The 72,089-nt window shown below is 38.2% G+C and overlaps 2 protein-coding genes and 1 long non-coding RNA gene across 4 annotated transcripts; 2 read left to right on the top strand and 1 right to left on the bottom strand.

The window, feature by feature from the left end:
* The first annotated feature begins 28,162 nt into the window (after window positions 1-28,162).
* Window positions 28,163-61,518, top strand: LOC137091065 (GTPase IMAP family member 9-like). The gene is made up of 5 exons (XM_067455189.1): window positions 28,163-28,245; window positions 28,603-28,644; window positions 28,728-28,769; window positions 52,123-52,821; window positions 61,268-61,518. The coding sequence occupies exons 1-5, from the start codon at window positions 28,242-28,244 to the stop codon at window positions 61,516-61,518; spliced, it is 1,038 nt and encodes a 345-aa protein (XP_067311290.1). The 5' UTR covers window positions 28,163-28,241.
* LOC137091187 (uncharacterized) lies at window positions 33,104-46,692 on the bottom strand. Of its 2 annotated transcripts, none has more exons than XR_010908039.1 (5): window positions 46,087-46,692; window positions 45,503-45,563; window positions 45,257-45,405; window positions 38,198-38,432; window positions 33,104-33,367 (listed from the first exon to the last, which is right to left on the bottom strand). It is a non-coding gene; the product is annotated as an uncharacterized lncRNA (long non-coding RNA). The 2 variants fall into 2 exon arrangements; XR_010908040.1 differs by having other exon boundaries at window positions 38,198-38,389.
* A 67-nt stretch (window positions 61,519-61,585) lies between the features above and the next one.
* Window positions 61,586-65,239, top strand: LOC137090966 (golgin subfamily A member 6-like protein 26). The gene is made up of 2 exons (XM_067454996.1): window positions 61,586-61,934; window positions 62,718-65,239. Exons 1-2 carry the CDS (start codon window positions 61,586-61,588, stop codon window positions 64,664-64,666), a joined length of 2,298 nt encoding a protein of 765 aa, XP_067311097.1. The 3' UTR covers window positions 64,667-65,239.
* The last annotated feature ends 6,850 nt before the right edge of the window (window positions 65,240-72,089 follow it).

Here is a 72,089-nt window from a genome sequence, read left to right as displayed (position 1 = left end):
TGACTTTTTGTGATAATTGAAAAATTTCACTTTTATGTAATAGTATACACTGTTGTATTTAGATGTTTTTGTCCATTTTTGACTTTTTGTGATAATTCAATAATTTCACATTTATGTAATAGTATACACTGTCGTATTTAGATGTTTTGGTCCATTTTTAACTTTTTGTGATAATTTAATAATTTCACTTTTATGTAATAGTATTCACTGTTGTATTTAGATGTTTTTGTCCTTTTTGACTTTTTGTGATAATTGAAAAATTTCACTTTTATGTAATAGTATTCACTGTTGTATTTAGATGTTTTTGTCCTTTTTGACTTTTTGTGATAATTGAATAATTTAACTTTTATGTAATAGTATACACTGTTGTATTTAGATGTTTTTGTCCATTTTTGACTTTTTGTGATAATTCAATAATTTCACATTTATGTAATAGTATACACTGTCGTATTTAGATGTTTTGGTCCATTTTTAACTTTTTGTGATAATTTAATAATTTCACTTTTATGTAATAGTATACACTGTTGTATTTTAGATGTTTTTGTCCATTTGGACTTTTTGTGATAATTGAATAATTTCAATTTTATGTAATAGTATACACTGTCGTATTTAGATTTTTTTTGTCCATTTCGACTTCATTTGATATTTGAATAAATTAAAATGTATGTAATAGTATTCACTGTTGTATTTAGATTTTTTTTGCCCATTTTGACTTTTTGATAATTGAATAATTTCACTTTTATGTAATAGTATACACTGTCGTATTTAGATGTTTTTGTCCATTTTGACTTTTTGTGATAATGAATAAATTCACTTTAATGTAATAGTCGTATTTTGAATTATTTGTCCATTTTCAATTTTTGTGATAATTGAAAAATTTCAGTTTTATGTAATAGTATTCACCGTCGTATTTTAGATGTTTTTGTCCATTTTGACTTTTTGTGATAATTGAATAATTTCACTTTTATGTAATAGTATTCACTGTCGTATTTTAGATGTTTTTGTCCATTTTTGACTTTTTGTGATAAATGAATAATTTCACTTTTATGTAATAGTATACACTGTCGTATTTAGATTTTTTTTTGCCCATTTTGACTTTTTGATAATTGAATAATTTTTCATTTATGTAATAGTATACACTGTTGTATTTAGATTTTTTTTGCCCATTTTGACTTTTTGTGATAATTGAATAATTTTGCATTTATGTAATAGTATTCACTGTCGTATTAAGATGTTTTTGTCCTTTTTGACTTTTTGTGATAATTGAATAATTTCACTTTTATGTAATATTATTCACTGTCATATTTTGATGTTTTTGTCCATTTTTGACTTTTTGTGATAATTCAATAATTTCACTTTTATGTAATAGTATTCACTGTTGTATTTTAGATGTTTTCGTCCATTTTGACTTTTTGTGATAATAGAATAATTTCACTTTTATGTAATGGTATACACTGTTGTATTTAGATTTTTTTTGCCCATTTTGACTTTTTGATAATTGAATAATTTTGCTTTTATCTCATAGTATTCACTGTCGTATTTAGAAGTTTTCTCTCCATTTTGACTTTTTGTGATGACTAATAATTTCACTTTTATGTAATAGTATTCACTGTCGTATTTAAATGTTTTTGTCCATTTTTGACTTTTTGTGATAATTGAATAATTTCACTTTTATGTAATATTATTCACTGTCGTATTTAGATGTTTTTGTCCATTTTTGACTTTTCGTGATAATTCAATAATTTCCCTTTATGTAATATTATTCACTGTCGTATTTAGATGTTTTTGTCCATTTTTGACTTTTTGTGTTAATTGAATAATTTAACTTTTATGTAAATTTAACTTTTATGTAATAGTATTCACTGTTGTATTTTCATTGTTTTTGTCCATTTTGACTTTTTGTGATAATTGAATAATTTCACTTTTATGTAATAGTATTCACTGTCGTATTTAGAAGTTTTCTGTCCATTTTGACTTTTTGTGATAATTGAATAATTTCACTTTTATGTAATAGTATTCACTGTCGTGTTTAGATGTTTTTGTCCATGTTTGACATTTTGTGATAATTGAATAATTTCATTTTGTCATATTATACACTGTTGTATTTCAATTGTTTTGTCCATTTTGACTTCATGTGATATTTGAATAAATTAAAGTTTATGTAATAGTATACACTGTCGTATTTAGAAGTTTTCTGTCCATTTTGACTTTTTGTGATAATTGAATAATTTCACTTTTATGTAATAGTATACACTGTCGTATTTAGATGTTTTTGTCCATTTTGACTTTTTGTGATAATGAATAAATTCGGTTTTATGTAATACTGTCGTATTTTGAATTATTTGTCCATTTTCAATTTTTGTGATAATTGAATAAATTCAGTTTTATGTAATAGTATTCACTGTTGTATTTAAATGTTTTTGTCCATTTTTGACTTTTTGTGATAACTGAATAATTTCACTTTTATGTAATAGTATTCACTGTCGTATTTAGATGTTTTTGTCCATTTTTGACATTTTGTGATAATTGAATAATTTTTACTTTTATGTAATAGTATACACTGTCGTATTTAGATGTTTTTGTCCATTTTTGACATTTTGTGATAATTGAATAATTTTACTTTTATGTAATAGTATACACTGTCGTATTTAGATGTTTTTGTCCATTTTTGACATTTTGTGATAATTGAATAATTTTACTTTTATGTAATAGTATACACTGTCGTATTTAGATGTTTTTGTCCATTTTTGACATTTTGTGATAATTGAATAATTTTACTTTTATGTAATAGTATACACTGTCGTATTTAGATGTTTTTGTCCATTTTTGACATTTTGTGATAATTGAATAATTTTACTTTTATGTAATAGTATACACTGTCGTATTTAGATGTTTTTGTCCATTTTTGACTTTTTGTGATAATTGAATAATTTCACTTTTATGTAATATTATACACTATTGTATTTCAATTGTTTTGTCCATTTTGACTTCATTTGATATTTGAATAAATTAAAGTTTTTGTAATAGTATACACTGTTGTATTTAGATTTTTTTTGCAGATTTTGACTTTTTGATAATTTAATAATTTCACTTTTATGTAATAGTATTCACTGTCGTATTTAGATGTTTTTGTCCATTTTGACTTTTTGTGATAATTGAAAAATGTAACTTTTATGTAATAGTATACACTGTTGTATTTTAGATGTTTTTGTCCATTTTGACTTCATTTGATATTTGAATAAATTAAAATGTATGTAATAGTATACACTGTTGTATTTAGATTTTTTTGCAGATTTTGACTTTACATTTACATTTACATTTAATCATTTAGCAGACGCTTTTATCCAAAGCGACTTACAAAAAAGGGGAGAGTAATAGAAGCAACGGAACAGACAAGGCCAAAAACCTGTAAGAGCTGTAAGAAATCTCAATTAATTAGCACAATACACAATTTTTTTTTTTTTTTTTTTTTTTTTTTTAAAGACAGACATCTACAACAAAAACTCACGTCCGCACAGTGCCGAACACTGGATTTTGATAGCTAAGATAGCTACAACCCATTAGGACTAAGGCTGTTGCCCCAGCTGTTGTCGTTAATGCAGATTCAGTGGCCCAATGGGTTGGTTTTGTATTGTAGCTAAACGCGCAGCAATAGCCATCTACAACAAAAACTCACGTACGCAATATACAGAACACTGGATTCTGATAGTTAAGATTACTATGTAACATACCCGCCTGAAGGCGCAAATCCGGATGAGAGACGTAGATATGATCCCGGAGTGTACGCTTTTGGTCGTTGCTGTGGTGATCAGTAAGTGCTATTCTGTATTGGTCAAGTGCAAATGGAAAAGATGTGTCTTAAGATGTTTTTTAAGAATGGCTACAGACTCGGCAGCACGAATTGAGATCGGCAGGTCATTCCACCAAGTAGGAACGGTCCAGGAAAATGTCCGTGAGAGCGATTTCAAGCCTCTTTGGGATGGAACCACGAGGCGCCGCTCGTTCGCAGAACGCAAGCTTCTGGAGGGTGTGTAAGTCTGAGCAAGTGAATTTAGGTATATTGGTGCCGAGCCAGAGGTTGTTTTGTAGGCGATAACTAGTGCCTTGAATTTGATGCGAGCAGCCATTGGCAACCAGTGCAGTTTGATGAAGAGAGGCGTAACATGCGCTCTCTTCGGCTCATTAAAGACCACTCTCGCCGCTGCATTCTGGATCAGCTGCAAGGGTTTGATAGTGCATGCTGGAAGCCCAGCCAGAAGAGCATTACAATAATCCAGTCTGGAGAGAACAAGAGCTTGAACCAGGAGTTGTGCAGCCTGTTCTGATAGGAAGGGTCTAATCTTTCTAATGTTGTATAAAGCAAATCTGCAGGACCGGGCTGTTGCAGTAATGTGGTCAGTGAAGTTTAACTGGTCATCAATCACAACTCCAAGGTTTCTTGCTGTCCTTGATGGAGTTATGGTCGATGAACCAAGCTGAATGGAGAAATTTTGATGAAGTGCTGGGTTGGTTGAGAAAACAAGTAATTCTGTCTTTGCAAGATTGAGTTTAAGATGATGCTCTTTCATCCAGTCAGAAATGTCTGTCAGACAGGCAGCGATACGAACACTGACTGTAGGATCATCTGGTTGAAATGAGAAGTAGAGTTGAGTGTCATCCGCATAGCAGTGATAGGAGAAGCCGTGTTTCTGAATGACAGAACCTAAAGATGACATGTAGATGGAGAAGAGAAGTGGTCCAAGGACTGAGCCCTGGGGAACCCCAGTAGCTAGATTATAAGACTTAGACACTTCACCTCTCCATGACACCCTGTAGGACCTACCAGAGAGGTAAGACCTGAACCACTGGAGAGCAGATCCTGAGATCCCCGTCCTCTTAAGTGTTGACAGGAGGATCTGGTGGTTAACTGTGTCAAACTTTTTGTTAATTGAATAATTTTGCATTTATATAATAGTATACACTGTCGTTTTTAGATGTTTTTTTCCATTTTTGACTTTTTATGATAATTGAATAATTTCACTTTTATGTAATAGTATTCACTGTCGTATTTAGATGTTTTTGTCCATTTTGACTTTTTGTGATAATTGAATAATTTCACTTTTATGTAATAGTATTCATTGTCGTATATAGATGTTTTTGTCTATTTTTGACTTTTTGTGATAATTGAATAATTTTGCATTTAGGTAATAGTATTTACTGTCGTATTTAGATGTTTTTGTCCATTTTTGACTTTTTGTGATAATTGAATAATTTCACATTTATGTAATATTATACACTGTTGTATTTCAATTGTTTTGTCCTTTTTGACTTCATTTGATATTTGAATAAATTAAAGTTTATGTTATAGTGTACTCTGTTGTATTTAGAATTTTTTTGTCCATTTTGACTTTTTGTGATAATTGAATAATTTCACTTTTATGTAATAGTATACACTAATGTATTTAGATTTTTTTTGCCCATTTTGACTTTTTGATAATTGAATAATTTCACTTTTATGTAATAGTATACACTGTTGTATTTAGATTTTTTTTGCCCATTTTGACTTTTTGATAATTGAATAATTTCACTTTTATGTAATAGTATTCACTGTCGTATATAGAAGTTTTTTGTCCATTTTGACTTTTTGTGATATTGAATAATTTCACTTTTATGTAATAGTATACACTGTTGTATTTAGATTTTTTTTTGTCCATTTTGACTTTTTGTGATAATTGAATAATTTCACTTTTATGTAATAGTATTCACTGTCGTATTTAGATGTTTTTGTCCATTTTGACTTTTTGTGATAATTTAATAATTTCCCTGTATGTAATAGTATACACTGTTGTACTTAGAATTTTTTTGCCCATTTTGACTTTTTGATAATTGAATAATTTTGCATTTATATAATGGTATACACTGTTGTATTTATATGTTTTTGTCCAATTTTGACTTTTTGTGATAATTGAATAATTTCACTTTTATGTAATAGTATACACTGATGTATTTCAATTGTTTTGTCCATTTTGAATTCATTTGAAATTGGAATAAATTAAAGTTTATGTAATAGTATTCACTGTCGTATTTGAGATGTTTTTGTCCATTTTGACTTTTTGTGATAATTTAATAAATTCAATTTTATGTAATAGCTTACACTGTTGTATTTATATTTTTTGTCCATTATGACTTTATTTTATATTTCAGTAAATTACATTTTATGTAATAGTATACACTGTTGTATTTAGATGTTTTTGTCCATTTTGACTTTTTGTGATAATTGAATAATTTCACATTTATGTAAAAGTATTCACTGTCGTATTTAATTTTTTGTCCATTTTGACTTTTTGTGATAATTGAATAATTTCATTTTTTTTGTAATAGTATTCACTGTCATATTTAGATGTTTTTGTCCATTTTGACTGTTTGTGATAATTGAATAATTTCACTTTTATGTAATAGTGTACACTGTTGTATTTAGATGTTTTTGTCTATTTTGACTTTTTGTGATAATTGAATAATTTCACTTTTATGTAATAGTATACACTGTCGTATTTAGATGTTTTTTTGCCCATTTTGACTTTTTGATAATTTAATAATTTTGCATTTTTGTAATAGTATTCACTGTCGTATTTAGATGTTTTTGTCCATTTTGACTTTTTGTGATAATTGAATAATTTCACTTTTATGTAATAGTATTCACTGTCGTATTTAGATGTTTTTGTCCATTTTGACTTTGTGATAATTGAATAATTTCACTTTAATGTAATAGTATTCACTGTCGTATTTAGATGTTTTTTGTCCATTTTGACTTTTTGTGATAATAGTCAGTGAACCCTCCCCCTTGTTATCTGTTTAGTGTTGATTTCTCCCACCTGTTCCCTCTTGATTTCTTCCCCTTTAAGCTCCTTGTGTTTTTCAGTCTAGGTTGGATCCGTGTGTATGTCTCGTCTACGTCTCCCGGTTCCCCGTGATTCCTTTGGTTTGAGCCTTTGGTTTATGTTTTATGATTATGTGTTTTTATCGTTAAAGACACATTTGCCAGCCGTTCAAACACAGTTCTTAAAAGAGATAAATGTTCTGGCCAGTCAGAAGAATATACCACCAGGTCATCAAGATAAGCGTTACAATTTGGCACTCCAGACAACACAATATTAACCAGACGCTGGAATGTTGCCGGGGCGTTTCGTAATCCGAACGCCATGACTTTATATTGACAGAAGATGTCAGGCGTTACAAACGCAGATATCTCTGCTGCGCGAGGTGTAAGGGGCACCTGCCAGTAACCTTTAAGAAGGTCTAATTCGGTTACAAATTTTGCGGAACCCAGATTGTCTATACAATCTTCCATTCTCGGCAGAGGATAACAATCCGGAACAGTAACAGCGTTGACTTTTCTATAATCTGTATAAAATTGAAATGTACCATCGGGCTTAGGCACCAGAAGACACGGAGAACTCCATGGACTGAAGCTAGGATCAGCTAGGTCATGTTTCTGCAAGTACTCAACCTCTGACTTCATCACTGACCGTTTCATACTATTAACTCTATACGCATGTTGTCTTATTGGAGAATCACACGTAATCTGAATGTCGTGTTCCAACACGTTAGTTTGAGACGGGGTGTCTCCAAACAACATGAGAAAATCGTTAATCACATTCATTATATCCTGCTTCTGGACTTTGGGTAGATTATTCAAAAAATGTGGCAAGTTCTGCAGTATCTCTGAATTAGAGAGTGTTACGAACTTTTAAAGGTCTAGGGTCAGCACGTAACATTTAAATATTAAAATATATTTAGTGGAGCGGGCAGCAGAAGAGACCAGACACAGAAATTGATAGTACTAATCTTCAGCGTATCCGACACCATAACTAAACCTACACTAAATAAGAACAAATAAATACAAAGAGGGCGCTCACCCCTTACCTGGTGTGTTTAACATTTGATAACTGCGGGCAAGATGTACATCGCGTGACCTGCTTACCTGTTCTCTATTTCCCCAGAAAGTAGGCTACTAAATTACTCTTAACTCTCAACATTTCACAGTACAGAATCAAGTGTGGAATCAACACAAGATAACAAGAGGTTCAAACTGACACGCCAACTGAAACACCTGGCACGCACACACACTCCCTAATCAGGACACGCTGGGAGAATTTATCCACCAGGGCGGCACTTGATTGGCTGCAGAGACGGCACCTTGATGAAGAGTGACAGTCGCTTCCTCCAATCAGCAGAGACCTAAGAGCAAGACAGCACAACCATTGAGAGAAAAGGCAGACAATACATCTAATACACTCGCAGCCCGTAACAGAGAGTCTCACACATCCCTACGAACCACAAAGAGACACACAGTCATCGTCATCCCGGCATCCACCATTAGATGGCAACTCTTCTTTGCAAAGCTCAGCTGTGGGCACAGTAACAGCAGCCGTAGATATGGCAACAGAACAAACCTTCGTCCCAACCACTGCAGTTCTCTCAAGTGACTCCCTGGAACAATACAATTTCAACATATTTATATGACATGTCCGAAATTTCCGTTTCCGATCAGGAGTATATACAACATAATTATTTCACTCAGTCGTTCAGATATGACATATGGCCCTACAAAGCGTGCAGACAGCACAGAACCAGGAATGGGCAGAAGAGCCAAAACTTTGTCTCCTGGCTTAAATACCCGAGGGACAGATTTAATATCGAAATGTTTTTTCATGGACTTCTGAGCTTCAACGAGAGAGTCTTTCGCGAATGTACAGACATTATGTAAGCGCTCTCTGAACCTGCTAACATAATCCAGTATATTTTCCTTGGGCACTGTATCACTCAACATTCCCTCTTTTAACATCTTGAGGGGACCACGCACGGTATGACCAAACACCTGGTCTGTGGGACTGAAGCAAAGAGACTCTTGAACAGTTTCTCGAATTTCAAACAAGACTAATGGGACCCCTTAATCCCAGTCTTTCCCGGAACTTAGACAGTACTTACGCAGCATTGACTTTAGCGTCTGGTGAAAGCGCTCAATTGCCCCTTGGCTTTCGGGATGATATGCGCTAGACACCAAGATCTCCAACGTTCTTAACACCTGTCTGAACAGTTTGGAAAGAAAATTCGTTCCCTGATCCGTCTGTACAATTTTTGGTAGCCCAAATGTAGAAAAGAATTTAATCAATGACTTCATAATAACCACAGAAGTAATTTTTCTCAACGGAATTGCTTCCGGGAAACGTGTCGCAGAGCACATAATTGTTAATAAAAACTGATTTCCGGACCTTGTCTAAGGTAACGGGCCCACGCAGTCCAAAATGACATGCTCAAATGGCTCAACGATCACAGGAATCGGAATCAATGGAGCGGGAGGGATCTTTTGATTTGGTTTCCCCATTACTTGACACACATGACAAGTACGACAATACTGGCACATGTCTTTCTTCAGACCGGGCCAAAAGAAGTGTTTTAAAATACGGTTGTACGTCATCGTAATACCTAAATGGCCTGACATAACATGATCATGAGCCAGACGTAGTACCTGCTGTCTGTACGCAAGGGGCAACACCACCTGACTCCATTCACGCTCCACACCTGCAACAGGTCTCCATTTATGTAACAGTAAACCACTGTCTATCACATACTCAGCTTTACGGTCTTCCTTAGGCGTCGGCCGTTCAACAGCAGACCAATACCTGGCCAACGGAAGATCATCTCGTTGATCTGCAATCATCCGCTCACGCGTAATGGGCATTGTTAACAACTCTGAATTCGTTACCACGTCAAGTGTTTTATCATTCGTCATAACGTTAACATTGGGTAGGTCTGTGGAAGAAACCTCCTCAGAAAATAGTGGCAACAGGAATGAATCATTCAACATAATGTCATGCCCTACTCTGCGCTTTGCGCGTGCGTCACAACATTTACAGGGAATACATCCGGATACTTGTCCACAATATCATCAGCATTAACAAAACAGTCCGGCTTGTCAATCACCTCTACAACTGTTGTTACTTTTCCTCCAGCCAGGTCATTGCCGAGGATAAATGAAACCCCTTTCACGGGAAGTGAGGAACGTACCCCCACCCTAGCAAACGCTGTAAATAACTCGCAATGCACATGTACATAGTGTAATGGGACCTGTATAATGTCCATACCTATCCCCTGAATGAGTACACTTGAACCAGACGACGTCATCTCCGATAACGGGAGAACATCAGCAACAATAAAAGATTGAATTGCACCTTTGTCTCGCAACATCTGGATTTCCCTTTGCTCATGAGGGTTACCACTTACAGACAGTAAAGCTTTCATTACAAATGGCTTAAATCTCCTATCCAACTCAACATTATCAGAGTGTACGGGCACCGTTCTTACAAACCCAACGGGCTTTATTTGAGCCGGTTGATGCTTTCGTTTTAACGCCAAACAGTCAACAGTAACGTGTCCAGATTTATGACAGTAAAAACATTCCCTCATCTCTTTAGACTGAGGAGTGCTAACTTTAACCCGAGAATTCGCATTCTGTGGCAAAAGTGATACCGTCGGCTTATCCGACCGAGCCGGAACAAATGCTCTTTTGTGGGTTAATACATATTCCTCCGCCAGAACCGCGGCTTGAGACACAGATGTGTAGCGACTCAGGCGAATCAAACACACAATCGCCAGTTACATTTAACAAATATGTTTTGAAAGTTGTGCTGAGTGGCAGACCTTCCCCCAACACAACAGAGAAGGATTCTTCATTACCCTGGAAACCATCTGATAAGATGTTTTATGGCCGAAAAGAATTTGGCCACATGAAGTCTTATACACAAAGAGCTTAAGACACAGAGCTTTTGCCTCAAATTATAGACAAACCATCTATAAATGAACATGCACCCCAGGACATTATATGTAAACACATAACTGTCTTGTAAAATGTTTATTCCGTATGGTATTTTGCATCTTTTTGTCTTTGTCTTAACAAAGTACTAGTTCAGATAACCTCATATATGTCATGTCTCCTATCAAATTAATCTGGCACATAAGCCATGCCACCAATGCAGGCCCTCCAAGCAGGCCTCATCTCTTCCAAAAATCTTCTCTTCTACAATCCGATCTTCAACAACACGGAGCATCCCTAAAAGCAACCAGCTGCTCCCTCCCGACCTCGGAGAAAGCCACCGAACACGCAGAAATACACACACACAAGCGAGAAGCCAAAACGAAACCAAAAAGAATGCAAGTATTCTTCTTCTTATAAAAGTCAAACTGCTGTAAAGAGGGTGTGTATTTCCCCGTTGGGACAAGTTAACTCCGTGAAGGTCGTATGTGATGAACTGAAGGAAAGCTGTTTCTTACCCTCCCCCACTCTCTTTGTCTCTCTCTCTCTCTCTTTTATCTCTCTCTAACTTCAGTCTAGTCATTATTCTCTTTTATGTATTCTTTCGTTAATATCTATATTTCTACTCTCTTTATGCATATTTAGTGTGTACTTTCTGTGTGAATTGTAGTGTTATTTTTAGTCTGTGTTTATTAAACCTCCAAAAGACATTTAATGAGTTGAATCTGTTATTCTGCCACATACACAAAGTCAATGAAACTTGTGATCTAATGTTACCTAACTGCTTATGCTACTATGTTAGTAAAGTAAACTGTATGACCATTTGAAATATTGAACTTGTCCTGATCAGTAAAGTTAATGTTTCTTATGCGCTCGTAAAGCAGTAATCCCTTATTGAGAATTGATTTGAAAAGTCTATAACTAATTTGCAGGACAAACTTAGTAGTATAATTTCAAGCAATTTCATAAAGGGTTACTTGTATTTAATTAAACAATTTTCCCTATCGGAAAATTTTAATACGTAATGAACAACTGGCAAATTATATTCATAAATTCATGAATATTGAATATTAAATCCCTTTTGAGTTAATTATTCCCCGAGACATTAAACTCATGAGTCGTTGTTGTTACATGTATTTGGTGGAGAATGCGGGCAAGTTTCAAACGTTTGTGTATGCGTGAATGATATTCATATTCTATTCATTGTGTATTTTTGAGGTATTAATAACCTGCACGCGCGTTTTTGTTTCGTTTTGTTTTGGTGTTGTTTTGTGAATTATGAACGGTATGCGCAAAGCGAACCCAAGCATAAACAGATTCTGAGAAATGTTGAAGTAGCCGGATTATATTAATGAAATATGAACGGTACGAAAATCTCCGCGTGATCTCCGAAAAACTCTGCAGCCGTAGGCACAATAGGGTTTATCCGCGTGATTTCCAGACAAATGTATTGTAGGAAACCCATACATTTGACTCGAGCAATATATTATGTGTTCCATCAAAATAATGAGATTTTGATGTAGTCTGTAGACACGTACGTTGCGGTATCCCGCTTGATCTGAACTACGGAAAGTTTCTATCATTGCGGAAGATTGGGACAGGGCGAGACTCTCCTGTACAATATAAGGGGCCTCAGAATAATTATTATATCGTTAAGATAAACGATAACTCCTGGTTTAAGTCTGGCTTAGCTAACCAAAGACCTGAGACCTAAAACATTTGAATCAAAGATGCTGAAAACCGTCAGCCATATTGATAAATGTCTATTGGAGTCCATGTAAAATGCGTGAATAGGCAGACGGAAAATTCCTGTTTTCACCCGTTTTTGTTCCTCGTGCATCTAGGGCACCAGAAAATTTTTTTTTTAGTGAGTGCAAAACGGCAAACGGCGACTCAAGAATTGCAACGCCGCTTGCAGAACGCCAGGGCGACTCAGAAATTGCAACGCCGCTTGCAGAACGCGAGGGGGCGACTCAAGAATTGCAACGCCGCTTGCAGCACGCCGGAGGGCGACTCTAGAACCAGACAAAGCCATCTGGTGAGCATTTCCGCCTAACTAACTCTAGTCTAGGGCGGGCGCAACAGCGCCATCGTGTGGATAAATGCGGATAGTTTCACTCTCCGTTATTTGATTCTGCCTTAACAAAATAAGTTTGAGCCTATAAATTGTTTATTGCTTACTGTTGTACACAGTTTCATTTATACAATTTTTCTAGCAACAACCAAGTCTCCTTTCTCGCTGATTAAACACCCTTATTCGAATTTGAAGTTTAAAAAGAAACATAACTTCCTCTAACTCAAAGTGAAATTAGGTTTAAGTCACAGACAGTCAAATTGGAAGGAAGGACACCACCGTGTGGCTATACCCTGTTAAGTCAGCGAAACACTAAATCCCTACGCCCTTCCTGATTAATTCTTTTATTTGGATAACTCCCACTTAGAGATTAATCGTTATAGGGTAGGATTTTTGATTGGCTTTCTTTTATTTGATTTTCCTTACAGGCTTATTTAAATTTCATTTAAACTTGCTTTGAATTTAATTTGAATTAAGTTGAGCTTCTAATTTTTTTTATTTTTATTTTATTTATAATTTTATTTTAATTTTCAATTTTCAATTTTAGTTTTTAATGTTAATTAATTTTTTTAATAAAAAATATTATTATTAAATTTTTTTTATTATTATAATTTTTTTTTTCCTCTCTGCAAAAGTTTTTCTTTTCCCCTACCATTGGGAATAAAGCCCAGTCTGGTAATTAAACACGGTATCAAAAGTGCTTTTGTTTTATCATTACTTGACAGAAACTTTTGCCTTTTTCTAAATTGCTCTTGATATTTAATCTTCCACTTAAGCGACCTCAATTCACCCCGGATGAGCTAAATGGGATAACCCATAGTACAAGCCGAATTTTAGTATATCTTGAGCATTAAGCCTATTAATTTTCCCTAACACTCCCGGCGCGCACGCTGACATTCCTTTCATTACAGACCAATTCATGTGTTTGTGTTTGTTTCCACTGTGCTCTTTCCTATCCTCACTGTTGGACTATCACGTTTGTGTTTCTTTCAGTTCACCAAGAGACCCCAAGGAGAATTAGATAGTCCCGGGACGACCGAGCAGCAGTTCACCAAGTGACCCCCCAGGGCTACCGCCCACCTAATTGTCTAAATTGTCTAATTATCTAACTGTCTACATCAGTTAGCCAAAATTCCCAGCTATCCGTACGATAGCTCGTTAGCTTAGAACAAGCTTGCATTGGCTCTCTCTCTGTGTGTGTGTGTGTGCTGTGTTTCTCTCGTCCGCAGTAATGTTCCGTGCACCCAGTTCCGCCGTCCCGTGGGATCGCCTAACGACATGGCTGGAAGCGCTAACGGCCACCAGTCAAGGAAGTCTGGGGCAGCCGAGCCAGGAACAACTGGACACCGAGCTAGACCAGCTGATGACACACGACCCCACGCACAGCTACTCCAACAAGGAAGTGGCCAAGATCCTCGGAAGCCTCGCCCACGTCCTCATCGCACAGGCACGTCTAAGCGAAGGGAGCTACGACAACCTGGAACAGGAGGCAGCAACGCTAAAGCTTCAAGCCAAGGAGGCCCGGAGAGACCAAGCCCTCACCCAGCTTCGTCTAGATCAGCTTCTAGACACAGAGAAAGACGACGAAACAGACAAAGAACAAAGAAATGAAATAGAAAGACTTCAAAAGACCCTGAAGGAGCTCCGTCGTGACACCGACCGACTAGTACAGTCAGAGAAAGATGCCAGGAAACACCTCGACGAAAAGCTTCGGCGTGGCGAATCCCTCCTGGAGAGAGCCACTGATGAACTTAAAAACAGAGACATTAAAGCTAAAGTCTATGCAAAACATTTGCAGTCGGCACAAGCCGAGATCGACGAGCTCATCCAGCAAAGACACGAGCTCAAAGATGAACTTGACATGGTGCAAAGAGAACTGAGACAATCATATATAGTGCAACGTTACCGGAAGGGGGAAACACACAACACAGAGTTTCCCCTGACCAGTTACTCCGCACCTTTTAGCCACAAAGCAAGAGCTACGAAGGGGAATGACAGCCCCCTGTTTAAAAGAGCACCCGCCAGTCTCCACGAATCCCCGTCAGCAGCAGAGGAAAGGACGCCCTTCCAGGAAGTCAAGGTCAACAGCCACGAAGCTTCAAAGAACCTCGACAAGCTGGCCAGAAATATTCCTACCTTCAGCCCCGACCCGGCAGGAGGACACGACGTCCACGCATACTTAAAAGACATAGACTTTTACTTACAAACTGTCGCTCACGCGAACAACTGGGACAGACTGTACCTGCTCAGGGCCACGTCTAATCGTGATGTACGGTGCTTTCTGGATCGACAACCAGAGGCCATCAAAGCGGACTACTGGCATCTACGACAAGCTCTAATTCGTGAGTACTCCGACCCCGAGTCAGACCAGGGGTTCATCACTGCCATGGACCTTAAGCAAGCTCGACTTGAGACCTCACAGAACTTTTATAACAGACTGCGACGTGCCTACTTCGGGACATGTAATGACCCAGGCATGGAGGAGGACATCAACTTCAAAACTCTTTTCCTCCGAAACCTGCACCCTACCATCAGTTACCACCTGGGGGTGCTGGCGTGCCCGCGCAGCATGGGCACGCAACAGTTAAGAGACTTGGCTCACAAACTTACGTCAAACAGAAAACCATTTCTGAAAAGACTGTAAAACAGCCCACCATCTGCCCTGTCTCTGTGCACCACCCAGAGCTAACCCTAGAGGGCGCCAAACAGAACCACAGTTACCGACCCGTCAACAGAGAGTGCAAACCACTCCAAGCCAGCAGAGGGCAGCGTGGTCATAATGGCGACCGTCCACGGTACCAGAGCGATCGCTCTGAAGGATCCTGGGACCCGCCTCGCCCAGAAAGCCAGCGAAGAGGCCACTCTCGACGGGACAATGGTAGGCCCAGACCTGAACCCACGTCAGGCAAAGAAAGTGTAGCTGCTTCTGAAGTTACAGAGCTCATAAAGATCCTGAAAGAGCTCCTCCGACAGAAACCTCACAAGGAAGACAAGAAGGACGGACCAGGTACAGCACGACTAGACATGATACCTGAAATCAACCTTCCCGCCCTTCCTGCAACTGAATCATCCACCCTGAACACTGTTCCCCAACCACGGACTAGTGTACTAACTGTGGCACCCCCACACGTCAGCAACACACCCACACGACAGCTGACAGCAACAGCCTCTAATCAAGACAGCATCATGGGACAGCCCAGCGTACCAGAAAGCGCTGCTTTGATTGTTTGCACGCATAATGAGACACTTGACACATATCCAGACGGCTTATCAAGCAACACACAGGTCCCCACACCAAGACTCCTGGGAAACCTAATCGAGAAGGGGATTGCTCGAAAACTCTATCTGACTATCACTATGGAAAGGGAATTTAACCCTCTAGGCGCCACGGTCGAGTTTACTCGACAAGATGCGTCACTGAATAAAACGGCCGATTTTGTCAAATAGGGTGTCAAATTTCATTCAAACTCCCCTCCACTAGATGGTAGACATGTCGTACTTCATCCCTGACTCATACAAACATCATGATTCTATACAAAATATACGAGCAAGAGCGCATTGAATCAGTGTAAACAAAAGCGGAGCTGACGCGCGAGTGAGCTGTTTTATCAGAGCATTGTCAACGTCAGCGAGTATTTGCATTAGATTATTATTACTATTATTATTTTCTAATGGCATCAATAAAGCTTACCCACAATGAAGTGTTGGGTCTTCTATTCGCGGACCCTGATTCTGAAGGTAAATATGAGATGACGGTGATTCTGAAAGTGAAACTAAACCTTACGTTACACTAAGCACAAACGGTGGATCATTTGCCCAATGTAGATGGTCCTTTGCCCAATGTCAGTGGTGGGAACAATGTTTCCCGGGGTCCGAGTGTTCATCGCGAAGTTAGCAGGTGTGTTAGTGTTGAGAACGCGGCGGCCGCGGGAGATTTTTGCCGCGCTCACCATGAAGCGCGCGTCTTCTCACCGCGCGCATCTCCGCGATCGCGGCGACAGTATTGTGGTGCAGGCTTTATCTAACACCACTGGGTATGTTAGAAGAGGTCGAAGTATTCATAAGCAAGTTCGAGGGAAACGTGGAGGCAGGGTGGGGAGTCAAAATTACAATAACAGTGGTCCAGGCTGTGCACACTCGGCGGCCGCGCGAGGCAGATCTGGACGCGAGCAGACGTGCTGTGACACGGGCAGGGGGCTATTATGCATAATATATAATATATATGTGCCCTATATTTGGAATCAGAGTGCTTACTGTATGTAGTAAATGGAAAATCTACAGCAAAGGGACAACCGCTACATGCATTCGGTTTGTTTCTACCATTTATTAGTAATGATTTACACAGTTTGTTTACTATTTACCTGAACATTCAGTATTGTGCAATATAGCACACAGAAGGTGAGGGACATTTGGGGGGAAAGAAGTGCTGCATTCATCATTTAAACATTTGGCTTTTCATGAAAATTCTATAATCCAAGATTGCACCCACGTTATGACGTCATAATATGCAAATTAGATGGGAAAATGTAATCTCTACATAAACTTATGGTCCTCCTTAATATTTCTCTAATTTACAGAAAGTTTCTATCTTTTATCACTTTTAAGGTATAGCCTTTTGAAATTAAGATGTCAAAATCGAACGTTTTAGGAAAAAACCTCTGGCGCCTAAAGGGTTAAGCTCGAAGCCCTAGTTGACACTGGCTCCGACCTCACGCTTATATCCGCCCAACTGTTTGAAAGACTCAGATTTGAAGCACAGAGGAAAAATCGCACCCTTAACCTTCACACTTGTAAGCTAAATGTGCAGTCGTATAGCCAAAACGACATCCAGCTCAAGCACGTAGCTTCCATCCACCTGACAATTGGACCTATGAGGCTGATACACCCAGTCTATATCTCCCCTATGAACACTTATCCGTTTCTCATCGGAAAAGACCTGCTGGACCGCTTCGAACCCGTACTGGACTTCAAACAGCTGAAAGTCTGGGCTCAAGTGCGTGTCCCTCTGCCCCTTCAGACACACACATCGTCTGAGCAAGACTGTCAAGTCACAGAGGTCACGGGAACTCCCACAGAGCCAGACTGCCAGGTCACAAAGGCCACGGGACCCCCTGCAGCACACTGTGACAACACAGCCTCAGCCCCAAAGCCAAGTTCAAGTTCGCTACTTTGCACATTTCAGCTATCCAAAGACTCTGATGCCTTCTGCCCCCAGGTCATGAATGACCTACAGCTGAATGACATTGTCACAACGAACAGTATCACTGCACTGTGGGCAGACAACTCAACCAAAAGTCTACCACTGTGCAATACAATCAGTAAAAACACACCACACGGCGACATGTGGGCACCCCCGCACCCCACATCCAGCCCCATTGTTGCAGTGCTAACTAACAGCAAGCGATCGACACCGGCTACAATGCCTGCCTTGCAGTCGCTATCGCTAACTCCGCAGTTTTCACACAACGATATTGCGGATATGCAAGCCTCTGACACTGCAATAAAGACAATTCTTGACCACCTCTCAGACCCCTCCAACCACCCTATCACTGACTCTGAGCTCATTGATGACTCTAGCCACAGACATCTACATAACTCCAGACACATGATGCGTATTATGGACACCATTCTCTGGTTTGCACCCGATGGCAACACAACGCCACGGCTTGTAATGCCATGGTCGCAAAGGGGGGTGATGCTAATGTACGCCCACAACACACCATGTGCTGGACACCACGACACCAGAGCCACGCATGACACACTGAAACAGGTGGCATATTGGCCTGGGATGCATCAAGAAACGGCAGAGTATGTTAGAGAATGGCTAGTTCGCTGCCAGTTCCAACCAGCAAACCCGAACCACAGAGCCCCACTGCAACACAGAGGGACCACGTTCCCATGGTCAAACCTACAAATCGACCGGGTAGAACCCCTGCCCAGGTCCACAAAAGGCAAAAAGTACTTTCTCACAGTGGTGTGCCAGTTTACCAAGTGGGTGGAGTGTCAACCAGCACCCAACGACACCGCCCAGACCACGGCATACCAACTGATGAATCACATCTTTTTCCTGTCAAGATTGCCACTGAGAATCAACTCAGACAGAGGCATCCACTTCACTACTGAGGCCATGCAACAGATCTGGAAATGCCTAAGAAACGCGGCCGTGATCATGCTCCTGTGCCTCCAGACAATCAGAGGCCAGCCACCACCAGACATCATCACACCGGGTCCAGCCTCGGGCATCGTACTGAGAGAGCAACCTGGACTGCTGATCACCAACTGCAAATGAATCCTCAAAAGAAAGACGTACTCTCCTGAACTTCACATCAGCAGCGCAAGCTCCTCCAGCCCTGCACACAAACGCAAAGGGGGGGAGGAGCCCAAGCCCTCTGCCTAACCTTACACCAGCTTCAAGAACCTTCTCCTCCAACACCAGTTAGTCACCTTGTAGGCAATACTGCCAAGCCCCACACTATGTCATGCATGTGATTTGAGAAAGAAGGCCTTTAACGAACACAAGGCTGCCTCTGAAGGGATTCTCAAAACCCCAATGACTTTGAACTTTGAAACAGAGAAACCAAAGTGGATCACCAGAAGGCATCCAGCCTGGCCACAATGCGAGGCACCCTCTGGAAAAGTTCCTAGTCAGCATAGGACATAAAAGTGTCAAAGTGCACAGTCCATCTTCCTAGGCAGGAGATCTAAAGGACTGACTGGCCATTGCGAGGAACATGGTTCCACCCAGGGCTGCAGAAAGCCCACAGCACACCTGCACCACACAAACGGACTTCTGGATGACAGGTGACGCACCGTCAGGGCACCTGCTGCCTCGACACCTGCTGCACAAGCACAGAGACCTGAACTGGCTACTGTCTGCCTTATCTGCCGTGGAACGACCATCACTCCAGGAGACACAAACAACTGGAGCCTAACATGGCTATGGTGTGTCTGATCTTCCTGAATCTTTGATATCGCTCGTTGTTGTCCATAGGAGGGACAACAACTAGCGAAAGGGGGGATTATGTAGCGACTCAGGTGAATCAAACACACAATCGCCAGTTACATTTAACAAATATGTTTTGAAAGTTGTGCTGAGTGGCAGACCTTCCCCCAACACAACAGAGAAGGATTCTTCATTACCCTGGAAACCATCTGATAAGATGTTTTATGGCCGAAAAGAATTTGGCCACATGAAGTCTTATACACAAAGAGCTTAAGACACAGAGCTTTTGCCTCAAATTATAGACAAACCATCTATAAATGAACATGCACCCCAGGACATTATATGTAAACACATAACTGTCTTGTAAAATGTTTATTCCGTATGGTATTTTGCATCTTTTTGTCTTTGTCTTAACAAAGTTCTAGTTCAGATAACCTCTGAACCTATATGTCATGTCTCCTATCAAATTAATGCTCACTTCACGACTTACACTTCCATGTATATCACTTATTCAGAAAATGCAGTGTGTGTTTGTTGCATTAATTATAGTATGAAGACTCAAAGACCCACTGAGTCGAACTTTCAAACAAAGAGCCATAAATCTGCTGAGGAATTTCCCGCCTGGAAATCCCAACAATCTCATTGGTTAAGTCTAACCCTGGAGGGTGGGACTTCTTCCAGACCTTAAAAGACCAGTGGAGACAATCTTCTCTCTCTTCTCTTCTCCAAAAATCTAGGGGGGGGGGGGGGCTGGCACATAAGCCATGCCACCAATGCAGGCCCTCCAAGCAGGCCTCATCTCTTCCAAAAATCTTCTCTTCTACAATCCGATCTTCAACAACACGGAGCATCCCTAAAAGCAACCAGCTGCTCCCTCCCGACCTCGGAGAAAGCCACCGAACACGCAGAAATACACACACACAAGCGAGAAGCCAAAACGAAACCAAAAAGAATGCAAGTATTCTTCTTCTTATAAAAGTCAAACTGCTGTAAAGAGGGTGTGTATTTCCCCGTTGGGACAAGTTAACTCAGTGAAGGTCGTATGTGATGAACTGAAGGAAAGCTGTTTCTTACCCTCCCCCACTCTCTTTGTCTCTCTCTCTCTCTTTTATCTCTCTCTAACTTCAGTCTAGTCATTATTCTCTTTTATGTATTCTTTCGTTAATATCTATACTTCTACTCTCTTGATGCATATTTAGTATGTACTTTCTGTGTGAATTGTAGTGTTATTTTTAGTCTGTGTTTATTAAACCTCCAAAAGACATTTAATGAGTTGAATCTGTTATTCTGCCACATACACAAAGTCAATGAAACTTGTGATCTAATGTTACCTAACTGCTTATGCTACTATGTTAGTAAAGTAAACTGTATGACCATTTGAAATATTGAACTTGTCCTGATCAGTAAAGTTAATGTTTCTTATGCGCTCGTAAAGCAGTAATCCCTTATTGAGAATTGATTTGAAAAGTCTATAACTAATTTGCAGGACAAACTTAGTAGGATAATTTCAAGCAATTTCATAAAGGGTTACTTGTATTTAATTAAACAATTTTCCCTATCGGAAAATTTTAATACGTAATGAACAACTGGCAAATTATATTCATAAATTCATGAATATTAAATATTAAATCCCTTTTGAGTTAATTATTCCCCGAGACATTAAACTCATGAGTCGTTGTTGTTACAGATGTGACTTTCTGTTCGTTTAAGTACGTAACCACTCGTTCACATAAACAACTTTTAAAATCCTCTAAAAGCATCAAATCCCTAAGGGAATTAAAATCTTGTACCTTACTTACAACTAACCACTTGTCAAATGAGGCCCCTTCTCGCGGGAAAACTTTCCAAACGTTTGGGATGAGGTTTTTCTCTGGTTTCTAAATCGCTGTCGATATGCTTCGGGTACCAACTCGTAAGCGCAAAATATCACATTCTTCACAGTATCGTACTGCAAGCTATCCTCTACTGGAAGTGCTGCACTAACCTCTTGAGCCTTCCCGGTCAATCTACACTGTAACAGCAGAGGCCATACCTCTTTCGTCCAATGAACTGCAGTAGCTAACCGTTCAAACGTGGCAAAATAAGTATCCACCTCGGATTCTCTAAAGTGAGGAACCAAAGAAATATATTTACTAATATCAAAAGCGGCTGTTGAAACATCACGGGCAACACTTGAGGCAACCACAGGAGCTTGCACAGCTGGCCTAGAGACAACATTCTTTGACTCCAGCTCAAGCTGTCACAATTTTACCTGTTTATCCGCCTCAATTTCTAAACTTCGGACTTTGAGGCGCAGCTCCATCTCGGCCTTACGTGTCTCTGCCCGCTCAAAAAAGAGCATTTTGACTTTTTGGTAATTGAATAATTTCACATGTAATAGTATACACGGCCGTATTTTCTGTCCATTTTTGACTTTTTGTGATAATTGAATAATAGTAATAATTTAAATAATTTAAATGGTATAAGCTACATGATGCTTAGTCTCGCTCTCTCTTTGAGACAGCATTCATGCAGGTATATTCTTTATAATGTGATAAGCTTAGCATTTTTTATTTATCAGAGGTAGAATACAGTGGCTTCCAGCACACATACCCACCTGTTTCCAGACTGCAACTTCAGCACCTACACAGAGAATTAAAAAATGCAAGATGCACTTTATCACCAAGATGGCAGGAGTTGGAACAAGAGGAGAAAACTGCTGGAGAGCCATATATAGGTAAAGATGCTCATGGCTTCTGTAACCCAGATTAAACCCACACCAGTACCAGCTCCACAATCTCATTAGTCCTTCATTGCAGATTTCAGTAGACAGGATGCTAGAGAAACAGGCTATGAACCCGCTAAGTCTGTAGATGATGAACAGCTTAGTGCCTCTGACATTTCAAAGAGCTGTTTTGGAATGAATGTCAAGTCACCACAAGCCTGCCCCCATATCTCTCTTAGCCATCCTCAGTAATACCACATGACCTGGGCATACCTAGCATGCTAACCAGAAGGCTAAACAATTCCCACTATACCCCACATCAGCAACATTTGCCTAACCATTCCCCCTTATCTGGTCTTAATTTTAGAAAAGGGACAAATTGTCACAAGGCCTTATCACCCATCCAGAGACTTTATTCCTGATGACTGCCTACTAAAGATAGCATGTATAGGGATCCTAAACTCTTCATTCCCGACTTTACAGCAGAGAACTCAAGGCAGTTTGCTTGGCTGGGGATATTTCTCAAGAAATTACTGCCAGATGAAGCCACAGAACAGTTACAAGTGTTCAGATACAAGACATGCAAAAAGCAGAAGAGGAACTGGTAGACAGGCACACATCTCAGTATAGCGGCACTGGAAAAGGGAAATATCACAAGGTAATAATCCACTGGGGAAACACAGGACATTAGACAAGGATATCAGTATCTGTAGAAGAACTGGAATTGTTGAGTGATCGTAGGGAGTCATTTTCTAGTTCAAAGCCAGACACGGAATGAAGAGAGTTGTGTGAATATATTGTTGGTGATTGCAGTGAAGATGTAAATCAGGTGTGGATAATGGCTGAATGAGGGCAGGTGAGGAACGTGAGGAACATCTGTCTCTGAAAAAAAACTGCAGTAATTGACTTGTATTGTTATTATCAAAGATTATTAGCAAAATACTCTAAATATTAAACAATAACTCTATTTTCATTCTTGTATTTGGCTCTGGAACCTCATAGATTTGTTTTTGTTTCAATTGAACCAAAATTAAAACAGTTAATTTTTTAATCCATGTAGTTTATAGCCCAATTCAGGCAGGATTTGGGGAGGTGGGGGTAAAATAATTATTATCAGAGTTTCTCTATGATTTTAGTCCTGTCCGAATGTGCCATCTCAGTAATCACGGACAATGTCAGTAAAGATTACAGAGAATTTTACCTTCTGTAAAAAGGTCCAGAAAATTGACTTCGGGTGATACTAATCCCGTTCGAATAGATCCGCTGTAAAAATGTGCGGTAAAATTCCATCATTTACTGTTTAAAAGTAGTTTTTGCCGCATTTTGCAAGCATGGAGGTGTTTGAAGAAGCATTCAGTTGCGTTGTAGGTGGCGGGACAACTCTGTGGCAAACCTCCAGTATTTTCCACATATCATTTAAAGCAAAAAGAAGATGGAAAGCACTTAGTAGAGGCTTTAGATCTAGGTAAGTGTCTATTACCAACACAATCCAATCAGAATCGTTAAAACCCATGCAAATTGGCCATTAATATCCCAAGGTAAATTTACTTTACCCCCACCTCCCCATGTTAAACTAATCCAGTCCGAATAGGGCTTATGACAGCATATACCCATCCACAGGTCTGGTTCTATGGGGGTGCTAGAGCACCCTCAAACACAAGCAAAAGAACCCTCAGTTGATACTGTTATAATATTCTGGCAAAACAGATTGACATTTGTGTTTGCTTTCTGCAGAGTGTCGAATGTATCTATTAAAAGGTGTTTTTGCAGCGGTGAGCATTGTAGCCAAGCACAGATATAACGTTAGTTGTGATCTCTCGAACACAGTCAATGCGAGTAAGAGTTTTATTGTGCATTATTGACAACTTTATTTTTATAACGGGACTTTGTGAGATTGCAATGAACTGACAAAGCAACAGCATTTTAGTGAGCGATCTTGGTTTGCTTTTGAGGGGACAGTAAAATGAATTGAATAAAACTATTGATTGACATGCTGTTTTTTAAGTTTCAAAAGTAAAATATATAGATAAATGCTGGATTAACTGCACAAGACAAAAATATCCTCCTAAGACCCAGAATCAATGTTTTGCCTCTGTTGAAGACATATTTTATACACACACACACACACACACATTTACATTTAATCATTTAGCAGACACTTTTATCCAAAGCGACTTACAAAAAAGGGGAGAGCAATAGAAGCAACGAAACAAACAAGGCCAACAACCTGTAAGAGCTGTAAGAAGTCTCAATTAATTAGCACAGTACACACATTTTTTTTAAACAATTGTTATAGCCATCTACAATAGCCACCTACAACAAAAACTCACGTACGCAAAATACCGAACACTGGATTTTGATAGCCATGATAACCCATTAGGACTGAGGCTGTTGACCCAACTGTTGTCGTTAAGCAGATTCAGTGGCCCAATGGGTTGGTTTTGTATGGCATTCTAGCTAAACGCGCAGCAATAGCCATCTACAACAAAAACTCATGTACGCAAAATACAGAACACTGGATTTTGATAGCCATGATAACGACCCATTAGGACTAAGGCTGATGCCCCAACTGTTGTTGTTAATGCAGATTCAGTGGCCCAATGGGTTGGTTTTGTATGGCATTCTAGCTAAACGCGCAGTAATAGCCATCTAAAACAAAAACTCACGTACGCAAAATACAGTACACCGGATTATGATAGTTATGATAACTATGTAACACACCCGCCTGAAGCCACAAATCCGGATGAGAGACGTAGATATGATCCGATCCAGGAGTGTGCGCTTTTTGGTCGTTGCTGTGGTGATCAGTAAGTGCTATTCTGTATTGGTCAAGTGCAATTGGAAAAGATGTGTCTTAAGATGTTTTTTTAAAAATGGCTACAGACTCGGCAGCACGAATTGAGATCGGCAGGTCATTCCACCAGGTGGGAACGGTCCAGGAAAATGTCTGTGAGAGCGATTTCATGCCTCTTTGGGATGGAACCACGAGGCACCACTCACTCGCAGAACGCAAGCTTCTGGAGGGTGTGTAAGTCTGAACAAGTGAGTTTAGGTATATTGGTGCAGAGCCAGTGGCTGTTTTGTAGGCGAGAACTAGAGCCTTGAATTTGATGCGAGCAGCCATTGGCAACCAGTGCAGTCTGATGAAGAGAGGCGTAACATGCGCTCTCTTCGGCTCATTAAAGACCACTCTCGCCGCTGCATTCTGGATCAGCTGCAAGGGTTTGATAGTGCATGCTGGAAGCCCAGCCAGAAGAGCATTACAATAGTCCAGTGTGGAGAGAACAAGAGCTTGAACCAGGAGTTGTGCAGCCTGTTCTGATAGGAAGGGTCTAATCTTTCTAATGTTGTATAAAGCAAATCTGCAGGACCGGGCTGCACACACACACACACACATACCCACACACATATTATATATATATTTTATGTGTGTGGGTATGTGTGTGTGTGTGTGTGTGTGTGTGTGTGTGTGTGTGTGTGTGTGTGTGTGTGTGTGTGTGTGTGTGTGTGTGTGTGTGTGTGTGTGTGTGCAGTTGATGGAGATTTGTGGGATGCACATCCAGGGCACGAAGGTCTCGTTCCACCACATCCCAAAGATGCTCTGTTGGGTTGAGATCTGGTGACTGTGGGGGCCATTTTAGTACAGTCAACTCATTGTCATGTTCAATAATCCAATTTGAAATGATTCGAGCTTTGTGACATGGTGCATTATCCTGTTGGAAGTAGCCATCAGAGGATGGGAACATGGTGGTCATAAAGGGATGGACATGGTCAGAAACAATGCTCAGGTAGACTGTGGCATTTAAACGATGCCCAATTGGCACTAAGGGGCCTAAACTGTGCCAAGAAAACATCCCCCACACCATTACACCACCACCACCAGCCTGCACAGTGGTAACAAGGCATGATGGATCCATGTTCTCATTCTGTTTACGCCAAATTCTGACTCTACCATCTGAATGTATCAACAGATATCGAGACTCATCAGACCAGGCAACATTTTTCAAGTGTTCAACTGTCCAATTTTGGAGAGCTTGTGCAAATTGTAGCCTCTTTTTCCTATTTGTAGTGGAGATGAGTGGTACCCGGTGGGGTCTTCTGCTGTTGTAGCCAATCTGCCTCAAGGTTGTGCGTGTTGTGGCTTCACAAATGCTTTGCTGCATACCTCGGTTGTAACGAGTGGTTATTTCAGTCAAAGTTGCTTTTCTATCAGCTTGAATCAGTCGGCCCATTCTCCTCTGACCTCTAGCATTAACAAGGCATTTTCGCCCACAGGACTGCCGCATACTGGATGTTTTTCCCTTTTCACACCATTCATAAACCCTAGAAATGGTTGTGCGTGAAAATCCCAGTAACTGAGCAGATTGCAAAATACTCAGACCGGCCCGTCTTGCACCAACAACCATGCCATGCTCAAAATTGCTTAAATCACCTTTCTTTCCCATTCTGACATTCAGTTTGGAGTTCAGGAGATTGTCTTGAGCAGGACCACACGCCTAAATGCATTGAAGCAACTGCCATGTGATTGGTTGATTAGATAATTGCATTAATGAGAAATTGAACAGGTGTTCCTATATATATATATATATATATATATATATATATATATATATATATATATATATATATATATTAGTTAAAGAAAATGTAATAATTTATGGTTGAGTTCACACAGAAGTCAACATCTGTCTCTGCCATACAAAAACATCTCAGCATGGGGTCATGGGACACCTAGTTTAGAGACTCTCCCGGGTGTAAAAACTCCCCATCACACTTGAGGCCTTAACACAAACACTGATGGGGGGAGACCACCCTTGTGTACCTTGCTTTCTTCTTTTATCAGTTACAGAAGGGTGAGTGGGGAGGGCATTTGTTTTATCTTTCCTCTGTACAGAAAGATACTGGGACACTGAGGGGTATAAAAGCTTTGGCCTTCTTTTGGTTCCTCAGTTCACACTCGAGGCAGGCACTACATAATTGTATTGACTGTGAGCTCATCCTTGCAAGGATTAAATCTTTATAAAGACAATTGGCTAAGGTTTGTCTCTTATTTAGTAATGCAACAGAGTAAACTTATTTTTGCCACAACAATTGAGATGATAATATATATGATATAACTTTTTTTTTTCCATTCCCAATCATTTTGTATGCTTTTTATTTAAACTCTTGACTATTCCATTATTAGGTAAACGTGATGACTTGTAAATAATCTTAAATTTCTCACTCTACACTGCTATGGTGGAGCTGTTGCTCAGCCTACATCTCCACTTTACTAGAGCACCCTCAGTGATTTCAGAAGCACCTCAATGATTTGATTCTGTAACCAGGCCTGCCCATCCAGTCCCCATTTCGTACTTCTGAGTGGGAGATCTCCCCAGGGCAGTAAACTAAACTCAGTGCACCCACTCCAGGGCTGGGTGGGGATAACCAGAAGTGATGGGACACGATCATGATGCAGAATCTTATTCAGTGTAAATGTAAAACGAGAAGTGAAAATATGTCCCTTTACAACATTGTTGAAGCTGCAGTTTCTGTTCCACTTAAATGAACTCAAAAGCTCCTCGGTGTAAAACAGTACAGTCAAGGACCGCCCACAGTCAGACGTCTGGCTGTGTGAGACTCGAGAGTGTCCTCAGTCCGTCATGTGCATGCAAAGGAAGGCAGGGACAATTCGCTGTGGAATCTGAATTCGGCACTTGAGGCTGCTGGTGGTGACATAACATCCAGAATGAGTAAGCAACAAATGAAATTAGATTAAATATAGAAGTTATGCTAATATAACTTATAACATATAAGCCTTTTTTTCAAAGTGGATGTAATTCATCGAAATTTGTTCAAATATGAAGAGCATTTGTCACTTTGTTACTGATAGTATTTATAGGGGTTTATTTAGTCTTCTGCTGGTTTTTGTCTAAATTCAGTCACATCATATGCAGAGAGAGAATTCCACCACTTAAGTCTTTGAAATCTAAGTTTCAAAGACTTAAAAACACGTTATATCCTATATACTAATTCAGTCTGTCATGATCATTAAAGGTTCGATTGCATTATATTCTTCACATCTGACACTATATGGATTTTATTTTCAGCGAGCCAAAGGCGGGGAAGTCTAAGTCAGGATCATCCTAACAGTAAGTCATTTAAATTATAAACTATTTTAGGTGATGATTGTTCAGGGTTTTTACTTTACAGAATTGTGTTTTGTGTTTTCCAGTGTGTGAGCTGAGGATTGTTCTTCTAGGAAAGAATTTATCAGTACGGAAGCCCTGAACCGCATGGTGAAAAAAAAAAAAAAAAAAATTGATGGTGGGAGAAAAAAAATAATTAAACCTTATCTCGTTATTTCAACATAATAAGTCGTTATTTCAATATAATATCTCGTTATTTCAACATAATAAGTCGTTATTTCAACATAATATCTCGTTATTTCAACATAATAAGTCGTTATTTCAACATAATAAGTCGTTATTTCAACATAATATCTCGTTATTTCAACATAATAAGTCGTTATTTCAACATAATAACTCGTTATTTCAAGATAATAAGTCGTTATTTCAACATAATATCTCGTTATTTCAACATAATAAGTCGTTATTTCAACATATCTCGTTATTTCAACATAATAAGTCGTTATTTCAACATAACTCGTTATTTCAAGATAATTAAGTCGTTATTTCAACATAATATCTCGTAATTTCAACATAATAACTCGTTATTTCAACATAATAACTCGTTATTTCAAGATAATTAAGTCGTTATTTCAACATAATAACTCGTTATTTCAAGATAATTAAGTCGTTATTTCAACATAATAAGTCGTTATTTCAACATAATAACTCGTTATTTCAAGATAATTAAGTCGTTATTTCAACATAATAAGTCGTTATTTCAACATAATAACTCGTTATTTCAAGATAATTAAGTCGTTATTTCAACATAATATCTCGTTATTTCAACATAATAAGTCGTTATTTCAACATAATAACTCGTTATTTCAAGATAATTAAGTCGTTATTTCAACATAATAACTCGTTATTTCAAGATAATTAAGTCGTTATTTCAACATAATATCTCGTTATTTCAACATAATAAGTCGTTATTTCAACATAATAACTCGTTATTTCAAGATAATTAAGTCGTTATTTCAACATAATAACTCGTTATTTCAAGATAATTAAGTCGTTATTTCGACATAAGTCTGTATATTGTTTAGCTGTGTTGTTATTTCGATATTAGCCAGTAGAGGGCAGAATAAGACAGGGAATCAGTTAACGCATTGTAGTTATAGGCTACTGATAGGCTACTGTTATGAACTTTTGCAAGTGGTGCTCCAAAATCCCTGAGGTTTAGCCTCTCATGGGAATTTTAACATTAATGCCAGGCATATGCATGCAGGTTAACTCTTATTGAGGTTACATTTATGCTTCCATACTATTACCAAAAGCCAAGGTGGTCAGGCCCTATAGGAGTAACGTTAGATACTATGAAAAGCGAAAACTGCCTATGAGCACGCTTTCAAATTAAATAAGTTGTTGAATATTTGTAAAAACAACAATATAAAATCTTAAGATATAAGGCCGGCGACACTGCAAGCGTGGGGTGATCATCTCGGCTGCGTGGCGTGTCCGTTTTTATCTCGGCTCCCGCCCGCATTTTTATTTCGGCTCCCACCCGCCGAATTACGTTATAATAATAATAATAATAATAATAATAATAATAATAATAATAATAATAATAATAATAATTATTATTATTATTATTATTATTATTATTATTATTATTATTATTATTAAATTGTTGAAATAACCTTACAATAGGTTAACCTAGAGACTTTCAAACATGAAAATGTCATATGTAGGCCATTCGTGTCAAAATGACATATAGCCTAAACATCTTTTCCTATTCTATTTTGCCTGGAAACGCTTCCAACACACTTGTCTCGTGAAAAATAGTCTCTTTTATTTCTAGCATGCAGGCATTTTCCGCGCTGGCTCAAGCTTGTCACGCAGGCAGTGTGCAACCTGTTAACATGGGAGCCGAAATAAAAACGGACACGCTTGCAGTGTGTGCTTTATATATGCTATCACAGCTTTTCAAACTCTTGCTCGCGAGATTTAAAGAGGGCCAGGCTAAGCAATATTTCTTTAAAAAAAAGTATAGTCTATATATAAAAGTATTAAATACGCAAAATATATTTAACTTAATAGATTAATGAACACATCGAAAGAAAAAGAAAAACTGTGACAAATAATTCAAATAAGTTGCAAAAACAATAATTTTACAGAAATTTGCATTAAAGGTTTTAGTGACAAACACTGTTATTTTACAGATGTTTAAATTAAGATGTTTTACTTTAATTTTACGGTTTTTGTTTGGCAGCAATAGCTGCCAGTCATTTACCATTTTTTACGCTTTTTTAATAGTACAGTGTTAAATAGTTATTTTACAGATTTTCTTTGTTTAAATTAAGATGTTTTACTTTAATTTTATGGTTTTTGTTTGACAGTCATTTGATCGTTTTTTATGATTGTAAAAGTGAAAAACTGTTATTTTACAGATTTTTCCTATAATGATCAAACACCTTCAATAAAGTGACAGTAGTCTATACTAAAAATTCTGCAGCATAATTGTTTGTAATTTTACATCGTGTTAAACGTAGGCCTAATTCAAAATTACAAAAAAATACTGTAAAAAATGTAGTGTTATTTTCCATAACATTAGGATTATTTTTTACAGTTAGGCTTATTTTTCCGCTGTTCAGTCGCACCGGGCCTTACGCACACATATAGCATCGCATAACTTTGACGCAGCCTGTTAATTATCAAAAGAAAAAAGAAAATCAGTCAGAATACACACACACACACACACACACACACCTATACGGGTTTATGTGGTTTATGAGGACACTTCAGCCCAAACCAGTTTTTTGGTGTATTACAGGGACACCCCTTTCCACTTGCTCTACAGTGATGTGGAGGGTATCAAAAATTTTGTTTTGAGCCAAACAACACAGATTTCTCTTCAGAATTTGTATACACACAACACAACTTATAATATTACCACCTGACAATATACATAATTATGAGGACACATAATTAAGTGTCTAAGCCCCGCCTATGACAAAAAACGAAATTATAAGGACAGTGGATACACAACACACATAAATGACATTAATGTGTATTAGAGGGACAAACATGAATTAATGGGACATTGCAATACACAAACACAAACGTGAAGGCATTGTGCATTAAAAGGACACACCTGATTTATGAGGACAAATGAATACAGTACTGAGACTGCAAACACATCCTCACCTGTGGCTCATACTCCAACACACAACCATTCTAAACTATGATATTCTGATATCTGAATATTCAACTATGTCTTTTACACTATACTGCTATTTGTGTGATCACATGACCTTTAAACAGACATGAGGACATACGACAGTGCACACCTTCAGAGAACAAGAAGTTTATTAGTGCTCGTTTACAACATTACAGCTGTTGCCCTGACAATATTACATAAATCACAAGATACTTAAAATCTCTCATAAACATAATTAACAAAAATTGCTGAAAATAAATGAAAGGGTCCCCCCTCATGTTTTTTTCTAAACCTGTATGAGTTTCTTTCTTCTGCTGAACACAAAGGAAGATATTTTGAAGAATGTGGGTGAGCAGACGGGTGACGGTAGCCATGAGTTCAATAGCACAGAAAAAACACTTCGGCAGACAATTTCAACATCCCTTTAAAGCTTTCAACAGAAGTTTAAGACATAGCCATACATTTGAACAAAACAGAATAAACAGCAGCGGCAACAGAAGAAAAAACAAACATGGGTAACACTTTATAATAACGTTCAGTTATAAGTTTAGATGATGAACTAAATCATTTACAAAACATAACTATACATTCATTAATGATTAATAAGTGATATGCTAACCATTAACAAATGTGCTGTTTATTATCAAAACAGATCAATAGTAGATGTTTGAGTTATTAGATGATGTACTATAATTAACACTTAAACATTATTGGAGTATTTATGTCAAACTTGTTTTAGTGTCATCTCAAACAATGGCTAATCTTGAACAAATGATGAACAGACTATTAGTAAATGATCAGTAATGTATTGATGAATCCAAGTTTTCAGCTGGTGTGTGTTCAACTGCACACACATGCTAAAGCAGCATCATTGAGAAGAGTCGTTCCAGTCAGGGGACTGCAGTGTGTTCTGAATCTCTGCAGTCCTGTGTGGGATCTGGGATAATGTGAAGTGGATTAATGTCCTCTGACACACACATCAGGTGATGAGCAGAAGTGTCAGAGGTCGAACCCTCACCGGTCAGCACTTACACTAGTGTTCAACACCTACTACAGGTGATGTGGAACTCATTTACAACTCTTTCTGCATCCCCTAATCTAAAGTGTACACTACAATTGTATACACATTACTTGTATTTGAATATATGGTATAGCATTCCACTAAAAATGAATGAATGTATTAACCAATAACTTATAAATTACTTATAACTGAATTAACAAAACAGTCATAAAATGTTAGCATACTACTTAGTCATTTATGAATGTCATGTTTTGTAAATGATTAGTTCATCATTATCTAATAACTTATAAGTGACTTATAACTGAACATTATTATAAAGTGTTACCAAACATTTAGCAAGTTTCATGTAAGCGATAATCCCTGATTCCTGACAAAGGCTCGCTGTTTTGCTGAAGCCGGACGCTCTGCAGTTTACCCGGTGAACTGTGCTCAGTTCTGCAGACTCCGCTGGAGGCCATATCTGCCGTTTTCTTCTTGCCTCGCCCCTTCAGAAGATTCAAGAATCCCTACAAAAGAGGAAAACAGATTCTTTAACCCATGGGGTGAAAACCACTTCCTTTTCTCCCAACTCGTCCCACTGTCCTCTCCCTCATCTTTAGTCTAGAACTGATTAATAATCGGAGACAAAAGTGATGGGCTGCTGTTTGTTAAATACTTGTGTTTGTTGTGTGTGTGTGTGTGTGGCCTACACCTGGGTTATGAGGACATGTGTTTTGTGAGGACACGTGATTTATGAGGACATTATCATAAGATGATGTTCCTGATGTTTGACTTGATTGAAGAACCTCAGTGTTGTGTGTGTGTGTGTGTGTGTGGCTTACACCTGGGTTATGAGGACATGTGTTTTGTGAGGACACGTGATTTATGAGGACATTATCATAAGATGATGTTCCTGATGTTTGACTTGATTGAAGAACCTCAGTGTTGTGTGTGTGTGTGTGTGTGTGTGGCTTACACCTGGGTTGTGAGGACACGTGATTTATGAGGACATTATCATAAGATGATGTTCCTGATGTTTGACTTGATTGAAGAACCTCAGTGTTGTGTGTGTGTGTGTGTGGCTTACACCTGGGTTATGAGGACACATGATTTATGAGGACATTATCATAAGATGATGTTCCTGATGTTTGACTTGATTGAAGAACCTCAGTGTTGTGTGTGTGTGTGTGTGGCTCACACCTGGGTTATGAGGACACATGATTTATGAGTACATTCCCATAAGATGATGTTCCTGATATTTGACCTGACTGAAGAACCTCAGTGTTGTGTGTGTGTGTGTGGCTTACACCTGGGTTGTGAGGACACATGATTTATAAGGATATTATCATAAGATGATGTTCCTGATGTTTGACCTGACTGAAGAACCTCAGTGTTGTGTGTGTGTGTGTGTGGCTTACACCTGGGTTATGAGGACACATGATTTATAAGGACATTCTCATAAGATGATGTTCCTGATATTTGACCTGACTGAAGAACCTCAGTGTTGTGTGTGTGTGTGTGGCTTACACCTGGGTTGTGAGGACACATGATTTATAAGGACATTCTCATAAGATGATGTTCCTGATGTTTGGCCTGACTGAAGAACCTCAGTGTTGTGTGTGTATGTGTGTGTGTGTGGCTTACACCTGGGTTATGAGGACACGTGTTTTGTGAGGACATTATCATAAGATGATGTTCCTGATGTTTGACCTGACTGAAGAACCTCAGTGTTGTGTGTGTGTGTGGCTTACACCTGGGTTATGAGGACACGTGATTTATGAGGACATTCTCATAAGATGATGTTCCTGATGTTTGACTTGACTGAAGAACCTCAGTTTTGTGTGTGTGTGTGTGTGTGGCTTACACCTGGGTTATAAGGACACATGATTTATGAGGACATTATCATAAGATGATGTTCCTGATGTTTTACTTGACTGAAGAACCTCAGTGTTGTGTGTGTGTGTGTGTGTGGCTTACACCTGGGTTATGAGGACACATGATTTGTGAGGACTACCTGATCATAACAGAAGTAGGTAGTAAAAGTTATATTTAACCTCTAGTCTGTCTAACCCTCACCCTGATCATAACAGAAGTAGGTAGTAAAAGTTATATTTAACCTCTAGTCTGTCTAATCCTAATCCTGATCATAACAGAAGTAGGTAGTAAAAGTTATATTTAACCTCTAGTCTGGCTAACCCTAACCCTGATCATAACAGAAGTAGGTAGTAAAAGTTATATTTAACCTCTAGTCTGTCTAACCCTCACCCTGATCATAACAGAAGTAGGTAGTAAAAGTTATAGTTTACCTCTAGTCTGTCTAATCCTAATCCTGATCATAACAGAAGTAGGCAGTAAAAGTTATAGTAGACCTATAGTCTGGCTAACCCTAACCCTGATCATGACAGAAGTAGGTAGTAAAAGTTATAGTTAACCTCTAGTCTGGCTAACCCTGACCCTGATCATAACAGAAGTAGGTAGTAAAAGTTATAGTTAACCTCTAGTCTGGCTAACCCTGACCCTGATCATAACAGAAGTAGGTAGTAAAAGTTATAGTTAACCTCTAGTCTGGCTAACCCTGACCCTGATCATAACAGAAGTAGGTAGTAAAAGTTATAGTAGACCTATAGTCTGGCTAACCCTTACCCTGATCATAACAGAAGTAGGTAGTAAAAGTTATAGTTTACCTCTAGTCTGGCTAACCCTGACCCTGATCATAACAGAAGTAGGTAGTAAAAGTTATCGTTAACCTATAGTCCGGCGGCCCGCCACATTCTAATCTGCCCCGATTTTACCAGATTTTAGTTTGACTGACAGATGCTTTGCCAAAGCAATTGAGTAAAACACAACTTCAAAGAAACTGAGAATGCTGAAAAAAATATGTTTGGTTTATTATGAAACTGATAATGAACCAAAAATTAAATTTTTTACATTGCTGAAATGAAATAAGTATTCTGTTTCTGCATATTTATGTAAAAGAGAAGCGCACACTTTGCTCATGCAAACAGCTTCTGAGTAACAGCTTATCAGGTCACAGTAACACACACACACAACACTGAGGTTCTTCAGTCAAGTCAAACATCAGGAACATCATCTTATGATAATGTCCTCATAAATCATGTGTCCTCATAACCCAGGTGTAAGCCACACACACACACAACACTGAGGTTCTTCAGTCAAGTCAAACATCAGGAACATCATCTTATGAGAATGTCCTCACAAATCATGTGTCCTTATAACCCAGGTGTAAGCCACACACACACACACACACAACACTGAGGTTCTTCAGTCAAGTCAAACATCAGGAACATCATCTTATGAGAATGTCCTCACAAATCATGTGTCCTCATAACCCAGGTGTAAGCCACACACACACACAACACTGAGGTTCTTCAGTCAAGTCAAACATCAGGAACATCATCTTATGAGAATGTCCTCACAAATCATGTGTCCTTATAACCCAGGTGTAAGCCACACACACACACAACACTGAGGTTCTTCAGTCAAGTCAAACATCAGGAACATCATCTTATGATAATGTCCTCATAAATCATGTGTCCTCATAACCCAGGTGTAAGCCACACACACACACACATACACACACAACACTGAGGTTCTTCAGTCAAGTCAAACATCAGGAACATCATCTTATGAGAATGTCCTTATAAATCATGTGTCCTCATAACCCAGGTGTAAGCCACACACACACACACACACAACACTGAGGTTCTTCAGTCAGGTCAAACATCAGGAACATCATCTTATGATAATGTCCTTATAAATCCTGTGTTCTCTTAACCCAGGTGTAAGCCACACACACACACACACACACAACACTGAGGTTCTTCAGTCAAGTAAAACATCAGGAACATCATCTTATGAGAATGTCCTTATAAATCACGTGTCCTCATAACCCAGGTGTAAGCCACACACACACACAACACTGGGGTTCTTCAGTCAAGTCAAACATCAGGAACATCTTCTTATGATAATGTCCTCATAAATCATGTGTCCTCTTAACCCAGGTGTAAGCCACACACACACACAACACTGAGGTTCTTCAGTCAGGTCAAACATCAGGAACATCATCTTATGAGAATGTCCTTATAAATCATGTGTCCTCTTAACCCAGGTGTAAGCCACACACACACACACACACACAACACTGAGGTTCTTCAGTCAGGTCAAACATCAGGAACATCTTCTTATGATAATGTCCTCACAAAACATGTGTCCTCTTAACCCAGTTGTAAGCCACACACACACACAATACTGAGGTTCTTCAGTCAGGTCAAACATCAGGAACATCATCTTATGAGAATGTCCTCATAAATCATGTGTCCTCACAACCCAGGTGTAAGCCACACACACACACACAACACTGAAGTTCTTCAGTCAGGTCAAACATCAGGAACATCATCTTATGAGAATGTCCTCATAAATCACGTGTCCTCACAAAACACATGTCCTCATAACCCAGGTGTAAGCCACACACACACACACACACACAACACTGAGGTTCTTCAGTCAAGTCAAACATCAGGAACATCATCTTATGAGAATGTCCTTATAAATCACGTGTCCTCATAACCCAGGTGTAAGCCACACACACACACACAACACTGAGGTTCTTCAGTCAAGTCAAACATCAGGAACATCATCTTATGATAATGTCCTCATAAATCATGTGTCCTCATAACCCAGGTGTAAGCCACACACACACACACACACACACACAACACTGAAGTTCTTCAGTCAGGTCAAACATCAGGAACATCATCTTATGAGAATGTCCTTATAAATCATGTGTCCTCACAACCCAGGTGTAAGCCACACACACACACACAACACTGAGGTTCTTCAGTCAAGTCAAACATCAGGAACATCATCTTATGGGAATGTCCTTATAAATCATGTGTCCTCACAACCCAGGTGTAAGCCACACACACACACAACACTGAGTTTCTTCAGTCAAGTCAGACATCAGGAACATCATCTTATGGGAATGTCCTTATAAATCATGTGTCCTCACAACCCAGGTGTAAGCCACACACACACACAACACTGAGGTTCTTCAGTCAAGTCAGACATCAGGAACATCTTCTTATGATAATGTCCTCATAAATCATGTGTCCTCATAACCCAGGTGTAAGCCACACACACACACACACAACACTGAGGTTCTTCAGTCAAGTCAGACATCAGGAACATCATCTTATGATAATGTCCTCACAAAACGTGTAAGCCACACACACCTGACATACTGTGATGCATTTAAAGTCAGGAACATAACCTTGGATAATATGAATCTTTAAAATAATCTTACAAATGCTAAATAGGTTATGTAAAGTTTACAGTACCGTGCATTTCCTTGGCCACTCAGAATCGCCGTAATTGTGTGATATCTTCACCAGGACAGATGCTCCTTACAGCAGATAGGCAAACGTGAAGTTTTTCTATCCACACGGATCGTCTTCATCCAGTTGTTTGGATTCATATGTTCAGAGATTACAAGTCATCCAAAGGGAACTGTCATCTCGGGCTGATCAACACTAAATAAATGACAATTCAACTTTCAATTAAGAATTCTTATTCCTGTTAGACACAAAAAAAGACAATATCAGTGATGAAAATCTAATATCATCAAATATATTCTTTGTGATCACCAATCATTTAATAGTTTAATAGCGTTTGGTATTAAGATGTGTTTTGGACGATCGGATCACTTTCAACCACTTCCAGAAGTTGGAAAACTCATTCGACCAGATTGCTTTCGTAGTGTAACGTCTGTGTGGTTGAATGTGTTCAAACAGTCACAAAAGACCGCCTGCTCTCCGCTGAATGACCTAATGTGGAAACTAGAGATGCTTCGATACCAGTATCGGTATCAGCCCAAAATACCAGAGAAAGATGAAATAAATGCATCTAATTAACAGAATATTAAACAAAATTAAATATCCATACTATAGCTGCTGTGCACAAGCTGATGAGTGAAACACGCAGAGTGGATTGAGCTGACGTTTTTCACAGACATCGCTGAAAATGATGGCCCATAATTACACAGACTTCTGTTGCATGCACTTGACTGCTAACCCACTCACCAGGACACATTTGGATTAAAAATACATTGAATATGCAAATAAAAAAAGGTTGAAGGTTACATTACATTTTAATATAAGATGTAACATTTTTATTTGACATAAGAAGACACAGATATGACAGTTAATACGTTTAAAAATACTGTTCACCTCTGGCTTTATTGATCAGTTATTTTAGGGTTTTGATCTTCTCTTGAGTCTTTGACTAGGCTAGGCATTAAGGGTGTGAACCTACACTGGTCTCACGGTTCGGTTCGATTCGATTATGATTATCATGCCATCGATTCGGTTCGATAACACGATTCAGCACACTGCACTGACGATGCACTTCATCCTCATGTATATAATTTTGTCAGTCAGTTATATGAACTGAACCTTTTATTTTACCTGCTCAAAGAAAACACACTTCTTTAATGTATCAAACATGAAACAAAACGTAAAAACATAAAACGTTTTGTGACCAAATGTAAATAAATCGTTTTGATAAATCAGATATATCTAATCTGTAAAAATGCATGAAATGACCAGGTGTAAACATGCCCTTTAAGAACTCGAACGTTGATATAATTAGATTTTTGGCTGAGCTGGGTCCACCTTGTCACTGACAGGCGTTAACAGCTCACGATGAAAATGGCTGACGGGGTTTCTCAAGTTAGTGGTATTACCCCATGCACATTTTATTTGTGCGTGACATAATTTACACACAACACGTGTGTTCTCCAGGTCGTGCTTACCAGGTTGTTCAAAAAATCCGAAATGTGCCCAGATGTCTGCTTTTAAAATAGTTGGAGCATTTTTAACTACTCACACTCGTGTCTCGCCTCCCTCTGCCTTTGTATGCTACCGCGACAATGCACATACACGACAAATGATGGCAGAAAAGCGTCAGTACATTATAATAGGTTATGGTCTATTACTGAACTGATACCGAATCGTCCCTGTCTGCATCGCGATGCATCAAAAAAACAAATAATTTCGACAGCCCAACTAGGCATGTTTCCTATTAATTGTCCTAGGAACCTCTAAGTTTATTTTAATTTTTGTGTATTTTGTATTACTCTATAATGTTGTAGTTGAAGGTTATTTAAAAATATACAAAACAGGCCAAAAGTTTGGACACATTACTATTTGTAATGTTTTTGAAAGAAGTTTCTTCTGCTCATCAAGCCTGCATTTATTTGATCAAAAATACAGAACAAAAATTAATATTGTGATATATTATTACAATTTAAAATATTTGTTTTTCAATGTATTCTACTTTAAATGATCATTTATTTCTGTGATCAAAGCTGATTTTTCAGGATGGTTCCTCCAGTCTTCAGTGATCATGATCCTTCAGAAATCATTCTCATATTCTGATTTATTATGAGTGTTGGAAACAGTTCTGCTCACTAATATATTTGATGAATAAAAGGTTCAAAAGAACTGCATTTATTCAAAATAAAAACATATTTTCAAATAATATAAATCTCCTTTACTATCACTTTTTATCAATTTAACACATCCTTGCTGAATAAAATTATTGATTTATTTAAAAAAAGAAATAAAAAAATGACTGACCAGTATTGTATACTGTTGTTACAAAAGATTTCTATTTTTAAAACATTTGCTTCCTTTTTTTATTTTGATTTTTTTACTTTTTATTCATCAAAGTATTATAAAAACATATCACAGGTTATGAAATAATATTAGTGAGCAGAACTGTTTCCAACACTCATAATGAATCCTCATCTGAGAATGATTTCTGAAGGATCATGATCACTGAAGACTGGAGGAATGATCCGGAAAATACAGCTCTGATCACAGAAATAAATCATCATTTAAAGTAGAATAACAAGATAACAAGAGTATGAAAAACAAATATTTTAAATTGTAATAATATATCACAATATTAATTTTTTTCTGTATTTTTGATCAAATAAATGCAGGCTTGATGAGCAGAAGAAACTTCTTTCAAAAACATTACAGATAGTAATGTGTCCAAACTTTTGGCCTGTACTATATATATATATTGAGCCCTGCAAATATAGGGAGTCACTTTTAAGTCCTGCCTCTTTTGTTATAAAATTAAGTTGTTATGGGGAAAAATAATGTCTAAAATAAAGTCTGGCCCACCAGGAATTTCAATGGGCCCACCCTGCATCTCAAAGCTGGAGCCGGGCCTGTGATACAGCAATAGCATGAACAGTGGAAGTAACTGTAGCTCCTATAATACAGTTTAACAGGCATAATTAGGCATGCAAATAACTGAAGGATATCTATTTGCTAAGCCAACTCAATTTGATTCATATTCTTTTGGTTTCTCTATTCATTATTTTTAAAAATGAAAAATGCAATGAAAATACAAGTTATTGGTACTATTGGTAAGTTGGAAGTTCGTTCTGGAAAAGTGGTATCAGTTCAGTTCTAGCGTAAACATTACAGGACGTGTGCAAGACAGTCAGCTAATTACCCAAGTTACCCAAGAGAAAAAACGTAGAGCACAATGTTCTCTCTCACCATTTCTTGATTTCTGACACATTCACAGTGTTCGGCTGGTCTCCGGTCACGTTCATGTGTAAATTGCGTGAGATAATTTTTGTCCATTAGAACAAAAGACCCGAAAAAGCCCATACATTTACTCACCCATACACCCTCCCTTTGAAGAAATCAGGACAGAAGTGGTTGAAAATGAATAAAAGAGACTGACTAAAACACCAAGTGTAAACGGGAATGTGTGTCCCTCATCTACTCGAGATCCGATCGACCAAAACGCATCTTAATACCAGGTGTAAATTAGGGATGCACAATTTATTGCCACCATATCGTTATCATCCAATAAATGGACATTATTAATGTTAACGTTATCAATCCGATATGAAAATTATGCCGATATATATAAGCTGATAGATCATGTAATTTTCCTTCAGCCGAGACACTTCAGATGCGCAGTATTCATCATGATGGTTTTAAATTGCTTGATATGATTGGAATCACTTTTTTTTAATGTAATGTAAGGGGGGGCTTACATTAGCTTACATTGTTGCAGCCATTAAAATAGTTCAGTTTTGTTTTTAATGTCAAAGTAGTTATATTTTGTTTCGTTTCATTGTTAAGTTAATTTAGAAAAATGTTTAGAGCAATTTTTTGTTTGTTAAATTAAAGTTTACATTTTTTTAAGTGACGACCAAGCGGCCAGTGGCCAACAGTGAGTAAACCGCATGTTTAATCAATTTAGCCTCTCAAATCAACTATTGACTTGTCTTGCCTATAATAAAATCCATAGATTAAAAACACTTCAAGTATCACAATGTTAGTTAATTTAGCCTACTATAATATTACCTCCACATTAAAAAGGCATTTTTGACGAGCTGAGGCAGGCTGATGCTGCTCGCAACGGCACTCACAAACGAAACGAGCTAAACAATCTAAACAAATAAAAAAATAAAAGAACATGCAGTTTGTATTATACCTTACACCTCTGCAAAATGAATATAAATCAGATCTTAAATTCCCGCGGTATAGCCTATATTTAACGGAGTTCACAGCAACGAAAGCAAAAGATTCAAGATGCATTTTATTCAGCAGCTCAAAGACCGCAAAATGAAAGAGCGAAGCACTGGTAAGATCATTTATTAATTTTTATTGAAGATAATTGTGTTTTTGAGCATCTAAGACTTAGACTACGACCATTTGCGTTGGCTTGCTTTACTCATTTGCGGCGATGCGTGTTGCAGCTCCATCATATCTATCTGACTACAACCTATAGCCCATAACACGATCTCACACACGTTTATTATTTAACCATTTGCCAGGAGTAAAATTTACACGTGGTTTAAGATACCTGGTCAGAGAAAATGAATGAAGGAATCATTTGTAAAAAGGCCCTAACTCTAGCAGCTGCTGAAGAAACGCGCGCTGCTGCTGGCGCTGGACTCTATAACCCTGAGCGAGAATGTCTTGACAGTCGAGTAAGCTATCATGGTCTCATGATGTTTCCACCAGTGCAGCACATCTCATTGTTCCTTTTAATTAATCAAATAAATATAAAACAAATGAGAAGCCTAAAAAGGTCCGAAGCCCGGCCCACATTTAGGTATGACGTGAAAATTAGCCCGAAGTCCGGCCCTAGGGGCGTAAAAAAGTCGGGCTCGGCTCTAGTGTGAATCGAGGTTCTATTGTTGAGCTGTACTGTATGTTCTGCTGTTTGCACAATAAAATAAAAACGTGAAAAAAGTATTTTTAACGGGTCACAGATACTCGTCGGTTGTATTTTTATGTAATGCTAAGTCAATATTATAATCTTATCAGTTAACTGTTAATAATCGATTAATAAGCATCGCTTGTCGGTCGGGAAAATTAACCGAAATGAGCATCCCTAGTAGAGAGGTTTATATAAAGGGGTTTGAGTGATCAATTATCAGTATTTACATTTCTCTCCGATATGGCAGGAAATTAATGTGGAGGATTTGAACTGTGAAGATGATTGACGGCAGTTTAAACTGTGATATGATGCACATAACTAAGCAACAGAGTCCGTTAAAGATAATAAAGTAGTATGTCCCAAAACTTGCATACTCTTCTGCTACACACTCAAAAGTATATACTTTTGTTCACAAAAAGAGTATACTTTTAGGACGTAGTATAAGTAGGCGAATTGGGACGCAACGTATGTCTTTTGGAATGAAAGTGCGCAGTGAACTGCCTTGAAACTCGAGCTGGCGCCGGCTGTTCTTCCCTGCCAAAAAACAGAATGGGTCACGTGACCTCCAGAGCTCTATAGGATGCGTTTGGTTGAGTTAATTAACGTTGGAGTAAAGCGCTTTATAGTACCGTTGATCATCTTTAGCTTCAGCACGTACTGCTCAAACAGTGATGCACAACATTAATAACTACTGGGACTGTCCTATACATAACATTACACTGAGAACACTCTTGTAATAAAATGCTGTTAATTCTTTGGGATTAGCTGTTGTGTTTCAGTGCGTTGTTGCAGAAGGGCAATTCTACAACAGGAGTTACACAGATTAGCATGTAACTTAGTCAAAGCTTCACTTGAGCATTTGCGTAATTTTTTGCAGATATAAGCAATATAGCGTGTTTCATTGAGTTAATAACCCGCAGCACATCATTGTACGAGTGATCATCTTAATCTTTAGCGCACGCTCTGTAGCAATGCACAACATTAATAACATATGATTGGGGTTGTCATATTACATTATAATAGTATACACTAATGTAATAAGTTGTAAAGTCTTCGGGTTTAGTTGTTGTGTTTCATAGGAAGAGCGCTATTCTGACTACATAACTTAGATCACCTGTGTGTGATTTTGTGCAAATATAAGTTGCAATACCATGTTGATTTTGTTCAAATATCTGCATTATCGTATATACACTCTCAGAAAAAAAGGTACAGTGCTGTCACTGGGGCGGTACCCTAAGGTACAAAAGTGAAAAGGTACATCTTTGTACCTTACTAACCCCTAAATAGTACATATTAGTACCTTAAAAGGTACATATCAGTACTTTAAGAGTGCATATTAGTACCTTAAAGGAACATAGTAGTACCTTAAAGGTACAAATATGTACCTTTTTGGTTTTGTACCTTAGGGTACCGCCCCAGTGACAGAACTGTACCTTTTTTTCTGACAGTGTAGGATGTGTTCTGTTGAGTAAATAACCTGGTAGCAACGTGGAGACTTATCCATGGCACATGCATTTTGATTCTTTATAGCCTAAGTCATGCTGGCCAATGACTTGTTTGCATTATTTAGTTTTTTTTTTTTTTTTTGTTAGGCAGTGGGTGTTTTTGGTAACACTTTACAATGAGGTCTCATTTGTTAATGCATTAACTAACATGAACTAATATAAAGCAATAACCTTTGTTAATGGTAGTTATGTTGAATGAAAATGTTGAGATTAACATGAACTAAGGTTCATAAATCCTGTAGAAGCATTATTCATTCATTGGTGGATCATGTTAACTGATGATAATAAAATCAAATCTTATTGTACAATTTGTTTTATTATACAGAACTGGCCATAGGAGTGTAAAACTAATTTTAAAAGTTAAGGAATCTTACACTAGTACAAACTGTACTCCATATGTTTGATTTATGTTTAAGTGCTTGGGATATGGCTTTTTTTTTTATGGTGAGCCTTTAGTTTTTGTAATCAGGTGCTCAAAGTATATAAAAATTTGTATTTAGGTATAGGTCAATATATTGGTTATCGGCTTTCTGATATAAATAATTATCATTATCGGGCAAAATGTTCATATCGGTGCATCCCTATTGTAAACAGGGCCATAATTACAAACTTACATACACATCAAACACTTACCAGAGGAGTTTTCCATCATAATGAAGCTCAAAGATGAACACTTTCAGAGCGTCATAAAGATATGTTCTTTGCCTCCGCTCTCATTCTTCTTTGCTTATGAGTCTCGTCTGTATTCCAGCAGGAAATCTGCCTTCTCAAACTCAGTACAACTGAACAACAGAAGAAAAACATCACTGTAAACAACATATGTATCTGGCACAGCTTTATTAAACAAAATATTTTCACATAAACTTAGCTCTATCAGACCATTCTCTCTTCTGAAGGGAAAACTGTACAGCCTCCTCCAGCGCATTATCTGATGTGTCTGCTGTCATAAAGAAAAACATCTATAATTATGACCATTGCATTTAATTTAACATTATTCAGCAAGATTGTTTTCATTATAAACATTAATACTTACAGTTCTATTGGTACAGAGTATATTTTATTACATTCAGGAGGAATAAAAGCATATATTGATTTCCTAGTTTCTTAAAAATGATAATAATAGTAACTTTAAACCGAGCTAACATTAAACTACAGTACTATTTACAGTAGCATGTCAGGATACTTTATCCCCTTCACAGATTGTAGTCATGACAACGCATTGTTACGATGGCTAGACTGATGTATGTGCTCAAAATAAGTTATTTACAATTATATTGGAATCTAAAACAAGTTAAATATGACAAGCATCTCTGATTCTCTGGGATCAGAATGACTCTATGCTAGCCCCGTTAGCATCAGGTGCTAGTTGCTTTCTGACTGCAAAACGAGCAGATAATAGCTTATAAAACACACACAAACAATCCAAAATGAGCCACAAGCGATTAAACAGCAGATTAACTTACCTTTCTTTTAATAGTTGCTTCAAACAGGTCCAAATCACAGAAGTTTTCTCAGGTGGTTTCAATCCGGTCCAAACAGGAAATTAACCGATTATATGATATTATAATATATTTAAGGATTACATTTCATCGAGGGATCACTCTACGTTAAAAAATATATTTGACAGTTCATCAATTGTAGACAATAATGCTTAAATAATGAGTAAATTACATAAATCCACTTGTATAAGGAAATTAGATGTACACACTGGGTCTGAGAAATTCCGACATTATGAGGACTTCAGGCGGTCAGCCAATCAGAAGCTCCGATTCCTTACACGAGAGTGAATATTTATGAGGGGTGCAGTACCGCAGACCCACGTCCAGGGGCGCTGTCTCGATACACAGCTGATACACAAAATCAGGTCTATGTGAATTATAAGGACTTTAGCTGAAATTCTGGATTTTAGCTCCCCCTATGTATAGAAACACTTCTACACTGTTAGAATTATGAGGACATCGGCCCTGTCCTCATAATTCAAAATGTCCTCATAATGTGGCGTGTATTCAGGTGAAATGTCCCCGTAATACACATAGGCGCACACACACACACACACACACACACACACACACACACACACACACACACACACACACACACATGTTGTGTTTCCATGTTTTATGGGGACTTAAAACTCATTCTGTATGATTTATAAGATGTTTTCCTCATGGGGACCAAAAAAATTTCGCCACAAGGACAAGGGTTTTGGATATTGCCATCTTTGTGAGGACATTTTGTGGACTAAAACTTGTGTAGGCCCTCTGCACTGTTATCAAAAGTACATGGGATCAAACGCGATTGAATGTAGAGTTTTGTATCTCGTTATTCTATTAAAAAATCAATAATTGATTTTTCATTCCTATCAGAAATGAAGAACTAATTTTATTGTAAATAGTGGTCAAATATCCAAGATATGTAATATATCTAATACTTCAAATCTCAAGGTTAAAACTGGTTTATGATTTATTTTCAAGATTAAAAAAAGAAAAATATATATATTTTCATGCCTGGATATAAAGTTGAATTAAATTGCTTGCCCTGTTTAAAAAAAAACACCATTTAAAACTTATTTCTTTGCTGTAGCACCGTTCATTTATGTTCACGTGTGTATGCTTCTCGCATTCGTTAACAACATTAAAATGATAAAATAAATTACCACTCATCAGCAATCTTCTTTTGAAAAAACATCTAAACTTCACAATAAATCGTTATTTAAGTCGTGTCTGTGCTTTGTTTGTTATGATGAGAGGATTTGTAGGCTAGCCTAATTGGAAGATTTGGTATGTAAACTTCATTCAGCATTTTTAGTCATAAAACTTGCTTTGATCAATACTGAGAGGATTATTTTCATTATATATCCGTGATAAAGATTTAAAAATGTTTTCTTCAAACTACGCAGAACAATAGGCTATTTATTCAACATTTAAACGCGCGATTAACATTGCGATTGCATTTTCTTTTTGATCCGCCCTTAGGCCTATTAGAGAAATTTAGATCAGCCACAGGCGCAAAGGATGCTGCAGCAAACATTAATAGGAAAAAAAGGGTTAACATTAACATTACTCTGAAACAAGTGCAGTTATTGCCTTCATAAGCTACCATATTTTCTGCTTATCTTTTATTAGGCTCCGCAGGTCGAAAGAAAATTGTTTTTTCACAAAAAACATTCTCTGCAGTTCGAGCGCGATGCACTGAAGCTCACTCTCGCTCATATCTGAAGTAAATCATTAACACCATCATCACTACTACAGTACATGTGTTTTATTGAACTAAATACATTACAATCGGCTAAAACGAATAAGCAGCAGGTTACTTTTCTGGACAAGAGCGCTCCCGAGTCCATGTTTCTCTCACTGCGGCACAGCTCGGCGCACACACAAAATACCGGCAGGAACAGACATATGGGCAGGCACGCGCATCTCTTAAAGGGGCCACACTATATTCCTACTTGTGCAATATGGTGTGCTCACAGGTCCGCATTACAGCTTTTGAACTGTGCCGTGTTCTGAATTAAACTGCCAGTGTAAAAATTCTCTTTATTTATATTCTTAAAATGAGAGAAATCACTGCTTATTCTGAATTGTTGGCTTAAGAGACATGAACAAGTTCTTTGAAAATCATCTGTGACCTTTGGTACATGTCTAGTCTTCATGCTCTGAGTATGGTTTATAATAAACATACATTTGCATAAAGCATGCATTTTTCTCCATACCCATGTTGATTAGAGTATTAAAAACTTGAAACATGTTCATTTAAGGTACATTTAGAACTGATAAGAATGTGCGATTAAATTGCGATTAAATATTTAATCGATTGACAGCCCTAAAAAAATATAAACATAAGAATTACTGTGCCACACTATGAACGTTGATGCGCATTGCTTCCTTGCGTTCAGCTGGAAGCTGTGTCCACTGTATTTTTTGTTGGTTCGCATGAGACCCCCCATTGAAATGACCAGGACACCCCATTGCCCCCCCAATCAAAATTGTCTGGAACTGCCACTGGCTGCGCGTAAAATCACGCACTCTTGTGCGTGATTTTCACGCACCCGAAGAAAATAACCAGATCACTCAATAAAAACATAAATTATATATTCTACCTCTCCCCAGAATAAAATGCTATAAGCCCATAGTCATGCACATATTGTGTTAATATTTGCCAGAAATTGCTGCAAATATAGTGAAACCTGCTTAATCCTATTCAAATAGATTGACAGAGCTGAATTGTTTGGAACTATTGAGAGATATGAACCACGTGACAACGTGGCGGCGAGATCAAAGCGTGTCGCAACTCTCTTTTTATGGCTCTGGGTTGGTCTGGACCACTCTTAAGCTAGGTCTATCACAGTTTACAGTCTACTAGTACTACACGAATGTAATAACCTAAGTAAGCTACAAATACACCCAGTGTTCATTTAGGATAATGGTAAATAATAAAAAGCAAAGATTAGGCCTGATAAATTAAAATCTGCTATGGCGCTGCTGAACCAGACACACTCCCGATCAGCGCTAGCCATATTCCATACACATATGTCTATAAGAGCTGCTGCTGCTGCTGCTGCTGCTTTATAATTTTATAAAATGTTATTTGATAAAATGCAATTTTGCTGTTAATCTTGAAATTATATAATAATTTAAGTGAAACTGTTGTGTATCCGCTTAAGCCATTCAAATGCATTGACACAGATAGAAGTATTGAGCGCTCCATGAGCCACGTGTCCGCGCGCCGCCGGGAGCGAGAGCATTTTGCAACTCCGCTTTTCAACGCCTCTGGCTTTAACATTATGCCACATTAGCGCCACAACGCTATTTATTGTTTGAATTTCGCATTAAAACTTAATAAAAAGAAAAAAAGCTATAGCTTTGTTTTAGTATCAAAAGCAGGTTTGGCAATTTGGCGTGAGATTAAGCTGGGCAGAGTGAGAGTGTGACACGGAGCCTGAAACCGTGTGTCTCACGCCAAATGCGTGTGTCTGTGTGTGTGTGTGTGTGTGTGTGATGGGTAGGTTTAGGGGCAGTGTAGGGGGATAGAAAATACAGTTTGTACAGTATAAAAACCATTACGTCTATGGAGAGTCCCCACAAAGATAGTGAACCAGTGTGTGTGTGTGTGTGTATGTGTGTGTGTGTGTGTGTGTGTGTGTGTGTGTGTGTGTGTGTGTGTGTGTGTGTGTGTGTGTATTCTGCATTACAACATTTGGAGGTGATTTTTTTGTTGTTGTTGAAATATGATCCCCAGAAGATGCACCTCATGCAATATGAGCCGAAATAATAAATTAATGCACCTGGTTGATGCGACGGCAGCCATAGGCCTATGGCATGGAATGAATACAGATGCGTATTCACTAGCCATGTATTTGGATGCTAAACTATTAAACTGAGTATTGGATTGAACAGTGTAACTTTAAATGTTTGATTGTTAAATGTTTCTTTTTCTTTCGATGTGTTCATTAATCTATTAAGTTAAATATATTTTGCGTATTTAATACTTTTATATATAGACTATACTTTTTTTTAAAGAAATATTGCTTAGCCTGGCCCTCTTTAAATCTCGCGAGCAAGAGTTTGAAAAGCTGTGATAGCATATATAAAGCACACACTGCAAGCGTGTCCGTTTTTATTTCGGCTCCCATGTTAACAGGTTGCACACTGCCTGCGTGACAAGCTTGAGCCAGCGCGGAAAATGCCTGCATGCTAGAAATAGAAGAGACTATTTTTCACGAGACAAGTGTGTTGGAAGCGTGTCCAGGCAAAATAGAATAGGAAAAGATGTTTAGGCTATATGTCATTTTGACACGAATAGCCTACATATGACATTTTCATGTTTGAAAGTCTCTAGGTTAACCTATTGTAAGGTTATTTCAACAATTTAATAATAATAATAATAATAATAATAATAATTATTATTATTATTATTATTATTATTATTATTATTATTATTATTATTATTATAACGTAATTCGGCGGGTGGGAGCCGAAATAAAAATGCGGGCGGGAGCCGAGATAAAAACGGACACGCCACGCAGCCGAGATGATCACCCCACGCTTGCAGTGTCGCCGGCCTTATATCTTAAGATTTTATATTGTTGTTTTTACAAATATTCAACAACTTATTTAATTTGAAAGCGTGCTCATAGGCAGTTTTCGCTTTTCATAGTATCTAACGTTACTCCTATAGGGCCTGACCACCTTGGCTTTTGGTAATAGTATGGAAGCATAAATGTAACCTCAATAAGAGTTAACCTGCATGCATATGCCTGGCATTAATGTTAAAATTCCCATGAGAGGCTAAACCTCAGGGATTTTGGAGCACCACTTGCAAAAGTTCATAACAGTAGCCTATCAGTAGCCTATAACTACAATGCGTTAACTGATTCCCTGTCTTATTCTGCCCTCTACTGGCTAATATCGAAATAACAACACAGCTAAACAATATACAGACTTATGTCGAAATAACGACTTAATTATCTTGAAATAACGAGTTATTATGTTGAAATAACGACTTAATTATCTTGAAATAACGAGTTATTATGTTGAAATAACGACTTATTATGTTGAAATAACGAGATATTATGTTGAAATAACGACTTAATTATCTTGAAATAACGACTTATTATGTTGAAATAACGACTTAATTATCTTGAAATAACGAGTTATTATGTTGAAATAACGACTTATTATGTTGAAATAACGAGATATTATGTTGAAATAACGACTTAATTATCTTGAAATAACGAGTTATTATGTTGAAATAACGACTTATTATGTTGAAATAACGACTTAATTATCTTGAAATAACGAGTTATTATGTTGAAATAACGAGTTATTATGTTGAAATAACGAGATATTATGTTGAAATAACGACTTAATTATCTTGAAATAACGAGTTATTATGTTGAAATAACGAGTTATTATGTTGAAATAACGAGATATTATGTTGAAATAGCGACTTAATTATCTTGAAATAACGAGATATTATGTTGAAATAGCGACTTAATTATCTTGAAATAACGAGTTATTATGTTGAAATAACGACTTATTATGTTGAAATAACGACTTAATTATCTTGAAATAACGAGTTATTATGTTGAAATAACGACTTATTATGTTGAAATAACGACTTAATTATCTTGAAATAACGAGTTATTATGTTGAAATAACGACTTAATTATCTTGAAATAACGAGTTATTATGTTGAAATAACGACTTAATTATCTTGAAATAACGAGTTATTATGTTGAAATAACGACTTATTATGTTGAAATAACGACTTATTATGTTGAAATAACGAGATATGTTGAAATAACGACTTATTATCTTGAAATAACGAGTTATTATGTTGAAATAACGACTTATTATGTTGAAATAACGAGATATTATGTTGAAATAACGACTTATTATGTTGAAATAACGAGATAAGGTTTAATTATTTTTTTTCTCCCACCATCAATTTTTTTTTTTTTTTTTTTCACCATGCGGTTCAGGGCTTCCGTATATCAGAAAACTGCAAAGTTAGAAACTTAATCCTGGAAATAGATATGTGTGAAAACGAAGAGCCGTCAGCTTTACTGAGGCACAACCTGATTATCAGTGGAATGGTGGAGAACAGACATGTCAAAGTTATTAACTCTCTTCATCTGCTGAATCCAGATATCTCAGATCATCAGATCAAACAGATAGTGAGAGAGTGTGTGAATCATTCTGATCCAGGACCTCATGTCTTCATACTCGTACTGCAATATAATGATTTTACTGAGGACGACATTAGAAGAGTGAAACATGTGCTGAAACAATTCAGTGAAGAAGCGATTAAACGCACCATCGTGCTCACAACTGATAAAGAGACAAAGAGATCGATGATTAGCTCTATAATCAGCCATACTGAACAACTGATTGGAGGCAGCACTACGGTTCAGTTCAGCACTATTCATCAGTTTATTAAGGACTGTGGAGGTGGGCATCTGCAGCTGGATGAAAGAAAAACAGAATTGCAGACAAATTTATTTAAATGGGTTGATGAGATACTCAAGGGAAACCAGGAAGACTATCTCACAAGTGACATATTTCGTAATTTTAAAGGAATGTTTGTGGATGAAGAGCCAATCAATTCAGAGGACGAAAACACGAGTTCTCACCACAATGCTTATGGAAAATCCAAAGAAACACAAAAAAGGGGAAGTGAAGAAGGAAGTCTCTTTTGTAAGTTTTCAGACATGCTCTTTTAAGTTTGTGATTCAATAAGTTTTTAGTGACATTGTTGATTTTGTGGGCTAAAAAAAAAAAATGCCACCCCCGCCAACAGCTCCCGTAACACAAAAGAAGCTCGTTAATGGGCGTGCTCTTGCTTTCGCTCTGTTCGATGTGTGGCTCATCCGGGAGAAGTGCCCATGCAAGAAATTCCACCATTTATGACATCATACATGTTTTTTTTTTTATTAAATTATGGCCATATTTAGCTTGAGCATCAACTCTTTAAAGCTACACTGTGTGATATTTTCCCCCATCTAGTGGTGAAAAGGTATATGACCATCCAGTGAATAATAGTTTCTGTTCCTCTCAATTCTGATTTCGTTTCAACTCCTACGGTGGCCGATTTAGATTTAGTCCAAGATTAACACGGCAATCCCCCTCTTCACATTCGACACGGTGCCATCGAGTGTCAAACGCGAAAGGCGAAGCTTGAATTTATGGGTATGTCCCTCTTTAGCTAATGTACTTTCAAGATGGAGGGGCAACATGGCGACCGGCATTCGGACACCTCACCCGAATGTTTTTTCAATGGCATATTATTAACTTACGAGAATACTTTATTACTTGAAAGAAGTTAATATACATTAATGAGCACAAATATTTTTGAAATACCTGTTAATGTTACCTGTGTGTTTTTAGCTAAGAATAAACAAAAAAGTTACACAGTGTAGCTTGAACAGTGTAAATAAGTCAGAATGCATATGTAATTCGTGTTCGACCAATTTTGATTTTTTTTAATCAATACCGATTATTTGCATGTTTATGTGGCGATAATGATACATATAACCGATATTTATTTATTGTGTTATTTCTTTTTTTTTACAATTATAGCAACAGCACCGAACTGAACTTTTTAAACACTAATTTTTTGCAATTTCACTCCCTTACATACGAACAAAAGACACATCAATAAATAATCAGAAAGAGTGCTTTTTTTTAAATTCAATGCTAAGTCTTTTTAACATTAATGTTGTTGCATATTTTTATTTATAAATACAGTATATTAACAACAGGCAAATACATTTACAAAGTCTAATGTTTTTAAATGGAGAACATAAATAAATGAGAGTTGAGTCTATCAAGTTCCCATAACTATAAGTATAAATATGAGCTAAAGAGTGAATATTCTCTCGAATATGCAAACATTGTCAGAAAAATAAACAAAACCGTGAATACATCATAGCTATTACAGTTATCATACTATTATCATAGTTAGTCCATCTCATCTGGTATGGTATCAGAATTATTATTAATGTTTGTGTGACTAGATTATGAAATACTGATGACAGAGTGCTGTTTGCAGCTCGGCATTTACACATCTCATGAAGATAGGACTAATAATTCATTTTCACAGAGCTGTGATTATTTAGACTTTGCTGGAGCAACAACCGGTGAGTTTGGCGCTTTTATTTCTAACATGCTCTCATTCATGGCTGTTTTATTTAATTCATGTAAAGTTACGTCTTTCTTTATTGAGACATGACCGGATTACATGACTGATTGTGACTTGTGAGTATCTATTTTTAGCGCCAAGTTTAAGCTAACATTCATAGCAGCTCATAACTGTAACATCTTATTTGTGCATATCTTATTTGTGCATTACTGTTATGTTAAATAAAGGTTATTTATGCCGGTTATTTTACCTTTGAACACCGTTGTTGACTCATCTCCCCTCAGACGCAGTCCTTTAATGGCGGGCTTGTGTGCAATTCTCAAAACGTCCACAAGATGGTGCCATTTATCCGTGAATCCGATATTACAAAACCGATACACGATTATGGGAAAGTGCTTAAATATTGGGAAACTGATATATCGCTCGATCACTATATCTTATTAATATCATACATCTTGCAAGTTATTTTGGCAAAAATGACACGTAACCAAATTCAAGGTTATTTTGTCTAAAAGTGGGTTAGCTAGATTATATCGAGTCTATGTTATCTGAGACGGTGAACTGACGGCTATTGCTTTCCGGGTACTAAAAGTGTTCCCCGGAAACCTGCAATATTTGTTACAAAAGTTTGGTTTAAAGCAAAATGCCATCTCACAGAATTCACAGGAACCATTTGACAAGGGGGTGTAACCCCGGTGTCCTGGCCAAATTTGCCCATTGGCCTCTGTCCATCATGGCCTCGTAATAATCCCCATATACTGATTGGCTTAATCACTCTGTCTCTTTTCCACCAATCAGCTGGTGTGTGGTGAGCGTTCTGGCACAATATGGCTGCCGTCGCATTATCCAGGTGGTGGTTAAGGAGATTCCCCCTTCCATGTAAAGTGCTATGAGGACCCAGAAAAAGAGTGATGTAAATATCAAATCCTTATTGTTATTATAAATAACTAGGATACAAGTATTAAAAGCGGAACAGGGAACTGTTGTTAACACTTTGGACAGAAAGAGGAACAGAAAACTAAAGCAGAAGAAAACAGAAAAAAAGTACCCCATTGGTCACTTAAAGATCCTCACTATTATACTTGTGAAGTAAAAATACATACTTTTTGTACATCATTTACATATCTTTTTTTTTATATATATGATACAAGAAATCAAAGTCAAAAATCGTTTCATCCCAATTAGGGTTGGGTATCGTTTAGGTTTTTTACGATTCTGGTGCCAAACCGGTACTTTTGAAATGGTACCGGTGCCTAAACGGGGCCTGAACCGATACTTTTTTTTTTTTAAAGAGCCACAAAACGATGGTGGATGACATTAAAGAATGGCTTTTTATTGATTTTTTTTTATTCTTTAAATTGAACAATTTATTAAAGGGTGATGAATTGAGAAATCAACTTTCCCTTGAGCTTTTGATATATAAAAGGTCATGGTAATATACAAATATCCTGTAAGTTTCAGAGCTGAAAACTTCCTTGTTAGTAAAAGAAAAGCTTTTATAGACACCAGGCCCAGCAAACGGTCCTGTGCTTCATACTTACGCCATTGCGCAATGAAATACACACCTCTACATCTAATCTAATCCAGTAGCCCCACCCACCGACTCATGGAGGGCTCACAACAATAAACAGGCATAGGAAGAAAGCAAGATATTGCGCTATTCTTGGTTGTGGAAGAACACAGTCGCTGCATAAGCTTCTTTCGGATCCTAATATTAGGAATGTGTGTTTAAACTTTTTTTTTGAATGAAGTTCCAGCTCACAGACGTACACTTTAGTTCACTGCGGAATCATTTGTAAACAAATCTACGGTTGATGCAAGATTTGGATCCGACAGGAATGGTGCAACACACTTATGTGAGTAAAACGTGTTTTTATATGTGATAGTATTGCATTGTTATAGATCATTTTGCTTATGTGTACGTGTCTAAAAGAGCATATCTTTAGCACGCTGGACTCAGACAGGTATGGGCCATCGCTCGCAAAGCCTGGCAGGGTGTTAAATCTCATTATATCCCATCAAAACCCTGCGTTCAGGAAAGAGCCTCAAAACCAGTGTAGAAAATAGCCTATTATTTATTAGTTATGATGTTTTTGAATGTAAAAACCACACAATCATTAGTTGACCTCAGATAACAGTATTAAAAAAAGCCAGTGCATGACACCTTTAAAAGTTTAAAGTACTTAAATTCACAGTAAAAGCTAAAGCCAACTAACCCAACTACAATAGGCCTATTTTAACACTAAATAACAGCACTAATACTAGTGATATTACAGCACTAATAACAGCAAAGTAGTCTGTAGTCTTGGTCTGCTACAAACCAGCTTCAGTTCAGCATTATTTTGCATTAAAATTACCATATTATCTGGCTTAGAACCCATCAGGTTATTGTTTCCATTTTTTTAATTCAAAATATTCACAAACTTCTTACCTATATCATGAGCTATTTGATATTCTGATTTCAAATATGTGTAAGTGAATGTGTTGTCATAATGATCATGTTAGTTGATCTATAATGCGTGATGGGCGACTACATGTTAGTTTGCGAGACGTTAGTCGGCGTCCAACTTCTTAGAGGGACAAGTGGCGTTCAGCCACGCGAGATGGAGCAATAACAGGTCTGTGGTGCCCTTAGATTTCTGGGGCTGCACGCGCGCCACAATGGGCGGATCAGCGTGTGCCGAGAGGCGAAGGTAACCTGCTGAACCCCGCTCGTGATCGGGACTGGGGATTGAAACTGTTTCCCATCAACGAGGAATTCCCAGTAAGCGCGGGTCATAAGCTTGCGTTGATTAACCCTTTAGGCGCCAGAGGTTTTTTCGTAAAACGTTCGATTTTGACATCTTAATTTCAAAAGGCTATATCTTAAAAGTGATAAAAGATAGAAACTTTCTGTAAATTAGAGAAATATTAAGGAGGACCCTAAATTTATGTAGAGATTACAGTTTCCTATCTAATTTGCATATTATGACGTCATAACGTGGGTGCAATCTTGGATTATAGAATTTTCATGAAAAGCCACATGATTAAATGATAAAATGCAGCACTTCTTTCCCCCCAAAATGTCCCTCACCTTCTGTGTGATATATTGCACAATACTGAATGTTCAGGTTAATAGTAAATAGTAAACAAACTGTGTAAATCATTACTAATAAATGGTAGAAACAAACCGAATGCATGTAGCAGCTTGCCTTTTGCTGTAGAGATTTTCCATTTACTACGTACAGTAAGCACTCTGATTCCATATATAGGGCACATATATATTTTATACTATATATTATGCATAATAGCCCCTCTGCCCCGTACAGCGCGTCTGCTCGCGTCCCTGCCCTTTGTACACACCGTCCGTCGCTACTACCGATTGGGTGGTTTAGTGAGGTCCTTGGATCGGCCCCGCTGGAGCTCCTCGTGGGCCCTGGCGGAGCGTCGAGAAGACGATCAAACTTGACCATCTATAGTAAGTAATTAATTAACTGGAGTTAAGAAAGTTCCTTTTCAAAAGCTACACTTAATGTTGGGAAGTGTCTTGGCAGGACCAGCTGTGAATAGTGTGTTTAACACTTCAATGAAATTGACCCAGAGGCATTTATAGCCTCGACTGGTGTCGTCATCAGCGCACCCGCTGCACAAGGCTATAAATAGATAAGCACCAGCTGCAAGCCTTCAGGTCTTTTTGTTTTCAGACAACTCTGTGTTGGTGTGTGTCAAAAACTCTCTGCCTTTTAAACTTAACTTTGTTAGGAGTCAGTTTTCAACTGGCAGCGTGCAGATTTATTTCTCTCTCATCTCTGTTACAATCATCAGGGAAAAGTGTTCAAGTTGAAATAATCAGTGAATTAAAAAAACGAAACTTTCGCGATATTTTTTAAATATCGATAAAAACCTTGCGAAATGACAGCGTTTCCATTATCTGTTGTTTATGTGGCTAAAGTGTTTTTTTTTTTCCTTTCGTGAGAGGTAATTCCAAAACTTATGCCACGTAGGCCTATGAGTATCCCAGTCACCGCACTAGACATTATTTGTAATGGAAGGGAGACATAGGAGTGTTATTCAAACATTAACTCAAATTGAAAAAGAGCATTTTTCGTTATTTTGGCTTGAAATTTAGTTTTTTTGGAAATATGAGCTGAATTTAGAAATGCTTTTGAAATTAAAAACATTGCGTTTAAAGGTGCACTACGTAGCATTTTTGCAGTAAAATATCCAAAAACCACTAGGCCAGTGTTATATATTTTGTTCAGTTGAGTAATTACAATATCCCAAATGTTTCCAACTATTTGTAAACTGTGAGAAAATTGCTATTTTAACTAAGGACCCGAGACGTGTCAGCATAGCACTTGAGGGAGTCGCCTGCCAATTGTGTCATATCTGCGATACCCTCGGTTTTATTTGGCAGAAGCGCTTTTCTCTTAGCAGTGTGAACATGTCACAGCGCAGCGCTGAGTGAACGCACAGAGTAACGTCATAACATAATTTTAAACACACTTAAATGTATCTAATATAAACAACAGAGCTGCTTTTCCTTATACTGATGACTGGAAAAGCGGAAATAGTGTGCGCGCCTGGTGACTGTGCCCAATCCTGTCATAATAAAAGTCCCGGTGCTCGTGAGGCAGGTGTTAGTGTAACAATGTTTGTGTAACTCGGTCTTGCTCTGCTTTGTAACTACAGTAACGTTAATAAACGCATCCATGAACACCGGCTGTGAGGTGAATACCACATGTCCCAAGATGCTGTGCTCAAACTTGGCGTCATCAAACTACACTTTTGTTTCGAATAGGCGCCCTCTAGTGGACGAAAAGTTGCATAGAGCACCTTTAATAAACAAAATAGTTTTTTGAAATTAAAATGAAGATAGCGTTTGGAGTGAGTGCATGCAAAATAATCCATTCCCTGAATCCTAAGCCTTTGTTGTTACTGTGAATGTACACAAATAATATTAGACAGTTTATCTAATACTGTTTATATCCTCAAGCTTACTGCATTTGGGGATCTCTTGTTCATGCAGACAGTCAAACTGTAACCTGGGAACCGTGCAAGCAACTACCTTGATTAATTCCTAGATGGATTTACTATTATCTGAGGAACGCTCGGAGGCTGGCTGCTCGAAGTCTTCAGCACAATTATAAACTGCACATAGTTTATAATTATGTCTTGCACATAGCTATGGCTAAAATGACAGAGTATTGGTGTGGGAGTTGTTTCTGCTGTCATAAAGGGGATAAAATCCACTAGAACAAGCCGACGCCTTCGTCGGACATAGGGTAAAATAACTGTTAGCGCTAACTGTCTATGATATAGACTGAAAAATCTTAAATGGATTCTGCACGCAGCATGCTGCAAATCAAATACGTTTACTCAGTGACCAATAAGCATTGACCAATGATGACCAAGCCTCATGTCATGAACAATGCCACTGCCCTTGAATGTTCCACCACAGCATCAACACTGGGGTAAGAGCATGCAGTTGCTGCATTGAGTCAGGCAAGTGCGAGCATTGCAAGCTCTTTACAGTTAAAATGCTTCATGGTCATCTTGGCTACTTTTTACTCCACACCCCCGTTGTGGGGTTCCCGAATGGGTTTGGCTGCTGAGCAAGAGACGTGTCTGTCCCTTTTGCTTGCTCGCTCACCAAATGTACACATTTCCTCGCACAATCGTGATTGTAAAAGCGCTATATAAATAAAGTTGATTGATTGATTGATAATCCCGAAGTGTGCTTTGGCACCTCTTCGGCTCGTTCAGGAAACGATAATGAATCTCTTGGGTCTGAAGACTTCGAGCAGCCAGCCTCCGAGCGTTCCTCAGATGTAAATCCATCTAGGAATTAATCAAGGTAGTTGCTTGCACGGTTGCCAGGTTACAGTTTGACTGCCTGCGTGAACAAGAGATCCCCAAATGCATTAAGCTTGAGGATATGTTTCTATTTGGTGGCAAGGGGGAGGGACCACAACATCATTATCTCCCTTTCTTTGAGGACCTCTATAACAAACTGGCAAAGTCATGGAGAAAATCCTATACTTATTTCACTTTTTTGCTTTTCTTGAGGTCAACATTTTTGACTATCGTGGGGGCGAAATCACGTGGGTATGCGAAGATGCCCCAGGTGGAAGGGGCGCACTTTTCTGTGTCTGCCTTGTCAATAAAGAGACTTACCATGAAGCTGTGAAGAACAGCTTTGGCTCTCGTGGATAAAGATTACGTATATTTAAAAATTATATATTATTTATATAAATTACATATAAATCGCCTCAGGTTACGACTGTAACCTTTGTTCCCTGTGAACAGGGAACCAGACGCTGCCTCAGATGACGCTACGGGGAACGTATATACTTATATACGTACCTTTATATACTTCCTGGTCGCACCTTGATGACATCATAGGCTGTCGCCGGTCAATAGGATTGCCGTGATTTGATAGTAGTTCAGACACTGGCTCATGCCACTCCGGGCTCTCATGTCCTTGAGTCGACATCACAAGCTAATGTCTAACACTTCTTGCATTCTTGTGCACACCTACACAACCATAGGGGTCCAGACACCATCAAGCAATGGCGGCGTGGGTATTCTTGTTCCCGTATGCAATTCGTGCAGCATTGAGTGAAGCTTTAGAAAGGGAATGCTTAGGGTGACTTGACTGTAACCCTGTTCCCTGATGAAGCGGAACGAGATGCTGTACTGCAGTGCCATGTTAAAGATGTCCCAGGACTGCTCTTCAAACTAAAAAGACCTGAAGGCTTGCAGCTGGGGCTTATCTATGTATAGCCTTGTGCAGCATGTGCGCTGATGTCACCAGCCAAGGCTATAAATCCTTCGAGTAAAATTTATTGACGTGTTAAACATACTATTCACAGATGGTCGTGTCAAGACACTTCCCATATGCATTTTGTGCAGTATCTCATTCTGCTTTATCAGGGAACAGGACTACAATCAAGTAACTCCAAGTGTGTTCTGTGAAAGTATAATTCTATGAATGTGTTTTTTTTTTTTTTTTTGTCTCAGCTAACTTCTCTGGAAAACAGAAGCTGAACCTGGTGCTGTGTGGAAGCAACGGATCTCTTAAGGTCTCTGTGTCAAAACTTTTACGAGGGAAAAAGATGAAACCGTCACGTAAGCTAACAAGCAGTGGAGAGTGTGTGAAGAAAGGAGAGGATTCATGGTCATCTTATCAGTCTGGTGGATCTTCCAGCTCTCAGTCAGCTCTCAGAGGAGGAAGTGAAGCGTCAGACTCTCCGCTGTGTCTCTCTCTGTGATCCTGGAGTTCATGCTTTCCTCCTCATTGTCCCTATTGATCAACTGACTGATGAACATAAAGCAGAAATGGAGAAGATCCTAAATATATTTGACTCCAAAGAGCACTTCATACTGCTGTTCACCTCAGATTTCACCGCTGATGGATTTGCTTTAGAGTTTGTCAAATCCAGCTCAGACTGTCAGAGGTTAATCAGTCTCTATGGTGGTCAGTACAGAGTGATGGGGTTAAAGGAACCTGAAAACTCAACAAAGATCCCAGAACTACTGACTTATATAGAGAACATGAAGACTAAACTATATTCACTTCAGACATATGTGAAAGCTCAAGAGAACAGAGTCAGATGTGAACTGGCAGAAAAACTGAGTGAAATGGAGAATAAGATCAAGGATTTGCAGCAGAAGATTCAGTCAGAAGGTGGGTGGGATTTTGCATTGTGTTTTTACACATTCATTTTCCTTATAAACTCCTTATCGTTCTTTCTTTCACCAGTCGTGAAACCACTGAAAAAGCAGTCATTTGATATTCACTTAAATACAGTCAATGTTTATCTGTCTCTTTCTTGAGCAATGCTAAATTGCAACTACAGAAAAATAAATAAATTGAAAAAACAAAATCAAGGGTCAATAGCCCAACTAAAGCATACACTGATCACATCATGGTGACTTAGACCAAAACCTATTTTGAACCAGCTGTCAACATCGAAACCTCTGTTTATCTCAATAAGATTTTTTTGCGCATGTTTGTAAAAGTCAGACTGGTTAGCAATAAGTGAAGTTGGTAAAGTGCTCTGCTAACCTGCCTTCATTCAAACAAGAGTAGACATTTTGCATTGGAAAGACAGCGCATTCAACTGTGTCTTTCACCATAAAGAGCAAACGTGCACAGTTAAGATCACACCCCTGGGCGCCTCAACAAATAAAAGAGCTGTTTCCCTGAAAGAGAAAACACAGATGACTGAGTTTTTTTTACTGCTGTGGCAGTATTTGATAATGATGCATGTTCCCACTCTTGAGATCGAGACTCCAATATCTTATTCCCCATTTTGGTTTCTCTGCACCACAGAGAACCCCCTCAGTTATGTGACATTGTCTTATGGTTTGTGTTCAGAAATATCTGGAGTTCCATGTTTTATTTAATTGAAAAACACCAAACCTAAATATGCCTCAATAAATGAATTTTACCAACATTATTTTTCAGGTGCTGAAGGTGAACAGGATGGTCCAGAATGTTTGAGGATTGTTCTGATCGGCCGGACAGGAAGTGGAAAGAGTGCAACAGGAAACACTATTCTGGGAAGGAATGAGTTCTACAGCCAATTACGACCAGATTCAGTGACGACAGTTTGTGAAAAGGGAGTTGGTGAAGTTGATGGTCGATCAGTAGCTGTTGTTGATACTCCAGGGATCTTTGATACGACACTGACAAATGATCAAGTGGTGGAAGAAATAGTGAAATGTATTTCACTGTCAGCACCTGGACCTCATGTGTTCATCATTGTGTTGAGTTTGGGAAGATTCACCAAGGAAGCAATGGACACAATGGATCTGATAAAGAGAATTTTTGGTCATAAAGCTGCTCGGTTCAGCATCGTTCTGTTCACTAGAGGAGATGATCTTGAGAATGAATCCATACAAGATTATGTGAGCAAATATAACTCCCCAGAACTAAAGAAACTGATCAGAGATTGTGGAAACAGATTCCTGGCTTTCAATAACAGAGAAAAACGAGACAGAACTCAAGTGATTCAACTGTTAAACATGATAGAAGAGGTTAAAAACACCAATGATGGTCGATACTTCACTAACAGCATGTTTGAGGAGGCAGAGATCTCCATTAAAAAGAAAATGGAGGAAATACTAAAAGATAGAGAAAGAGAAATTCAGGCTCAAAATGAAAAACTAAAAGCAAAATATGAGAGAGAAAAGGAAAATATGATGAAGAGACTTGAGGAAGAGAAACAAAGAGCAGAGGAGGAGAGAAAGAAAATGGAGAATCAATTCATAGAAAAAGAAGAACAACTCAGAAAAGAGTTTGAAGAGAAAGAGAAAACAGAACAGAAGAAAAGAGAGATTGAAAACCAGAAACGATCAGAAGAGGAAAAACAGAAAAGAGCTGAATATCATCAAAACATAGAAAAGATGAAGAGAGATAATGAAAATCAGATATCAGAGTATGAAAAACAGCAAAAAGAAAGAGAAGAAGAATATAGAAAGAGAGAAGAGAAATACAGACAAGATCAAGAAAAGATGAAAAATGACCAAGAGCGAATTATAGCAGAGTTACGAATGAAACAAGCAGATGATATGAAAAAGAGACAATCTGAAGAGCAAAGAAGGAATGAACAAGAAGATGAAGAGAGACAGAGATGGAAGAAAAAAATAAAAGAGGCTGAAAATGACAGAAAAGAGATTCAAGAGGAAATTAAACGACAGCTGAGAGAATGGGAGGATGAAAAGATACGAAAGATGAAAGAACGAGAGAAAGAAGAAGGAAAGAGAAAAGAGAGACACGAAGAACAGCTGAGAGAAAAACAAGAAGAACTGGATAAAATGAGAAAGAGATTTGAAAGACAGAGAGAAGAAGAAAGACAAAAGATTGAGGATGAACGACAGAAACAGAGAAGAGAGAGAGAAGAAAAAGAGAGAGAAAATGAAGACAAGAAACAGGAATTAAAAAGACATTATGAAAGATTGGAGCGAGAGAGAAAAGAGGAGTGGGAGAGAAGAAAAAAAGATGATGATGAAAGACGAGAAGAAGAGAGAAAGAGATGGAAGAAAATGAATGAAGATCTTAAACAGGAGCAAGATGAAGAGAAAAAAAGAAGAGAAAAAGAGGATAAGGAGAGAAAAGAAAATGAAGAGAGAGTGAGAGATGAAATGAAAAAGGTATATGAAGAGAAAATAAAAGTCATGAAGAAGAAACATGAAGATGAAGCCAGAAAACAAGCAGAAGAACTGAATGATTTCAGAGAGAGAAAGGAGCAGCACGTTCAGGAGCTCACAGAGATGCTTAAAGAACGTCAAGAACAACATGAACTACTGGAGAAACTCTATAAACGCCTGAAAGACCAGAAAGAAGGAGAAATAAAAGAACTACTTCAAGAAGTTGAAAAACTGAAGAATAAAACCAGCTGTGCCATTCTGTGATTTTCATTAATACTTTTTGTATTAGTTTTTTTTTTTTTTTTTTTGTTACTTACCTGAAGCTTTTATCCTATCATTGGATACTATTTGACCAAAATGATCTCGCTGACAAATCAAATGAATGGTCAAAACATAGCAAATCTCTTTTCTTCAGCTTGATGTTTGTACCATTGTTTGATATCTGTTCTAAACCATTATTTAATGTAATTTTCATATTGCATGTACACTTATATATAAACAGCAGTGTTTAAAAAAAAAAAGTGTGTGTAACCAGTCCCACTCGACCCGCTCCAAGCGGGATTCGAACCAGGGTCTCCGGTGTGAGAGGCAGATTTTGGAATAAGGCTGTAACATAAAATGTGGGGAAAGTGAAACGCTGTGAATGTTGGTGTTTTTTCTCGGAGGCACTGTAAAGGGACACTGTCACCTTGGATTTCTGTGGCAAGTAATAGCAGGCCCGGGGCGGGGAATATCTGAGCCTGACTGAGGACTTTTGAGGACAAGGACATGAACTCATGTTCTTTCTGTAGTCTCTCCAGGGTCGGCCTCATCCATAGTGGTGCCAAAATGAGTGATTTTTCCGTTTTTTATTTCTGGTACTATTTTATTAATATTCATTCAAAATATTTTCACAAAAAAAAAAAAAAAAGCCCAGCGAATGCTTTAGTGCGTCAGACATAGACTGTGCGATCAGTTTAACGTAGGGAATGTGTTGTGCCGTGTAGAGGATAAAGAGTTTACCTAATTGCATAGTTACATAGGAAATAGTAAATAGCCAAATGTTTTTACAGTTTTGCAATTTTAAGAGGTATATAAACCATTTTGAAAATGTATTATCCAAAATTATTAAAGATATTTATATACAGGATTATTTAAAATAGCATTTTTTTGTAAAAGGCATATTAAATATGTTATTAAAATACGTTATTAAAAATATTATAAAACAAACACATTAGCATTTTCTCAATGAATAGTTTGTGCACGAATGTTAGACACAATTACTCTTGCTATTTGTGTTTAGGCTGTAATGTGGCATAGTTGCTATTTTTGTATATATATATATATATATATATATATATATATATATATATATATATATATATATATATACACTAGTGGTGGGCCGTTAATCTATTCTCAAAGTTGGGTTGGGAGCTGGGTCTATACCAGCGTTTCCCAACCGGGGTGCCGTCTGACGTGTAAAAGGTGGCGGCATACACTTGCACCGCGGTTTAGCTCACGACGCATCTGTAATTTGGGTCGTAACCTGAAAATAATGCTTTGTTTATGTTTCCGTTGATGGATAAATGTGCTGGCTCCTCAGTGATACATTACAACAACACATACCTGTCAACTTTTGGGTATCAAAATCCGGGAGAGATCGGAGTGGGGTGGGGAGTGGTACGGGCTATAAATCCTCACATAGACCCATAATAATAATACTTTTAAGTTGTACCTGTGCTCTTCCTACCTGTATAACAACTTAACAAGTAGGAAACATACATAAATTGTTATCAGTTTGCACTGCATTAGTTATGAATTATATATAGATTAATCCTTATTAAAGGTACTGAAGTTATTTAGTCAAGAGCAGAGCATATTTAGGGAGCAATAACTTTAGTTATTTACATTGTCATTACAAGTGATTACTGTCACTTTAAAAGATCTTCTGCTGTTGCACATGATGCGGATGTGAGATGCTGAAGTCACGGTTACAAAACTTACCAAACGCCTGACTGTCCCCCACCTGCTCCTCTTCAGAAAATTAAATCCGCTGTCCCATTGGTCACGGTATTCACACGAGGGTTATGGGTTTCAGAGTGCATTCTCTCTTACGTCCATCATCTATTTTTTTTTTCGTGGATCGCCAATGTCACATGATTTCAGCAGTTTGACACGCGATCTGAATCATGATTTGATTCACTGATTGATATCCGTTTGAATCTTTGTTTTGAAATCTGCCCATCACTATATAAGTCGCTATTTAGTTTTTTTGCGCACAAAAACTATTCTCGTGGCTTCATAAAATGATTGTACATTAAAATTGCTTCTCTAAGAACCATTGAGTAATAACCCTTGATACATTCCCATATTTATTGCCTTCTTGCTTGCTATAGTAAAACAAGTGACTACACTGGATATTAGTGCACTGAACTCAATGCCTTCATAAAATAACACTGTTGGAAGTGTAAACTTAAATTTGAAGTAAATCACCTGCAAGCAAAGTGCATCTCAGTTTTAAATGCTTAAATTAACCTTCTGCTTACACAGATGAGTCTCCGAAAGAGATGTTAAGTAGGCCAGAAGATACAGTATATAGATACTGGTCCAAAACAAAAAGTACAACTGCATTGGATCTAAAAAAAAGAATAGAGCATGTATTTGCTGTCTGAAGTTCAACTTGACCAACTTGTTTGAGCTTTTACTTTGAGTTGCTAACAGCCACTGAACTACATTTCAGTCATGCGAGATGTCACAGAAGACATAAAACAGGAGGCCTGATATAGGAGCAGTTTTATTTAAGTCATGTTTCTTGCAGCCAGTACTAAATCAAATCATGGACAGGGAGACCTGGTCTCAAACAAATCTCCTGAAAGAGGAACAATAAAGGGGTGGTAAAACACAATTTCACTTTAGCTAGTGTGTAATGTTGCTGTTTGAGCGTAAACAACATCTGCAAAGTTACAACGTTCAACGTTTAAAGCAAAAGGAAGATATTTGCTTTTAAAGAAATCAATTTCTAAGGACTACTGTAAACGACCGGTAGCGAACTACAGCCTTTTCCTCCAGACCCGCTGACATCAGCGGGTTCAATATTACCTTCGAGAACATTAAATAAGGGGGGCAAGGCCATTTTGCAATGCAGAGGAAACGCTGTTATTTCCATCGGGAATGTAGGTCCACTTTGTTCAGCCTTCCTAGGGACGGGGGAGTTAGGGATCAACAGTTAAAATTTAAATCTTGCTCTTTGTGCTGCACATTTTCACAGAAGAAATCTCACAATCATCGCAAGTTAAATGCAGGATTCGCTCAACGGCTTGTCCTGAAAGCTGGAGCAGTTCCAACTTTAAAAACAGAAGCTGTTTACGGGCCATAACCTGAGACTGTGAGTGAGAGACTGACTGAACTCAGTGTCTTTTAATGTTTATTTTAGGTTTCAAACATTTCAAATTACATTAAACAACCATCATTCAGGAGAAGTGGATGATCTTAGGTTGTAAATCCAGCATGCCCCATCTCCGTCAGTTTTGTAAATTAAACATTCCCTCACATAAATTAAACTGTTCCCTCACGTAATCAGGAGCCTCGGGCGGCCTTGGCGGATCAGGAACCTCGGACGGCCTTGGCGGACCTGGAGCCCCACCCACGGGTACATAGCCTGCCCAAAGAAACATTTTCTTTAGTGGCTTTAGGGTTGGTAGGAAGGGCTTGTGGGCTGGAGCGGGCTCTAGGAGACTTGAAGAGAGCTAGAGGAGAGCTGGAGAGGGCTCTAGGAGACTTGGGGAGAGCTAGAGGAGAGCTGGAGAGGGCTCCAGGAGACTTGGAGAGAGGTAGAGGAGAGCTGGAGTGGGCTCTAAGAGACTTGGAGAGAGCTAGAGGAGAGCTGGAGCGGGCTCTAAGAGACTTAGAGAGAGCTAGAGGAGAGCTGGAGCGGGCTCTAAGAGACTTGGAGAGAACTAGAGGAGTGCTGGAGCGGGCTCTAGGAGACTTGGAGAGCGCTAGAGGAGAGCTGGAGCGGGTTCTAAGAGACTTGCAGAGAGCTAGAAGAGAGCTGGAGCGGGCTCTAAGAGACTTAGAGAGAGCTAGAGGAGAGCGCTAGAGGAGAGCTGGAGCGGGCTCTAGGAGACTTGGAGAGAGCTAGAGAAGAGCTGGAGCGGCCTCTAGGAGACTTGGAGAGAGCTAGAGGAGAGCTGGAGCGGGCTCTAAGAGACTTGGAGAGCGCTAGAGGAGAGCTGGAGCGGGCTCTAAGAGACTTGGAGAGCGCTAGAGGAGAGCTGGAGCGGGCTCTAGGAGACTTGTGTTTGTTTTTCCTGGGGTCAAATTGACCCCAAACATAACTTGTGTTACTATCCTTGGTAAAATAAATAGTTTTTTTCCCCAAATGTTATAAATTACAAAAATCTATATTTAGAAATATAATAAAACACCAAATATATATATATATATATAAATATATATAAATTATACACACAAACACATTTTTTCCCATTTTAGGTCAATCAGTAAGATTTTATGGTGATTTACAAATTTGTCCATAGTAGTGCAATGGGTATTCTGGATGTACAGTGGCATGAAAAAGTATCTGAAGCCTTTGGGATTTCTCACATTTCTGCATAAAATCACAATCAAATCTGATCTAATCTTTGTCAAAATGACACAAATGAAAAAACAGGGTCTGCCTTAACTAAAACCACCCAAACATTTATAGGTTTTCATAATTTTAATAAGGATAACATGCAAACAATGACAGAAGGGAGAGGAATAAGTAACTGAACCATCACATTAAATATCTGGTTGCCCCCCCTTTGGCAGCAATAACTTCAACGCTTCAGTCTGGCACATCGATCAGGATCAATCTTATCCCATTTCTCTTCACAAACTAGTGCAGTTCAGTCAGATTCCTGGGATGTCTGGCATGAATCGCTGTCTTGAGGTCATGCCACAGCATCTCAATGGGGTTCAAGTCAGGACTTTGACTTGGCCACTCCAGAACGTGCATTTTGTTCTTCTGAAACCATTTTGAAGTTGATTTATTTCTGTGTTTTGGGTCATTGTCCTGTTGCAGCATCCATCCTCTTTTTAGCTTCAACTTTCTGACAGACAGCCTCAGCTTCTCCTGTAAAACATCCTGATAAACTTTTGAATTAATTTTTCCATTAATGATTGCAAGTTGTCCAGGCCCTGAGGCAGCAAACCAGCCCCAAACCATGATGCTCCCTCCACCACGGTGGGGATGAGGTGTTGATGTTGGTGAGATGTTCCATTTTTTCTCCACACATGACGTTGTGTGTTCCTCCCAAACAGTTCAACTTTCGTTTCATCAGTCCAAAAAATATTTTGCCAGAAGTTCTGTGGACTCTCCAAGTGTCTTTCTGTGAACATTAAACGTGCAGCAATGTTTTTTTTAGACAGCAGTGGCTTCCTCCGTGGAGTCCTTCCATGAACACCATTCTTGGTCAGTGTTTTACATATAGTCGATGTATGCACAGAGATATTGGACTGTGCCAGTGATTTCTGTAAGTCTTTAGCAGACACTCTAAGGTTCTTTTTTACCTCTCTGAGTATACTGTGCTGAACTCTTGTTGTCATTTTTGGTGGACGGCCACTCCTTGGGAGAGAAGCAACAGTGTCAAACTCTCTCCATTTGTAGACAATTTCTCTAACTGTGGATTGATGAACATCCAAACTTTTAGAGATGGTTTTGTAACCTTTCCCAGCTTTATACAAATCAACAATTCTTGATCGCAGGTCTTCAGAGAGCTCTTTTGAGCGAGCCATGTTGCACATCAGACAATGCTTCTCATCAAGACACAATTCTTTCTAGATGTGTGTTTTATAGTGAGCAGGGCAGCTTTAAGCCACTCGTCAGTGATTGGACACACCCCTGACTTAAATTGTTTGGTAAAAATTGGTATTAATTGCTCTAAAAGTCTCCTTAGGCATAAGGTTCAGTTACTTATTCCTACCCCTTCTGTCATTGTTTGCATGTTATCCTCAATAAAAATATGAAAACCCATAAATGTTTGGGTGGTTTTAGTTAAGGCAGACACTGTTTTTTCATTTGTGTCATTTTGAGAAAGATTAGATCACATTTGATTGTGATTTTATGCAGAAATGTGAGAAATCCCAAAGGCTTCAGATACTTTTTCATGCCACTGTATAAGGGGCGGGGTGGTGGGGGTGAATGGTGAGGCTATTTAAATAGTCAACAAAGACATAAATTACCGGAGACACAAACCTTAGTTAAAATAGAATAAAATAAAAATAAAAATAAAAATAAAAAAATCATATTCTGATTAATTTTCTGGGGTCAAATTGAACCCAGTGGGCAAAAAAAAAAAAAAAAAAAGAAGTCAAATTTGAGGATAACAGGAGGGTTAAATTACAGATATATCTGCATTTGTGTCACAACCTAAAGATTTTCAAACATTAAAATGTAATTTAATAATATGTATTCATGTCAAAATGACATCTTTTCCCATTCTATTTTGCCTGGAAACGCTTCCAACATGCTTGCGTGTCGCGTGAAAAATAGTAATTTGTCTATTTCTAGCATACACACGTTTTCGGCATGCAGTGTGCAAGCTCTAGCAGCCGAGACGCCCATGTCGCCGGACTGAAGTTTTGCGAGATTTAGCGAGATTTCCTGTATTTACAGTCGGGACTCTGGTTGAAAATCTGTTCATTTGTGGTGTTTTGTCTTTGTCACATCATGGCACACCACACACTATAGGAGCAAAATGGTTATATCTAGGATTATTTGTCCTCATGTTTGTGGTCTATCACATTTTGAAAATCTTATAAGATGTAAAAAATATTTTGGTGTGTACCCAGCATTAGTCATTGTCTCACCTTAGCTTGCCTACATCCCACCTTTTTGCAAATTTTCGGTTATCCAGGCATGACGCGATGACAAGATAACAACGGCCAGTTCGTCTCTACTTTACACTTAAGAACGGCACATCAGAATCTATGGCCGGGGACATCACGGACACTACATCCGCATTTTTTTACAGTCTGGTATAAATGCATGAAATAACGGCTTGGAACACTATTCATGGGAGATTATAAGCGAGGACACTTTCAGTCCAAATCATGAAGCAATGTTATTTGCATCAGTGCGGCAGCATGCTTGGGATTTATGGCCAAACTAATTCTGGATATCAAACCACAAGCTCCTTACTGTGGTACTTAATTAAAGTCCACGGTACTTACGGTCCTGACGTCTGTCCATCAACAGCAAAGAAGAACAGGGCTAAAATGAACCCTTCCCAAACACAAATCTCCCTCACAGCCATGAGGAGCGATCATCCTAGACTAGACAGAACTGGAGTGTCTCTTTCAGACCCCCTTCAGCGCTTCTGTACAGATTCACACTGCTCTACAGCTCAACTCTCAATCATCTGCACTGATGACAGTATTATTGAAACACTTAATAATTGGGATCAGGTTGATTTAGCACTCACAGGCAATCAGGACGTCTTTAGGGCGGAGCCCCGGTAGCCTAATCACTAGCTGTGTCCCATAGTGAAGGGTGAGCACTTCGTAGTGCACGAAGGCTGAACCAATGCACTGGGTTACCAGGTCTGCACAACAAAACCACTCCAGTTGCTAATCAAAAGTAGAGGATTCACGGCCAAAACACAGGGACGGGCGGTAGAAATATTTCTAAAGTAAAGAAAAGTTAGACCTGTGGACAACAGGC

Source organism: Pseudorasbora parva, chromosome 2 (genome assembly GCF_024679245.1).
Source record: "Pseudorasbora parva isolate DD20220531a chromosome 2, ASM2467924v1, whole genome shotgun sequence".
Classification (NCBI taxonomy): domain Eukaryota; kingdom Metazoa; phylum Chordata; class Actinopteri; order Cypriniformes; family Gobionidae; genus Pseudorasbora; species Pseudorasbora parva.
Note: the sequence above shows the minus strand (reverse complement) of the source record. Positions and strands in the feature narration are given on the sequence as shown.

Coding starts and splice junctions, on each gene's coding strand:
- LOC137091065 (XM_067455189.1), top strand. Junction 28,645..28,727: donor AAGTCAGGATCATCCTAACA/GTAAGTCATTTA, acceptor TGTGTTTTCCAG/TGTGTGAGCTGAGGATTGTT. Junction 52,822..61,267: donor TGAAGAAGGAAGTCTCTTTT/GTAAGTTTTCAG, acceptor TTTTTGTCTCAG/CTAACTTCTCTGGAAAACAG.
- LOC137090966 (XM_067454996.1), top strand. CDS start 61,586: ATGGAGAAGATCCTAAATATATTTGACTCCAAAGAGCACTTCATACTG. Junction 61,935..62,717: donor GCAGAAGATTCAGTCAGAAG/GTGGGTGGGATT, acceptor ATTATTTTTCAG/GTGCTGAAGGTGAACAGGAT.